The 72,089-nt window shown below is 43.7% G+C and overlaps 1 protein-coding gene across 2 annotated transcripts; it reads left to right on the forward strand.

Annotated features, from left to right (window-relative positions):
• The first annotated feature begins 4,586 nt into the window (after nucleotides 1-4,586).
• Nucleotides 4,587-37,385, forward strand: LOC144693501 (EEF1A lysine methyltransferase 3-like). 2 transcript variants are annotated; one of them, XM_078563350.1, is made up of 4 exons: nucleotides 4,587-4,752; nucleotides 30,117-30,408; nucleotides 33,227-33,338; nucleotides 36,413-37,385. In XM_078563350.1, the coding sequence occupies exons 1-4, from the start codon at nucleotides 4,748-4,750 to the stop codon at nucleotides 36,823-36,825; spliced, it is 822 nt and encodes a 273-aa protein (XP_078419476.1). In that variant the 5' UTR covers nucleotides 4,587-4,747; the 3' UTR covers nucleotides 36,826-37,385. The 2 variants fall into 2 exon arrangements, with proteins under 2 accessions (XP_078419476.1, XP_078419478.1); XM_078563352.1 differs by lacking the exon at nucleotides 4,587-4,752 and adding an exon at nucleotides 4,889-5,512 and having other exon boundaries at nucleotides 30,122-30,408.
• The last annotated feature ends 34,704 nt before the right edge of the window (nucleotides 37,386-72,089 follow it).

Here is a 72,089-nt window from a genome sequence, read left to right on the forward strand (position 1 = left end):
TCTTGAATTAAGAAACAGCTTTCCCTATGATGATGCTTCAGCCAATCAGTACCCTTTCCTCCTGTTGTATAAATTGTTGGGATTGATTGAAATTTGGCATTTTAGGAGTTGTCCTGCTAAGTGCAAGACAAAAAACTTTGGCAACATGACTTTCAGAATTCCTTAGGTCCTAAAACAGTACCCAAGAATTGGAAGGTAGCAAATATAACCCTGTTAAGAAAGGAAGAAGAGAAAAAAACAAGGAACCATAGGTCAGTTAGTATAATATCAGTAGGGACCAAAACACTACAATCTATTATTTGGGTCATAGTAACAGGTTACTTAGAAAATCATAATATAATTATTGAGAGTCAACATGGATTAATGAAAGAGAAATCATATTTGAAAACTATATTAGAGTTTTTTGAGGGTGCAAGTCATAAAATGGATGAGGGTAAACTGGTTAATATGGTGTATTTGGATTTTCAAAAGCAATCACTCAGTTGTTGCACAAGAGGTAACTGTACAAAATTAGGACTTTTGGCATTGGGATAATATATTAGCATGGGTTGAGGATTGCTTAATAGATAAAAGAGGATTGGAACAAACAAGACATTTGAGTTGGTAGGCTGTAACTAGTAGGATGCCGCAGTCTTGGTACTCGAACCTCAGTTATTTGTAATCTATATTATTAACTTTCATAAGGGGACTGAGTGTAACATATCCAAGTTGCTGTTGATAGAAGGTTGGGTAGGTAAGTAACTAAGAGGATGCAAAGAGGCTGCTGAGGAATACATATAGGTTGGCTGAATGAGCACGAAAGTAGCAGGTGATTTTTCTTTTCTTTATATTCGTTCTTGGGATATATGCATTGATGGCAAGGCCAACATTTTTTGTGCATTCCTAATTGACTTGAACTGAGGGCAGTTCAGAATCAACAACATTGCTGTGGGTCTGGAGTCGCATGTAGGCCAAACCAGGTAAGAATGGCATAGTGAACCAGATGGCTTCTTACAACAATCAATTATAGTTTCATGGTCGCCATTACTGAGACTAGCTTTCAGTTCCAGATTTTTTGATTGAAACAAATTCCACTAACTGCCATGGTGGGATTTGAACTGCTGTTCCTGGGGCATTAGTCTAAGCCTCTGGATTACTAGTCTAGTGACATCACCACTACACCATCAGCAAAATATGGAGCTATTCACTTTAGTGGGAAAAAAATGAAAAAAAGGGAATAGTTTCTGAATGATGAGAGACTGGGAAATGGAAGGGACTTGATTATCCTTGTACATAAATCATGCAATAAAGCTTGCAATTGGGAAAGTAAATGGTATGTTAGCTATTGTTACAAAAGGATTGGAGTGTAAGAGTGAAGAAGTCTTACTACAATTAGCTCTTTAGCTCAGAAGAGTCACATGGACTCAAAACATTAACTCTGTTTCTTTCTCTACAGATGCTACCAGACCTGCTGCGTTTTTCCACCATTTTCTGTCTTTATTACTACAGTTGTACATGGTTTAGTGCGGCCACACCTGGAATACTGTGGGTAATTTTGGTCTCCATACCTATGGAGGATATACCTACCCTACAGGAGGTGCTATGCAGGTTCACTAAACTGGTTCCTGTGATGAGGGAATTGTCCTTCAGGGAAAGATTGAATAGGCTAGGCCCATATTCTCTTTAGTTTAGAAGAATGAGAGATGATCTAATTGAAACATATACAATTCTTAAGAGATTTGACAAGGTAAATGCTGAGAAATGTTTTCCCTTGGCTGGGTAATCTAGAACACAAGGCCACAGTCTCAGACTAAGACACAGCTATTTAGGACTGAGATGGGAAGAAATTTCTTCACTCAGTTGTGAATCTTGCAAAACTCTGCCCCAGAGAGCCATAGCTGCTCAATCATTGATATAATGAAGACAGGTGTTGATAGACCTTTGGTAACTAAGGCAATTAAAGGATATGGGGATATTCTGGGAGGCTGGAGTTGGGGTAGAAGATCAGCCATAATTTTGTTCGATGATTGAACAGTGTCAAATGGCCTACTCCAGCTCAAATGTCTCACATTCTTATGTTCTGAAATATCCCTCTGCATAGTTTAAATCTCATGGATTCAGCATTGAAACATATGACTGATAAATGATCAGAAATGTTCACAGCAACCCTCAAAATCACGTCCTTAAAATGCTGGAAGATGTATACTTGCAGTGGAGAGTCTGCCTGTTATATTTCCCTTAACCCAATGACTGGTGCTGTCATGGATTTCTTATCTGCAAAACACTGTGCCACTAACTAACTGGAAACTATAAGCAAGACCTCAGTACTGTCAAAGTGGACGGAATCCAAGAAAAGACACTGGCATACCATGAGGGATCATTTTCAACTTCGAATGCCTGTTGGATAACCCGCCCAAGCCTGCTAACTTTCTTCCAAAGTGACAATGCAGGGTATATGACGTGAGGTTTATACGAAACTGGGAAATTAAGGAAAAAAATGCCTAGAGGAACACATTGCCGCAACCAGCCTTTAGCAACCTAAATAAGACTTACAACTAGCAACTTTCAACATGATTCATGAAAGTGGCCTACACATAAAATGGAATTCAGATTATTACTGGCTAATGCAAAGCCCTAAACATGTCTGGCTGATAGGCCTTATAAGTCAATGAATTTCTAGGCCCCTGCGACAGAACATGATAATGGGCAGGATTTTCCCCTCGGCGATTTGGGGGCGGGGCCCACTTGCTGAGGGGAAAATGACGTGGGATGACGTCGGGACGAATCCCCGACGTCATCCCGGTCCCTTTAAATTTTTAGGAAGGCGGGCGGACAGCGAAATCGGCTGTCCACCCACCGACCTGTCAATGGCCAATTGAGGCCATTGACAGGCTCATTAAAATAATTAAAGACCTGCTCGTCCAAGCTTAAGGCTGGTGGGCAGGCCAGAGTCCCAGTGGGCTCCAGATTATTGATGAAACTTCATCCACTGGCGGGTTGAAGTTTCATTGTCACATGAGGGGGACATGTTGATAATTTCAATATTTATCTATTTTTAGACTGTACTTGCCTGTCACGAATCTCCCTGAGACAGTACATTGCCTCAGGGAGCAGTGCGCTCTTTCACACACATGCGTGAAAGAGCGCACTTTGACAGATGGGGAATTCCACCCCCCCACAGAACAGCGCATAGTGATTCCTGTCGGGCAGGCTGCTGAGCAGGCCTTAATATGCCCGCCCACTCAAAATGGCGGCAGGCTCCGTTTCAGTGGTGGGGGCCGCCAAGCCGGTGGGGCCCACACGCCCACCAAGAGCAAAATTCTGCCCAATGTGATCAAGTTCGAAAGTCTGATCCCAAATTAGAATGAATGACAGTCAGGCAGTCAATTGAAATTGTGAGACAGCAAACCACAGGGTCTGCTCTCTGGCTTTTCATCTCCTTTCCGGGAAGTACATCGCCCCCATAGGGAACAGCTCCTCAACCCAGGCAGAGGTATATATAGAATAATATATATTAATAATATAGAATCTAGAACACAAGGCCACAGTTTCAGACTAAGACGCAGCCATTTAAGACTGAGATGGGAAGAAGTTTCTTCACTCAACATGTCGTGAATCTTGCAATACTCTGTCCTAGAGATCCATAGCATAACCATAAGCCCACTCCCCTCCCCACCCACCACCCGAACCATATTAGAAGACATTGCTGCTTCAGAGAATATCATGGTTTATTAGCACATTGTATCGTAAATGGGGGGCAGTTTCAGTGTAATTCTGGATAGCTAGTTTTTTTAAATCCTTTTATAGAAAGTAAGCTTTATTGCCCATCTTCAATTGCCCTTGAATTGCATCACTTGTCCTTTCAGGCGGCAATTCAGAGTCAACCACATTGCTGTGGACCTGCCCAGGCCAGGTAAGGATGGCAGATCTCCTTCCCTAAAGGATATTGGTATTGAGAGAACCATTCCTAGCACTGGCAATGTTCACCAGGGTGGATGGGGAAACTCTTTCGAGTTATCAACAGTTACAGATTGCAACTCTTTGGAGTACAATCACAGTTCTTGGTTTCCGGGAGTGGGACATGAACCCACAATCCTCTGATTCAAAGGCGAGGGTACTAGTGAACCAGATGGGTCTTTACAACAATTGATGATAGGTTCATGATCACCATTACCGAATTTAAATTGAATTTAAATTCCACCAGCAGCTGTGGCTGGTTTTGAACGCATGTCCCCTGGGCATTAGATTGAGGCTTTGGACTGCTAGACGAGTGACATTACCGTCTCCCCTAAAATGATAACGGGTAGGAACCGCTAATTAATTATTTCTGGATCATTAAAAGTAACTCTTGGGTTGACTGCGCCACTCACCGAAATCTGAATCTAGAGGACTCGCTCTGTGCTATTTATAGTCCAGCTGGCAAAAGTATGAGTTTAAACTGCTGCCAACCCCGTTTGCATGCAATCATTAACCCATTTGAAATAAACAGATTAATGACCGAATTAAAATAGCCATGGTTGGAATTTAACTCGAAGGCATTAACCCCTTGCACTAAAAATAGCAGAGACATAAATTCCATTAATGGCAGCATGGTGCAAAGCTGTGTCCAGCAAGGCGAGCAGCAGGACAAGGAGGGGACGCTCTGCTGTATGATTTATCTTTAAAATCTTCAGAAAACGCGAATTTCTGGATAAACACAAGTCAGCATCATTGTGATTCTGGATAAGTTTAAGGACACTGCAGCTGATTTAAATTCGCGTGTAGCAGGATGAGGTAAATGCGGCAGAGTACGGAGAGAAGTGTGTTGCACTTTCCCTCCTATTCAACAAGTGGGTTGGGGTGCGCTTTCATTAACAGCTGCAGCCGGCTTGAAATGAGGCTGTGTAAAATTTGGTGATTGAACGCTTTAGCATGTATAACATTCTTTATGGGCTATTGTACTGAACGCTTAAACTCACTTAAAATAAATGAATGAGGGAAATAAGTGAGGTCTGTTCGAGGTGGAGATGTCTCTCAATCTGCCGAGAGCCGAGTCAATCTTGTGTCGCGGTCTCTACTCCAATACCTGTGTCAGGTTGGGCCACAGTTACTCAGTGCACTGCTAATAATTGATCCGAATGTTCACCTCTTTATCAGGATTTGGAGTAATAGATCTATCAGTGAGGGTCGGGATTCTTCCCACTCGGCTCCATGTAATCTTGCAACCCCACGTATTTTGAGACGAGATGAATCTGGCTGGAGGAAGCAGCGAGACTTTTTGTCCGTTTTGTTATACTGCCAAACTCTTAACTCTGTCCACATAGCGGTCCTTGTGCTTTGGAACATAACAGCATGCGCCTAAACTCTTGGGCTTATTAAATATGCGTGTTACCTTGGAGATAAAGTGTGTACCCCATATTGGACAAACCAAACCTTTATTATTGCGGATTCTCATTAATTTGAATTGGAAGCGGTTTCATGTGGTGATGAGTGTGAAGGAAGGAGATTTTACCTGCCAAAATCAGACACCGACTGACCAGAAAAAGGTGAGTCTGTTGCCTTTCATCAGTAACAGTCATACAACAAGGCAGGAAAATGACCGATCTAAAAGTAGGGGCAAGACGAGCAAAATATAGATTTAAAATATCTTTGGAAGTTATCAGAATTTATTTTCGTAGGCATGCTGGAAAATATTTTCTATGGTTTCTCCACTGGAGCTAGTCCACATACATTGTTATTATCAGAACAGGCATGTTATGACCGATTGTATTACAGATAAGAGCCTAACAAACGAAAGATGTGTTTGCACATGTGTAACGTCTGAATTTTCCTATACCACTTTCCTCACACTAAGAATCAGTTTTCTCGTGAACAAGGTTTCTATAATCCTCCTTCATTTCCAAGTGCTCGCCCTCTTTCTTAATTCTATACGGTCAATGCAATTCGACGGCGGCCGAGCTCTGCCCTATAGTTGGAAGCCTATTGTTGCCATCCCAGGCAAACCAGCAAAAAACAAAGCACGGATGGAATCAGGGCCCTTGCATTTCTGGTTTGATAGGCATCAAAGCGGGGTTATATATGGATTTATTATACGGAGCCATTAACAAAATTACCTTTGTAGCCATGGTGAATAAGAACATATTTAAAGAAATGACTTGTGTGACTATTAATGAGACATAGTTATGTCGTGTATCGCAGACTGTGGTTTGTATCCTAGGTTATTATATAGCATTCAAGAAGTGAAATCTTTGTAAACATCTGCCTATGTAAAACAATATCTAGCCCTGAGGCCTTCGTTGTTGTAGGTGCTAGAAAAACAATCCACGGTTAAATTGTGTTCTTGTCCGTGGTATGTGCACCACAAGCAATTGGCAGGAGATGCGAAGTAACCAGTGGTCCTTGATGCTTAAAGCACATACACGTTGGTAACTGTTCCTTTTATGGTGACAATACCTCAGTGGTCCCAACTGGGATCGAACCCTTGACATCAGTATTATTAACACCACGTTCTAACAGAGTGAATCAACCGGTGTAACTCATTTTTTCGGGCCAATTTTCACCTTTAGAGACACTTTGTATTATTCTTGCTTTGCAAGGACTGTATAAATGTTAAAAACTTGAAGTCCCCTGGCTCTTATTCTTTCCCATTTAACATGCCTAGTGATAACATAACCTTGACTCTCCACTTGAAACATTCTCTATGTTAACCCACAGCTCCGTACAAACACGCTCCCTCAATCTTTCCCTTTATATCTCACTTTCTCGCTCTCTGAATCAGTTTTGCCATCATATAACTCTTATTCGGTGATAATAGGTAGAACCACACAACTACATGGGAAAATCAGCAAAAATTTAATTTTAAATAATTGGGCAAAGCAACTACAACTGAAAACTAGTCGCGAACGCCTTTGGATTATAAATCATGGAATTAATAACAAGAACAGATGAGACAAATCAACAACTCTGGAAAATCTTAACTCAATGGAACACAAGGTTCTGCAAGCTAATTATTGCTAATTCTACCAATGTTATTTAGTCATTTTAAGTTGTAATACCGTGTCAACATACATGCTTTGGCATCAGTCACAGAATCAGAACAGACCAACATACACTTTGCCACTTTTGAAATATAAATCAATTTTCAGCTCAACTGACATAGTTCCACAATGTTATCGATTATCCGGTACTCTCAAATATCGAGGCTATCCTTTCAACTGCCTCTGCCATTCCCTTAGCCCCAGCCCTTCAGGACAAACTTCCACCAAACCCCTCTGCGTCTCTAGCCCTAAAGTCGCATTTTGTTTTAGATTCCATCCCAACTACTGTAATGCTCTCTTCGACCTTATCTTGTCTATGAGACGCACCAGGGGCACTTTTGATCTTTTCCCAACCAAACTGTTGGTTGACCACAAACTTACTTGGCCCAGGTGAGCTGATATTGTTAGCACTTCGCTTTCCTCAGCTACTCTCCCCTTTCCCCTCATCACCCCACTCCTCAAAAACTACTCTTGGTCTCCATTTCCTTTCCAGAGTCCTTCAAGTTAGTGCTTCTCAAATTCCTGCCATTCTTTCCCACAAATCCACGTTTCAGTCCCTCCAACCAGATTTCCAACTTGGCCACAATACTGAAATAGCCTTTGTTGAAGGCATAAATTAAATTCTCCATGACTGTAAGCATGATGGACCACCCCTTCTCATCCTATCTACCTTACAACACAGTGGGCCACACTATCCCCTTCCAATGCCCTTGCTCCATTTGTCCAACTCGGTGGAGCTGCTATAACTTGATTCTATCCATATACTCATAATCCAAGAATCACCTGCAATGGCCCTATAAACTTCTAGATCTCTGCATTCCTCCAAATTCTGGTCTCCTGTACATCCCTGATTTCAATTGTTTCACCATTTTTGGTCGCCGTGCTTTCAGCTCTGAGTTCCTTCCCTAAACCTTTCTGCCTTTTTACCTCCCTTTCCTCTTTGAAGACGCTCCTAAAAATACATTTCTTTGAGCAAGCTTTTGGTCACCTTTCCTGATTTCTTCTTCTATGGCTCGGTTTCAAAAAGTGTCAAAATGTTAATACTGAATGGTTATTGTTAAGCGGACTGGGGCGGTTTACAACGCTAAATGCCATATAAATAAGTCGCAGTTGTTATTCGAACACTGCACGAAATGGAATCCATTTGAGTCTATGAATATGCCTAGCACCTGCTCCGCCTGGTCATGAAAATTATTGAGTCAGTTATCTTTAGCTCATTATTTAGGACTTTATTACTTGTGGGCATGTTTGGCAGAATCACATTTTTGCCCACGGATCCAGTAGCCTTTCATAAAGGTTATTATGTCTGGTGCAACTAACAGATAATCCATAAACCCCATTGGCTACCACTGCAATGGAATCCCGTCTTCAAGCCGGATCAAACGATTGTCCAATGTAACTGGAGGTAAACCTTAAACAGGCCAAAATACTCTGGCACACTAACGGGGATGTGCACTCTCTGATCACCTACAACCCCAAAATCCGCTCCCCGTTAACTGCCTAGTCTGGTATGTAGTCCCCTTCCCTTTCCGGCACAATTGGTGGGCGTGGTCCAGTCAACGAAGCTGTAAACTCGCGAATGAGTGGGTGGCACTCTCACCAATGAGACAAAAGGTTCAAGGCCCACCACAGAGACATGAGCACAAAAACCTACCAACAAATGCAGCCCTAAAGGAAATCTGAACAGTCCGAGGTGCTGTCATTCAGGTGAGACTTTAAGCTGTCACTACACAAATTATCACGGTGCTGTTTTTGGGACCTTGTGCGCTAATTAGTTGCTGCATCTCCTACATTACAACAGGAACTACACTTTGACTGTACTTCATGGTTTATAAAACGCTTTGGGATGCCTTTTGATCGTGGAAGGCACTATGCAAGTTGTTAATGATTCCTTTAAAGAGTTCCTTCTCTCCTTCTCCGCTGCTGCTATAAAACCCACCACTTTGACCAAGCTTTCCTAATACTTCCTTATTTGGCTCAGCTTACTTTTTAAAATTTCACTTCTGTGAAAGAACTTGGAATGCTTTCTACTTTAAACGCAAATGCAGATTGTTGTTTATCATAAACACTTTAATCATGGAAAATGGTTTATCTCCAAAGACTAAGAACATTCTCTGGAAGAATTTGTGTTTTTTAAAAGACACTGTCCCTTAAAGGGTTAATGCAAGGACTTTGGTTGCTGCTGTTCTGGAAAAAGACAGTATTTTACAAGTAAAGGTAAGTAAGCAGTTTTAAAGGAGCTGGAAACCTCTTGACCCTGGTGGACTGTTTATAAAATGGTCACATGGTGGGTTAAGGCTTTGGGAAAAAACATGCTTGGAAAACTGTGTTTTAAAAGCTTGTGGACTGGTGTTTTGCTTTTGGGGAGAAAACAAGAAGGATCAACTGCTTGGGTAGAGAAGAAAACAACCCCTGAAGCTCCAGACCCAACTGAAAGCAAAAAGTGAATGGAAGATGCTCCAAAGTCACTCTACATTCTGAAATCGACTGATTGCAAGTTTTCCACAAAATCCATTTGAAAAGTAGCAGAAGAGTCAGTTTCGCAAGCCAGTGCTGAGAGACCAACCATATAACCCAGGCATCATTTCAAGGGCTCAATCTTTCCTTTTCCCTTGAACCATTGACTTTTAACCTTTTGGCAGAATTCCTCTTTTTTGGGGGATGTGTGAGTGTATGTGTGTGTGTGTGTATACTTTCATATTTCATCTTGTATGTTAAAGTGTAGTTCCTGCTGTAATGTAGGAGATGCAGCAACTAATTAGCGCACAAGGTCCCAAAAACAGCACCGTTATAATTTGTGTAGTGACAGCTTAAAGTCTTCTACTTGACAAGTCTGGTTTTATAATAAACTAATAATTTTGTTGTTTATTGAAGAAACCTGGGCATTGAGTGCTCACTCTAAGACTCATAGGTAAAGCACATATTTGGCCCTATAGTTAGCTGGAGAAATCATTTAAATATATGTGGCCCACGGAATAGTGGAACTAGAGACAGGCAGTGCACTCTTCCCATCTCGGTCGTAACATGAAGCCAATGGAAGCAGAATTAAATACCGAGAGAAGATATTAGTTTTTAACGAGAGAGAAAATAAACAAACTGCCAACTTTCCGTGGATTGAAATAATTCGCTCTGTATTTTGAACGTCATGGACTCTAAATATGAAGAATGACCGGGCATTCTCCTGATCATTTTGGGTGTGAGAAGCAGGGTGTGTATTGAGGGCTACTCCTTTCTTAGTATTTACCTTTAATGGGCGCAGGACCTAGCCTCTGACCAGAGTCCAAGACATTACGATACCATGCGGGACCATTTCAAGTTCTTTAAAAGGCCCATTATATAATCAAACCCCTGGAGTCTCATTCCACTGAATTCCCACCCATATGTTGCACCCATCTAGCCTATGGGCATTGCAGCCGAAAGTGATTGTGGGTAAAATTCAATTTACCAATGATCCATTCACAGACAACGTCAAGAACTTAGGAAGAAGTAGGAATCCTCTAGGTCTCAGCACCTTCGTCAAGCCAGGGGAAACCCTTTAGCCAATAACAGAAGGGACGATATTATCAAAACGGGGCCCCATCCCACAAAAATTGAAAATTTGACTCCCGACCCTAAAAAAGTAATAAGATGGAAACTTCAGAACCACTGAAGATAATTTTTTCCCCCTGATCTCAATAGCTGGCAAGAAGGTAGACAACTGTACGAAGAGTTCACCTGGTTAGCAAGCCCAGTCCAATCACCATGAGCGTATTTTGAACCTGTTAATTATTCCGATGTGACCACTGATCAGAGGAGGCATCCTCATTAATATATAACAGCCCCCTTAAGGCGAGGTTCACCCACTGAAGTGCTTATTTTGTTCGAACGGTACTGACTGGTTCGGACGACATTCGACACAATGCAGATAATAAACAGCAAGAGAACATCTGGAGAGAGATCGTCAGTTAGGGTCTTCCCGCGCCACATCCACCATCCCTCCCGCCCCCCTCCCATCCCATCCCCGAGAAGAGGATAAGATGTCAACTAGATAGGGTACAATATTCAGAAGAAACCCAAGCAGAAATCGTTCTTTGATTAACAGGATGGCGAGGCATAGCGGATGAAAGTATGACGCTGACCTGAGAACCTGCCCTGTGAGCCTTTGCTCTGAAAATTTGGAGTGTTGAATCAAGCCGAATTGGTTATGGAATTCAGGGAACCCAAAGAGAATGGCGATTTAGAGAAGCCATAAATGAGTGTAAAAATGAGGGGAGACATCACGCCTTGTATACGCGGAGTACCCGAACCTTAGAGTTCAGTACTTCCATGCGTGGAAACTATTTAATCACTGGTTGGTTGAAGTGAAAACTTCGTTGACACCGGAAGAAACGGGTACATTCTTCCACAATTCTTCTAGTTTTCTTATCCCTTAAATTTGGTCCACTATCCAAATAACCTCCTCATTAGTTTGGATGGTCTTGAGGAAGAGAAAAACGAACCACAATTGAGTTACAGAGGAACATAGGATTTAGGAGCAGGAGTAGGCCATTCAACAAGATCCTGGCTGATCTTGTATTGGTCTCAACTCCACTTTGCTGTCTGCCCCCCATAACTCTCGACTCCCTTGCTATCAAAAATCTGTCTAATTCTGCCTTGAATAAATTTCTGAGGAAGAGAATTCCCCATACTAACAACACTTTGAGAGAAAAAAAATCTCTTCATCTCCATCTTAAATGGTAGATCTCTTATTCTTAAACAGTGCATCCTGCTTCTAGTCTCTCCCACAAGTGGAAACATCCTCCAGGTATCTACCCAATCAAGCCCCTTCAGGATCTTATATATTTCAATATGATCACCTCTCATTCTGCTAAACTCTAATGGGTATAGGTCCAACCTGTTCAACCTTTCTTCATAAAATAAGCCCCTCATCCCAGGAATGAGTCCAGTGAACCTTCTCTGAACTGCCGCTAGTGCAATTATACCTTTTTTCAAATAAGAGCAAAGCTGCACACAATATCCCCTATCTGGTCTCACCAAGGTCCTGTACAGCTGCAGTGAAATTTCCCTACTTTTATATTCCATTCCCATTGCAATAAATGCCAACATTCAATTCGCCTTTCTAATCACTTGCTGTATCTGCATACTGTCCTGCACCAGCACCTTGTTGTACCAGCATACTGTCCTGTACCAGGACACCCAGATCTCTCTTTGCCACCAAGTTCTGCAATCTCTCTCCATTTAAATGGTATAGTACTGTCCTATTCTTCTTGCTAAATTGGACATGTTCACATTTTCCCACAGTATTAGCCATCTGCCAATTTTTGGCCCACTTAACCTGTCTATGTCACTTTGCAGGCTCTCTACCTCCTCTTGGCAACTTACTTACCTACCTATCTTGGTGTTATTGGCATATTTAGCTACCATACATTCAGTCCCTTTAACCAAATCATTGATGTAGATTGTAAATTAGGCCCCAGCACCCATCCCTGTGGCACTCCACCTGTTATAGCTTGCCAACCTGAAAAATACCCATTTATCCCGACTCTCTTATCTGTTAGCTAACCAATCCTTTATCCATGCTAATGTGTTACCCACTACACCCATGTAATCTTAATTTGTGTAGTAACATTTAATGTGACACCTTAACAAGTGCTCTTTGATAATCCAAGTACACTACATCTACAGGTTCCCCTTTATCCACCTTGCTTGTTACTTCTTCAAAATTCCAATAAATTAGTTAAAAATGATTTCCTTTCACAAACCCATGTTGACCCTGCCTGATCAAATTGTTTTTCTAAGTATCCTTCATATTACCTCCTTAATGATGGATTCTAGCAATTTCTCTATGACAGATGTTAGGCTAACTGGTGTGTAGTTTCCTGCTTTCTGTCTCCCTCCTTTCCTGAATAAAGGTGTTACATTACCTATTTTTCAAACCACTGGGACCCTTCCAGAATCTAAAGAATTTTGGAAGATTATAACCAATGCATCTGCTATCTGGACAGCCATTTCCTTTAGACCCTAGGATGCAGGCCATCTGGTCCTGGGGACTAGTCAGCCCTTTAGGTCAAATAGTTTTCCCAGCACCTTTTCCCTAGTGATGGTCAATGTTTCAAATTCTTTCCTCTTGATTTTCAAGTATCTATGGGAAGTTTTCTAAATCTTCTACAGTGAAGACGGACACACAAAATACCTGTTCAATGCCCCTGCCATTTCCTTGTTTTCCATTATCAATTCCCCAAACTCTCTCTCTAGAGGGCCAGCACTAGCTTTAGTTACTCTTTTCCTATTGAAATACTTGTTGAAGCTCTTACTATCTGTTTTTATATTTCTAGCTAGCTTTCTCTCATACTCCTCTTTCTCCCTCTTTATTTTTTTAAGGCATTCTTTGCTGGTTCTTAAAATTTGACCAATCTTCTTCCCTACTACTAACCTTTTCAGATGTTTCTTTCAATTTGGTACTATCCTTAACTTTCTTATTCACCCATGGATGATGAATCCTTCTCAAAGAATCTGTCCTTCTCATTGGGATAAATCTTTGCTGAGAGTTATTAAATGTCACTGCAACTCTACTGTCTTACCTTTTAACATAGTTTCCCAATTCACTTTAGCTGGATCTACTTTCATACCCTTATAATTACTTTTATTCAGGTTTAAAACACAAGTCTTAGACTCACACTTCTCCTCTTGAAACTGAACATGAAATCCTATCATGTAATGATCACTGTTGCCTAGAGGATCCTTTACTATGTGGTTATTGATTAATCTTGTCTCATTGCTCATTAGCAGGCCTAGAATAGCCTGTTCCCTGGCTGTCTCTAGAATGCACTGGTCTAAGCAATTGTCCCAAATACACTCAATGAACTCATTCCAGGTTACCTTTGCCAATCTGATTCACCCAATCTAAATGTAGATTAAAGCCACCAATGATTATTGGAGCACCTTTCTTACATGCCTCATTTATTTCTTCCTGAATACCCTGTCCTACCATGTAACTACTTTTAGGAGCCTATAAACTACTTCCACAAGTGAATTCTTACCTTTACTATTTCTTATCTCTACCAAAACTGAGTCTATATCTTGCTCTTTTGAGCCTAGGTCATCTCCCGTATTAATGACATCCTTAATTAACAGAGCTACCCCGCCACCTTTTCCTACCTTCCTATCTTTTTGAAATGTCAAATACCCTTCATTATTCAGGTCCCAGCTTTAGTCACCCCGCAACCATGTCTCTGTGATGGCTATCAGGTCATACATATTTTTGTTTATCTGTGCTAACAATTTGTCCATTTTGTTACAAATGCTCCATGCCTTTAGATACAGAAACTTTAACTCTGTCTTTTTACCATTTTTGCTCTTACTGAACTTATACACTGGTGCGCACTCTGTACTCTCTGTCCCTAACTGCCACACTCTGGTTATCATTGCCCAAATTGCTACTCAGCTCTATTACCTTGTTATTTCCCTTTGATTTACTACATCTCCTGTTGCATGATCTCTTCCCCCACCATTTGGTTTAAAGCCCTCTCTATCACCCTAGATATCCAATTCACCAAAACACTGGTCCCAGCACAGTTCAGATGAAGATCAACTGTACAGCTCCCACTTTTCACAGTACTAGTGCCAATGCACCATGAATCAAAACCCTTTTCTCCCATACCAGTCTTTGAGTCATACATTATTCTCTCCAATCTTTCTTACCCTATGCCAATTTTCTTGTGGCTCAGGAAACAATCCAGAGATTATTAACTTTGAGGTTCTGCTTTTTAATTTATCACCTAGCTGCTCATAATTCCTAAGCAGAATCTATTTCCTAGTTTGATCTATGTCGTTGGTACCAACCTGGACCATGACCACTGGATCCTCCCCCTTCCACTACAAGTGGCTCTCCAACCCTGAGCAGATGTCCTGAACCTTGGCACTGGCAGGCAACACAGCCATTTGGACTCATGCTCTTGGCTGCAGAGAACTGTCTCTATCCCCCTGACTATAGTGACCTCAACTACCATTACGTTCCTATTAAATTCCACCACTTGAATGCCTTCCTGTACCATTATACCATGGTCAGTACGCTCATCCACCCTGCAAGCATCGCTTTCCTCCAAACAGGCAGCAAGAACCTCAAACTTGTTGGACAATTGCAAAGGCTGAGTCTCCTCCACTTCTACCTTCTGGGTCCCTATACCTGTCTCACTTGCAGGCACACCCTCCTGTCCCTGACCAAATCAGAAGACCTCATCCTAAGGGGTGTGACTTTCTCCTGGTACAAAGTGTCCAGGTAACTTTCCCCTTCCCTGATGCATTGCAGACTGCAGCTCTGCCTCTAGTTCAATGACCCTGAGCTGAAGTTCCTCAGCCGGGCAGTTACTGCAGACGTGTTTGCCCTGGATCATACTGGCATGCAGGAGTTCCCACATTCTGCAGTCATGACAGATCACCTACCCTGCCATCTTTATGTTGTGTTAATTTATTTTTCTTAATTTATAATTAATAAATCCTACCACTCGCAATTAGCTTTGCTACTCTAGTAAACCTTACTAATAAAACCTTACAATTACTAAATTACACTAGTTTTGAAAGATAAATGAGCAAAATACTCACCAACTAATCACTTAACTGTTTCCCACTGATGTCACACTTTTTTTTCTCCAAACGCAGGCAGTCTGCAGACTGAGCCATTGCCTAGCTATTTAAGCCTTTCCAAAGTCTAACTGCTCTCTCTTCCCTTCGTACGCTGTTTCAGCCTCTCCGAAGTAACCCTGCTCTCCCTCCTCTTCTTTCGCTGTCTAAGCCTTTGACATCTTTCCACTCTCCCTCCCCTTCTTGCGCTGTTTAAGCCTTTAAATTCTTGCCACTCTAACATCAATTAGAGCATGTTATAAATTATGATTAACTGAATAATGTTGTTATCCCATGTCAAAGCCTGTAGTGTTTCTTTTGGGTGCTGGGGTACTTTAATGGGAATTAATCAAACCTTGGTGCAAGGGATTTTCTAAATTGGAATGGACCAACATTAAATTATTGAGGAGGTAGTGGCATAATGTTATTGTCACTGGACTGGTATTCCAGAGACTCAGGGTAATGCTCTGGGACCTGGGTTTGAATCCCACCATGGCAGATGGTGAAATCTGAATTCAAGAAAAATCTGGAATTATAAGTCTGATGATGACCATGAAACCATTGTCAATTGTCATAAAAACCCATTTGGTTCACTACACTAATGCCCTTTAGGGAAGGAAATCTTCCATCCTCACCCGGTCTGGCCTACATGTGACTCCAGACCCACAGCAACGTGATTGACTCTTAGATGTGCCCTGAACAAGGGTAATTAGGGATGGACAATAAATGCTGGCCTAGTCAGTGACGCTCACATCCCATGAACGGATTTAAAAAAAATTCTCCCAGTCTGTAAATGAAAGAACAGGGAAAACACAGGCAAGGTAACCAACTACCATCCCACCATACCCCACCATTACCTCAGCTGATGAATCAGTACTCCTCCATGTTGAATACCACTTGGGAAAAGAACCTAGGGTGACAAGAGCACAGAATGTACTCTGGGTGGGGGAGTTCACTACTTCTGACCGAGCTGGCCAAGTCCTAAAAGACATTGTTGCCAGACTGGGTCTGTGACAGGTGATGACGGAACCAAAAAATGGGAAAAACCTACTTGACCTCGTCCTCACTAATCTACCTGTCGCAGATGCATCTGACCATGACAGTATCAGTAGGAGTGACCACCGCACTGCCCTTGTGGAGACAAAGTCCCGTCTTCACATTGAGGATACCCTCCACCATGTTGTGTGGCACTACCGTGCTAAATGGGATAGATTTTGAACAGATCTAGCAACTCAAAGCTGGGCATCCATGAGGTGCTGTGGGCCATCAGCAGCAGCAGAATTGTAACTTCATGGCCCGGCATATATCCCACTCCAACATTACCATCAAATCAGAAAATCAACCTTGATTAAATAAAGAGTGCAGGAGGGCATGCCAGGAGCAGGACCAGGCATACCTGAAAGTTAAGTGTCAATCTGGGTGAAGCTACAACACAGGACTAGTTGCATGCCAAACAGAGGAAGTAGCATGTGATAGACGGAGCAAAGTGATTCCACAACCAACGGATCAGATCTTAGCTCTGCTGTCTTATGACATCCAGTCATGAATGGGAAGGACAATTAAACAACTAATTGAAGGAGGAGGCTCCAAAAATATCCCCATCCTCAATGATCGGGGAGCACGACAGATCAGTGCAAAAGAAGAGGCTGAAGCATTTGCAACCATCTTCAGCCAGAGGTACTGAGTGGTTGATCCACCTCGGCCTCCTCCTGAGGACCCCAGCATCACAGATGCCAGTCTTCAGTCAATTCAATTCACTCCATGTAATATCAAGAAATTGCTGAAGGCACTGGATAATGCAAGGTTATGAGCCCTGACAACATTCTGGCAATAGTACTGAAGACTTGTGCTCCAGAGCTAGCCAAGCCCCTGGCCAAGCTGTTCCAGTACAGCTATAACACTGGCATCGACTTGACAATTTGTCAAATTTCCCAGGTATGTCCTGTCAACAAAAAGCAGGACAAATCCAACCCAGCCAATTAATGGCCCATCAGTCCACCAGGGTCACAGCTCGTGACCTCAAACATCAGCAAAGTGATGAAAAGTGTCATCGACAGTGCAATCAATCAGCAATTACTCAGCAATAACCTGCTCACGGTTTGGGTTCTGCCCGGGCCACTCTGTTCCTGACCTCATTACAGCCTTGCTACAACATGGAGAAAAGAGCTGAACTCAAGACTGCCCTTGACATCAAGGTAACATGTGTCCGAGCATGGCATCAAGGTTCCATAACAGTACAGGAATCAATGGAAACCAGGAGGAAATCTCTCCACTGGTTGGAGCCATACCTAATAAAAAGAAAAATGGTTGTGGTTGTTGGAGGTCAATCATCTCAGCCCTGGGACGTCATTGCAGGAGTTCCTCAGGGCAGTGTTCTAGATCCAACCAACTTCAGCTGCTTCATCAATGACCTTTTCTCTATCATAAGGTAAGAAGTGGGGATGTTCGTTGATGATTGCACAATGTTCAGCACTATTCACGACTCCTCAGATACTGTAGCAGTCCATGTTCTAATGCAGCAAGAACTGGGCAACATTCAGGCTTGGGATAATAAGTGACAAGTAACATTCATGCCACAAAATTGCTGGGCAATGACCATCTCCAGAAGAGAGAATTCAACCATCTCCACTTGACATTCAATGACATTACCATTGCTGATTCCCCCACTATCAACATCCTGAGGGTTACCATTGGCCAGAAACTGAATTGGATCAGCCATAGAAATAGTGTGGCTATAAGAGCAGGTCAGAGGCTAGGAATTCTGCATGGAGCAACTTAGCTTCTGACTCACCAAAGCATGTACACCACCTACAAGGCACAAGTCATTAGTGCGATTGAATGGTCTCCACTTGCCTGAATGAGTGCAGCTCCAACAACACTCAAGAATCTTGACACCATCCCGGACAAAACAGCCCACTTGATTGGCAGCCCAGCCACCACCTCCAACATCTACTCCCTCCAGCACCAATGCACAGTGGCAGCACTGTGTACCATCCACAAGGTGCACTGCAGCAACTGACCAAGGCTCCTTCGACAGCAACTTCCAAACCCACAACCACTACCACCTAGAAGGACAAGGGCAGCAGAAGCATGGGAACACCACCACCTGCAAGTTCCCCTCCAAGCCACACACCATCCTGACTTGGAACTATATCACCATCCTTTCACTGTCACTGGATCAAAATGTTGAAAGTTCCTCCCTAACAGCACTGTGGGTATACCTACAGCATGTGGACTGCAGTGGTTCAAGAAGGCAGCTCAACACCACCTTTTCAAGGGCAATTAGGGATGGGCAATAAATGCTGGCCTAGCCAGCGACACCCACATCCTATGAAAGAATATTAAGAGAAATCCACAGTTTTGATAGCTTCTATGTTGCTTTTATACTCCTGAGTGTGGTGATGAGTCGCTCCCTTTGTCTCATACGGTGTTGTCTCATAAGAGCACAGTTCCACAAGCTCCTCAATTGTGTGGAAAACACAATTGACCAATGCCAATGGATTTTCTCCACTTAATGAAATCACAGAATCTTAGAATATTTACAACACAGAAAGAGGCCATTTTCCCTGGTGTGTCTCTGCAGGCTCTGCAAAAGCAACACAACTAGTCTCGCTTAACCACCTTTTTCCCCAGAGGGCTGCATTTTACTCTTCAGATAATTATCAATTTATAAATCAATTTTTAAAGCCACTATTAAATCTGCCTCCACCCCACTCCAAGGCATTCCAGTCCTTACCATTCACTACATAAAGAGGTTTTGCTCACGTCCCCTTTGGTTCTTCTGCTATTCACCATAAATCAGTGTAATCTGGTTCTTGACCCTCCATCAAGGGAGCAGTTTCTTCTTATATGCTTTATCCAGATTTTGAACAACTTTATCAAAGCTCCTCTCAGCTTTCTCTTCTCTAAGCAGTACAATTCACGCTTCTCAAATCAAACCACATAACTGAAGTTATTTATCACTGGACTCATTCCAGTAAATCATTTCTGCATCCTCTCTAATGTAGTCACTTCCTTTCCCAAGTGTTGTGCCCAGAATTGGACAGAATACTCCAGTTGAGGCTGAACCAATATATTATAAAAGTTCCTTGTTTTTGTACTCTTTTTTCCATTGAGAAATTCCAGGATCCTATACGTCTTAACTGCTTTCTTCAACTGCCCTGCCTGCTTAGAAGCCTGCTTAGAAACATAGAAACATAGAAAATAGGAGCAGGAGGAATAGGTCATTAGGCCTTTCGAGCCTGCTCCACCATTCAATATTATCATGGCAGATCCTCTATCTCCATGCTGTACTCCCACTCTCTCCCCATACCTGTTGATGCCTTTAGAGTCGGGAAATCTATCTATTTCCTTCTTTATATTTGATCAGTGACTTGGTCTTCTCAGCCTTCTGTGGTAGAGAATTCCCCAGGTTCACCACCCTCTGAGTGAAGAAATTTCTCCTCATCTCAGTCCTAAATGGCCTATCTCGTATCCTGAGACTGAGATTCTAGAACCTCAGCCAGAGGAAACACGAACCCTGCATCCAGTCTGTCCAGCCCTGTCAGAATTTTATACATTTCAATGAGATCCCTTCTCATTCTTCTAAACTCCAGTGAATACAAGCTTAGTTTACCCAATCTCTCCACATACGACAATCCTGCCATCCCAGGAATCAGTCTGGTGAATCTTCACTGAACTCCCTCTTTAGCAAGTAAATCCTTTCTTAGGTAAGGAGATGAAAACTGCACACAGTACTCCAGGTGTGGTCTCACCAAGGCCCTGTACAGCTGCAGTAGGACATCCTTGCTCCTGTACTCAAGTCTTCTTGCAATGAAGGCCAACATACCATTTGCCTTCTTAACTACTTGCTGCACCTGTATGCTTGCTTTCAGTGCATGGTGTACAAACACACCCAGGTCCCTTTGTACATCAATATTTCCCAATTTTTCACCACTTAAGTAATACTCTGCCATTCCATTTTTTCTACAGAAGTGGATAACGTCACACTTATCCACATTATATTGCATCTGCCATGTATTTTTTCACTAACTCAACCTGTCTAAACCACTTTGAAGCCCTTAACATTCCTCACCACTCACATTCCCATCAAGTTTCATGTCATCAGCAAACTTGGAAATATTACATTTGGTTCCCTCACCCAAATCATTGACAAATATTTTGAATAGGTAGGGCCTAAGCACTGATCCCTGCAGTACCCCACTGGTCACCACCTGCTACTCTGAAAAGGACCCATTTATTCCTACTCTGTTTCCTGTCTTCTAACCAATTCTCCATCCATGCCATATATTACCCCCAGCCCCATGTGCTTTAATTTTGCACACAAACCTCTTAGGTGGGACTTTATCAAAAGCTTTCTGAAAATCCAAATATGCCACATCCACTGGTTCTCCCTTATCTATTGTGCTAGTTGCATCCTCAAAAAACTCCAGTAAGTTTGTCAAACATAATTTCCCTTTTATAAATCAGTGTTGACTTTGTCTAATCCCGTTGATATTTTCTAAGTGTATTGTTATCACATCCTTTGTAATAGACTAGCATTTTTCCTACTACTGATGCAGGCTAACCGGTCTGTCCCTGTTTTCTCCCTTTTTTAAATAGTGGGGTTACATTTGCCACCCTCAATCTGCTGGCACTGTTCCAGAATCTATAGAATTTTGGAAGATGACAACCAACGTATCCATTATTTCCATGGCCACCTCCTTTAGTGCCCTGGGATGTGTTAACTCCAATAATTGTATATAAGGGTAGAATGAACCTGAAGCTGGTGCTTTACCTCAAGCAAGTTTATTCTTCAACCAGCTCAACAAAGTAACTAATTCCTTTTCCCCAGTGGAGTGTTACTGCTGTACCCATTTATGGGAGAGCCAATACCCATCACCTGTTTTAACAATGCAATTGTCTTAACAATATAATTGTCAGGCAACAAGATAATTGTTATTGCAACTTGACAATGTAATTGCTGATACATTGACAGGACATAGACTATCAGGCCCTGGGGATTTATCAGCTTTCAGCCCCATTAATTTCTGCAGCACTTTTTTTCAGTAATACTAATTTCTTTTAATCCCTCCTTCTCACTAGATCCTTGGTTCCCCAGCATTTCTGGGAAGTTACTTGTGTCTTCCTCCATGAGGACAGAACTAAAGTAGTTGTTTAACTGCTCTGCCATTTCCTTGTTCTCTGTTATAAATTCTCCCATTTTGGACTACAAGGGACCTCCTTTGTCTTCACTAATCTTTTTCTTTTTACATATTTATAGAAGCGTTTACTGTCTGCTTTTATGTTCCTTGCAAGTTTACTCTCATACTGTACTTTTCCCCCTCTTAATCAATCTCTTGGTCCACCTTTGCGGAATTCTAAACTGCTCCCAATCCTCAGGCTTACTACTTTTTCTAGCAACTTTATGTGACTTTCCTTGGATCTAATATTATTCTCAATTTCTTTTGTTAGTCATGGTTGGGCCACTTTTCCTGCTGTCAATGATATGTGCACATATACATCTGGTCTCTCTGCTCCTGCACCTCCTTTGGAATTGCATACTTTGTTTATATTGTCTCTCTTTATTCTTCCTATCAAAATATATCGGTTCACACTTCATGCATTAAATTTCATCTGCTGTGAGCCCACCCATTGCACAAGGCTGTCTATGTCTTGTTAAAGTGTATCACTATCATCCTCACAGTTCACAGTACTTCAAAACTTTTTTCTAGCAGATTCAAAATTTGAAATTGTGCCCTGCACGTCCAAGTCTATCTCACTAATATAGGAAAAGCAGTGGTCCTAATATTGACCTTTGTATACCTCCCTCTTGTGCAAAAAAAAAATGTTCACCACTACTCTGTTTTCTGTCAATTAGCCAACTTCGTTTTCATGCTGCCACTGACCCTTTTATTCCATGGACTTCATTGACTAGCCTGTTATGTGGCAAAAGGGTGCTGGTGAGAAGTGAATGAAGCATTCTGGGAGAAGTCATCGCAGCCACCGCGACTCAGGAGGAAATCGAGGAGAAGGACTCTTGCACTCAACATGAGGAAGGGAATCCAACAGACGGCGCTGGTGAGAAGTGACTGAAGCATTCTGGGAGAAGTCATCACAGCCACCGTGACTCAGGAGGGAATCGAGGAGGACCCACTGTCAAAGAACGGAATAGCTCCAAACATTACTTGCTGCAGTGTTTCCATCCCTCCCTCCCTCCTCAAACCTAAAAAAAAAGAGAGAGAGGAAGAGGCAGTGCCTTCAGGAGTGCACCAGACCTGCCTTCTGAAAGTGGATTTTAAAGAAAAAGCAGCTGATTGGTGAGTAAATCCTGGGAGCAGACTCGGAGGGAGGAGCACCGGAGCAGTGACCTGGGGGCACAGAGTAACTGAAGCCAAAACTGAAAAAGTGACGTCACAGGAAAGCTGTGACCTGATTGGTTGGTAGGAAATCTGCACCAAATTTGAAAAAAAAACACTGCAAAGCTAATTAATTAATTATCTAAGTAGAGATGGCTGGGCAGGTGATGTGCTGTAGCTGTATGATACGGGAGCTGGCAGATCCCATTGTGAGCCGCAGTGACCACATCTGCAGCAAGTGTTGGTTGCTGGAGGAACTCCGGCTCAGAATTGATGAGCTGGAGTCCGAGCTCCGGACGCTGCGGCACATCCGGGAGGGGGAGAGTTACCTGGATGCTTTGTATCAGGAAGCGGTCAAACCCGGTAGATTAAGTACCTCAAGTCCGGTCAATGGCCAGGGTCAGCAGGGTGTGACTGCAAGTGAGGCAGGTAGAGGGATCCTGTGTTCAGGAACAGAGGAGCCTCAGCTCTTGACCTTGTCCAACAGATACGAGGTACTTGCTCCCTGTGTGGATGAGGAAGAGGGCTGTAGGGAGGATGAGCCAGGATGAATTTTTTTTAGATATATAAAGGGTAAGAGAGAGGCAACAGTGGGCATTGGGCTGCTGGAAAATGACGCTGTTGAAGTAGTAGTGGGGAACAAAGAAATGGAGGAGGAACTGAATAGGTACTTTGTGTCAGTCTTCACAGTGGAAGGCACAAGTGACATCCCCAAAGTTCAAGAGAGTTGGGGGGCAGAGGTGAGTATGGTGGCCATTACCAAGGAGAAGGTGCTAGGAAAACTGAAAGGCCTGAAGGTGGATAAATCACCTGGGCCAGATGGATTACACCCCAGAGTTCTGAAGGAGATAGCTGAAACGATAGTGGAGGCGTTAGTGGTGATCTTTCAGGAATCACTGCTGTCAGGGACGGTCCCAGAGGAACGGAAAATCGCTAATGTAACCCCCCTGTTTAAGAAGGGAGTGAGGCAAAAGACGGGAAATTACAGGCCGATTAGCCTGACCTCGGTCGTTGGTAAGATTTTAGAGTCCATTATTAAGGATGAGATTTCAGAATATTTGAAAGTGCATGGTAAAATCAGGCAAAGTCAGCATGGTTTCATCAAGGGGAGGTCATGCTTGACAAATCTGTTAGAATTCTTTGAGGAGGTAATGAGTAGGTTAGACAAAGGAGAGCCAATGGATGTTATCTACTTGAACTTCCAGAAGGCCTTTGACAAGGTGCCGCACAGGAGGTTGCTCAGTAAGATAAGAGCCCATGGTGTTAGAGGCATGGATAGAAGATTGGCTGTCTGTCAGGAGGCAGAGTACCACAGGGATAAAGAGGTCCTTCTCAGGATGCGGTCGGTGACTAGTGGAGTTCCGCAGGGGTCAGTGTTGGGACCACAACTTTTCACTTTATACATTAATGATCTAGATGAAGGAACTGAGGGCATTCTGGCTAAGTTTGCAGATGATACAAAGATAGGTGGAGGGACAGTAGTATTGAGGAGGTGGGGAGGCTGCAGAAGGATTTGGACAGGTTAGGAGAATGGGCAAAGAAGTGGCAGATGGAATACAACGTGGGGAAGTGTGAGGTCATGCACTTTGGTAGGAAGAATAGAGGCATAGACTATTTTCTAAATGGGGAGAGAATTCAGAAATCTGGAGTGCAAAGGGACTTGGGAATCCTAGTCCAGGATTCTCTTAAGGTTAACTTGCAGGTTGACGCGGTAGTTAGGAAGGCAAATGCAATGTTGGCATTTATTTCAAGAGGACTAGAATATAAAAGCAGGGATGTGCTGCTGAGGCTTTATAAGGCTCTGGTCAGACCACATTTAGAATATTGTGAGCAATTTTGGGCCCTGTATCTCAGGAAGCATGTTCTGGCCCTGGAGTGGGTCCAGAGGAGGTTCACGAGAATGATCCCAGGAATGAAAGGCTTAACATATGAGGAACGTTTGAGGACTCTGGGTCTATACTCGATGGAGTTTAGAAGGATGAGGGGGGATCTGATTGAAACTTAGAGTACTGAAAGGCCTGGATAGAGGGGACGTGGGGAAGATGTTTCCATTAGTAGGAGAGACTAGGACCCAATGGCACAGCCTCAGAGTAAAGGGAAGACCTTTTAGAACAGAGATGAGGAGAAACTTCTTTAGCCAGAGAGTGGTGAATCTATGGAACTCATTGCCACAGAAGGCTGTGGAGGCCAGGTCATTGAGTGTATTTAAGACCGAGATATATAGGTTCTTGATTGGTAAGGGTATCAAAGGTTACGGGGAGAAGGTGGGAGAATGGGGTTGAGAAACGTATCAGCCATGATTGAATGGCGGAGCAGACTCGATGGGCCGAATGGCCTAATTTCTGCTCCTATGTCTTATGGTCTTATGGTCTTATAAAATGTGTTTTGCAAGTTCATGTGCACTGCATCAACTACATTACCCTCTCTGTTACCTCATCAAAAACTCAATGAAGTTAGTTAAACATGATTTTCCTTTAACAAACCCATGCTGTCTGTCTTTAATTAATCCTCATTTGTTCAAGTGACTGTTGATTTTGTCCTAGATTATCATTTCTAAAAACTCTCCACCACTGGGGTTAAATCAACTATCTATAGTTGCTGGGCTTATCCTTACATTTTTTTGAAAATGGTATATCATTTTCAATTCTCCAGTCCTCTGGCAGCACCGCTGTACCGAAACAGGATTTGAAGATTTTGACTAGTGCCTCTGCAATTTCTAACCTTACTTACCTCAGTATCTACAGATGCATCTGCTCTGGTCCTGTTACTTATAAACTTTAAGTACAGCCACGCTTTCTAACAGCTCCTTGTCATCAATTTTCAGTCCATCTAGTGTCTCATCCACATCCCCTTTCACTATGGCATGGGCAGCCTCTTCCTTGGTTGAGACAGATGCAAAGTACTCATTTAGTAATGACATTTCTAGCTAACTAATGGCACTTCCTGCACATGTGGTTGCCAGAACACGAACAGTGTTCTTGAGTTCCCATATTGAACAGGATGGGCACCTCATGGGACTGAGGTGTCCTGCCGTGTCTCTATCTATTATGCTATTAATTGACTTAACAGAAATAAACTTACAGCTTAAATAAATAGATGATTAATGTTTCTTCATGAACTTCAAAAATCTATTTCAAAATCTCAAATATGGAATGATAGCTTGTGACTTTCACCTCCAATGGATGAACAAATTGGGCCATGACAGTTACTGGCTGCAATTACGCTGTAAGAATACATGTTACCATGCAAAATGGTCACTCATGCATTATTCAGTCAGGTTTACATCAGCATTGTAGACAAATTAGCAAGTAACCTTCACTTTTCAGCATCATGGCAACAACAACTTGTAATTATGTATCATCTTTAACATAATAAAACATTCCTTGCACTTCCAAAGGGCATTATAAAACAAATTATGAGACCAAGTCACCTGTGACGATATTAGGGCAGATGATTGAATACCTTGTCAAAGAGGTAAATTTTAAGGAGTATCTTAAATGAGGAAAGGAAGGTAGAGAGGCAAAAGGTTTAAGGAGGCCCAGGCAGTTGAAACCGTGGCCACCAATACCGGAAGGATTAAAATTGGAGATGCATAAGAGGACAGAATTAGAAGAGTGCAGATATCACAGAGTGTTGTGGGGCTAGAGGAAATTATAGAGATAGGGAGGGGTGATTCCATGAAGGAGTTTGAAAGCAAGAATGAGCATTAATTCACTTAACCAGGACTCAAGAAAGACAGTGAGCACAGGAATGATGGATGAAGCGGACATTTTGCTAAGTTGACCATGGCCAGCAGAGTTTTGAATGACATCGAGTTTATGGAGTGTAAAACTTGGGTGGCTGGCAGGGAGGGTGTTGGAATAGTCAAGTTTGCGATAACAAATGCGTGGATGAGGCCGGGAAGGGCGGCGTGGGGGTGTTGGGGAAGTTGGGCAATGTTACAGAGGTGAAAATAGGCAGATTTAGTGATTGCATTGATTTGTTTGGAAGCCAATCTCACGGTCAAAGATGACACCAAGGTTGTGAACAATCAGGTTTGGTCTCAGGCATTTGCCAGGGAGAGGGGCCGAGTTAGTGGCTAGGGATTGGAGATTGTTGTGAGAGCTGAAGGCAATGGTTTTGGTGCCTCCAATATTTAGCTAGAGGAAATTTCTACTTATCCAGTGCTAGATGTCAGACAAGCATTCTAACTATTTCAAGACAATCGAGAGTTTTCCCCCACCCACTGTAAATGGCTTTATACTTCAAACAGGCTAAAGACGCACATATTCCTGTATAAGATAATGCAAGCATAAGAAAAGGCCCACATATACTTGGAAGTTCAAGTTTGGGCTGTAGGTTCAGCAGGGTCCTTTGGAGAGTCTAAAAATGACTCAAATGCTCTCTGTACCCCTGCAGTGTTCCAGTAACCAATTTGTTATTATAAATTCCTTTGAAATAAACACAAATAAAATGTAACGTGGTATAGTGGACAATTATAATTTTAACAGTCACTTTGAGCATCGGCAAAACCAGCATCCCATGGCTATCTTTTCCACCGGAGCTTTTTAACAGTATGTGCACCTTTACGATAATATAAAATAAATAATCTCTCCCAGTCTTTTTCCTCATCGCTTTGTTCTACAATTCAGTTATTTGTGATCTTTCAACATATATAATTATTCTTCCTCTCAGACATTTTTATTAGTTCCATCTGTATATTTTTTGGGCCCTCTTATTCTCTTTTTCCTGTTGCCACTTGTCCGTTTGATTTCCCCTTCTTTTGGACACTCTGGGCCGAATTTTAACTCTGTGAGTGAATGGATTTTGAGTGAGTTAAAATCTCATCCTCTATTTCTCCTTGTGCGGCATCTGAGTGATTTGAGACCCCTTGATTGCTCTTTTCCTGCCCCTGATTCTCCCATTGGAGCGTCTGGTTCTTGATTTGTTGCTTCGACTTCTTCCTTTACTGCTTCTAACTTGTCTTTTGATGCCTCTTATTCTTTTTTGAACCATCTTCTTCTCCTTTTGCTCCCTTTGAGCATCCTTTTGGAACCTCTGATTCTCCATTTGCTGCTTCTGATTTCTGCTTTGTTCTGTCTGTCCATTTGGATTCTCGGATTCTCCACTTTGACCCTTTCTTCTTATTTTGGCCCTTCTGTTTGTCGTCGTGATACATCCATTTCTCCTTTTAATGCTTCTAATTCTCCTTTTGGATCCTGTGGCTTTAGTTTTGTTGCTTCTAATTCTGTTTTTCCTGCCTTTGATTCTCCATTTGGTCTCTGTGACTACTTTTTCTGCTTCTAAATTTCCTTTCCTGCCTTTGAGTGTCCTTTTGGATCCTTCTAGTCCTATTTTGCACTCTTGTTTTGTTTCCTTGTGCTGTTTCTGATTCATCTTTTTGAGTCCCTGTTTCTCCTCTTCCGCTGTTGATTCTCTTTTTGGACTCATTAATTCTCCTTTGCGATCTCTGATTCATCTTTACAAGTCTCTGTTTTACCTTTTGGACCATCTAATCCTCCAATTGAACACTCTGATTGCCTTTTGAATCTTTCGATTTATCTTGTGTTGCTACTTTATGCCTATTGAACTGTCTAATTGTCCTTTGGGGTCTTTTGATTCTCATTATTTGTCCCTTTAGTTCTCCTTTTAGTGCCTCCGCTGGCTTCTCTCTTATCTATCTCTCTTTCACATTGAAGTATATACTTCATCTGAACAACCTAGAAATCTTATTGTTTCTTATGCTATTTGCTGCACGAATATAGACCAAGAATGGCTGCTCAAAAACAAGCTATTTCATTACCCAGCCACCAGATTTAGCTCAGCACTTTACCATTATTCAACTAGTATACCTGATAATCTGGTTTCTTCCAGCTACAAGGCCAGCACTACAAATAAGACTCTTTAGCTAACTATTGTAAAATTCATGTTATTTAGCCATAAATAAACTATTTTGAATTTGCAAATATATTTGTCCTTATAACAAAATGTATAATTTCAACAAACTTTTAAATTCTAATGGGAAAAATTGCATATACTGTAAATGTAAATACCACTAAGTTCAAAAGCTGTCAGCAAAATCCAAGGTTGTTCTTATAGTTATTTATAACTATGATCATGTTAATTAAGCATAATGTGCATTATGTTGTGAGTCTTGATCGAGGTATTTACAGACTCTCTTTAAACAAAATGAGTGAACTAGAAGCTGTGCAAGGATTAAGATGGTAGAAGCGCAATCAGATGCAAAAAGATTTATTTGTGCCTGGGGGGTGAGCCAGACATTGGCAAATGGCATATAATTTCAATAAACATATTGTTAGATGTGTTAATAGGGCCAACACGGAATACATGTTATAAGTTTTAGGGAGCATTACTGAAAGAGAGAATAAAGATTTTGGTGTTATTGTGCACAGATCACTCAAGATTCATGATCAAATTAGGAAAAGTGTAGCTAAGTATTTGGTTGTATCAATATAAATTGCAGTATAAATCAAAGGACACCATTTTTTCATTACTTTGGTCAGTTTTGGTGACATAGTGGCCTTGGAAAAGGCCCAGAGGAGAGCTACAAGAATGATTCCTATCTGAAAGAGCCTAAGCTAGTCGGATGGGCCAAATACGACATTGATCTATTTACTATAAAATTGTGTGTCCTGATAGAGACCTATAAAATCATTTTTAAAAACTGGATAGTGCACCCATTAATAGATTATTTGAGTGTAATGGATAGGAGAAATGAGTTTAAATTATGTAAGAGTGGGAATACACTGAGTATTAGGTGTTTTTCCTTTTCCCATTGGATAGTAAGCCTCTTCCTGCATGCCTTGAGGAGGCAGGTGGACTCATTCTTAATTAGGATAAGGATCTCTTCACATTAAAGTTGTCTTAAGTTGCCTTTATTGATAGCACTTACTCTAGGTGATCTCTTGGATTGATTTTGATCAATGGGCAGTTGGGAATGGGGGTGTGGACGTATAATTTTTCAGTGTTTATCTGTTACTCGGCCTGATTATTTCTCTGCTTTTTGCTTCTCCTAGGAGATACAAACAATTGGTGGAAGAGGTTATGGTGGGTGGGGTGCTGTGATGGGGTGTGATTGACCATGATACACCACACATTATGAATAGGGGGGACAGGCTTGATGAACAAGCTGGTATTTTCCTGCCCATCAATTTGGTATGTAAACATTTCATGATTTTTCAATCAGGCAAGCTCGTACAAGTGGAACTCCAACTGATGCTGACCCGAATCAGGCAGCAGACCAGAATCTCTCCACTGATCAGAAGAGAACCACCAGCAAGCAGGGAAGTTTGAGGGGAAAATTGGCGAAGATGGTGAACTTCCAGCACCAAATTCCTGGTGGCCCTTCCAGCGCGATTGACTGGTTCGTTCCACATCCTCACATTTACGAAAAGCAGTTCAAGTTCTGCGGACACCTTCTAAACATTGCTCGATACTTCGGTGGCAATCTGGGATTCTCTGCCTCTATCTGGGAAGCTGTAAGTCACTTGGCATCAATGCCAGTCCATTGGTTGGGCTGGAAGAAATTATTCTGCCATGATTCAGATGTTAATAAGGACACTTATTTTTGTGAATTAATCTTTGTGTGTTTCTATGTTTTACTATTGCAAAGGTCTTCTCTGGTAGAGAGTTGAGGCTTGGGATTATTTTACACAGTATATAGGGGGCGAATAAGCTCTTGCTGATAGCTTGCCTTGTGTTCTTGTTATATTCAAATGTCTGTAGGATATTGCACAGTAATGCACTACAGCTGACTCTGTCCTTTCCACACCTGATCACATTAAAAGGGCATAGGAACAGGAGTAGGCATTCAGCCACTCAGGCATGTTCCTCCATTCTATTAGGCTATAGCTGATCCAATATTTTAGCTTCATTTACCCTACTTTTTTCCATATCTCTTGACATCTTAACTTTCCAAACATCTATGAGCTCAGTATTGAGAATTTCAATTGACCCATACCTGTGCCCTTCTGGAGGAGAGTTACAGATGTCCACTACACTTTATGCAAATAAAATGTTTCCTGATTTCATACATAACTGACCTAGCTCATTTTAAGACTAAACCTCCTGTTATGTTTATATTCCTGAATCAGCCACTGGTTTAACTATGGGAGATCTGACTGATTTTCCTTTCATCAACCAAGGGGTGCTTAGGTGAAATGTATCACTCCTGGTTCCACCATGCCTGAGATAGGTTCTATTCTTGGTCCATACCAAATTGTACTGTGATCCTCAAGGTCTTTTGTGACAGTGTAAATAGATCTCCTCTTCAAGCATCATCCTCTACCTATCAGAACAACCACAATCACTACCATTCTAACAAAATCAGTCTTAGCTTGCAATAGCTAAACATTGGGAATATTAAACTTATCATCGTTGGCCTATCATAAATTCTATGCCACCCTTACTGACTTTAGCTCCTTATCAGGCCAGTGACCAGGCTGAACCAGCCAGTTCCCGACCTCTGCATCATCAAGCTGAGTTTCCGATCACACCCTGTTCATCACAAAGACTGCTTAGTCACACCACATAAAACATCAACCATCTCCCATTCTACCCTCATACATGCCTAAGATACCTTCAGGTTCGATTACTTCAATCCTTTCCTTGCAGGCCTCCAATCCTCTAGAAATGCCAGCTCATCTACAACTCTGCTACTTATGTATCCATCCTCCCGGTCCACAATCATCTACATTGATTACAGACAACAACCGCCACATCCCCACCAACCACAACCACCATGGCCTCCTGGTCCTTGTGTTTAAACCCCATGACCACAGCACTCGTCCATAATCACTTTAATCCTAAACCTACCTCATGAGCTTCCCTGACCTTCTGACACTGGCCGCCTGTGCATTGCTGCCTCCTGCCCTTCAGTCCAGCAATGCCAATGATTCTTCAGTTGCCTTGACTGCGTGTTCTGAATCCACTAGGAAGTGTGTGAGTTTGATGGGGTAAGAACAGCTGCCATCTCAAGTTTCCTTACTCTTTCTAGTGGGAGAGTAAGAATGAGAACCACATTCCCACCACCTGCGCTCCTTACCCCCCCCACACTTGGCTAAAAAAATAAAAGCCCATGGAATCCAGGGGAATGTAGCAAGCTGGATAAAAAATTGGCTCAGTGGCAGGAAACAAAGGGTAATTGTTGATGGGTGTTTTTGTCACTGGAAGGCTGATTCCATTGGGGTTCACAGGGCTCCTTACTAGTTCCCCTGCTTTTTGTGGTATCTATTAACGATTTGGATGTAAATGTAGGGGCCATGATGAGCAAGTTTGCAGATGACACAGAAATTGGCTGCATGGCTGATAGTGAGGAGATAGCTGTAGACTGCAGGAAGGTGTCAATGGACTGGTCAGGTGGGAAGAAAAGTGGGAAATGGAAATCAACCTGGAGAAGTGTGAGGTGATGCATTTGGGGAAGTCAAACAAGGCAAAGAAATTAATTAACAATTAATTAAACAATTAATGAGAGAATACAGAGAGGTGTAGAGGTAGTGAGGACCTTGGAGTGAATGTCCACAGGTCCCTGGAGGAAGCAGTACAGGTCGATAAGGTGGTTAAAAAGATATATGGAATCCTTTCCTTTATTAGCTGAGGTATAGAATATAAGAGCAGAGAGGTTATGCTGGAATTGTATAAATCATTAGTTAGTCCACAACTTTAGTACTTTGCGCAGTTCTGGTCACCTCATTACAGAAAGGGTGTAATTGCACTAGAGAGGGTACAGAGGAGATTTATGAGGATGTTGCCAGGACTGGGAAAATGCAGATCTGAGGAAAGGTCGGATAGGTTGGGATTGTTCTCCTTGGGACAGAGGAGGCTGAGGGGAGATTTGATTGAGATGCACAAAATTGTGCGGTACCTGGATAGAGAGGATGGGAAAGGCCTATTTACCTTAGCAGAGAGGTCAGTGACTAGGGGGCATAGAATTAAAGTGATTGGTAGAAAGATTAGAGGGGAGATGAGGAAAAATGTTTTCACCCAGAGGATAGTAGGATCTGGAACTCACTGCCTGAAAGTGTAGTAGGGGCAGAAACCCTCAACTCATTTAAAAGGTGCTTGGATATGCACCTCAAGTTGTGTAACCTGCAGGGATGTGGACCAAGCGCTGGAAAGTAGGATTAGACTGGGTAGTTCATTTTTCGGCTGGTGTGGACACAGTGGGCCAAGTGGCCTCTTTCTGTGTCGTAAACGTTCTATGATTCTATGACTTGCCTCACCATTATTACTACAATGCTTTTCATCATGTTTTTCAATTAATTAATTCTAACATGAGAGTTTGACCTTTTTTTCCAGGCTCTTGTTCTTTGTCAGTACTTTGAACAGGAGAAGATAAATTTTTCTGGGAGGAAGGTGATTGAACTGGGTTCTGGAACTGGAATTGTGGGGATTCTAGCTGTTCTGCTGGGTGAGTTAAAGGGTAACTGTGAACTTATGTTGTTAATGTAAAAAAATGTGCAATGATGAAGGAGGTCTTATATTGTACGTACATACATGCACACACACACTCTATAGGCTTTACTGATGACTAGTGTGAATGAAAACTCTAGACCTGCATGTTCTGGAAGTTACTCCATCTACTTAAGTGAAATATTCACTATATCAACTGTCTATGTAAAGACAAGGAAGTGTGGTATTTTCACAGAGGGATGGTCATCACCATTCAAGTAGATCTGTATAATATAAATTTACTCCAGTGTGAAAATCTACCTTTTGCTATCTTCGCACTCAGTGCCACCCTCAATAATCACAGTCAGTGCCATAGTCAACATCACACTCACTATCCTACACAGCATCACACTCCGTGTCACCTTCAGTATCATACTCAGTGTCACATTCCTGTGTCAGTGTCACTTCACAGTCCATGAAGGTGTAGAAGGTCCACAAGAAATGGAGAACAATAAAATCCCATCTAAACTACGAATTTATGAAAATCGGCAGTTAGAGAAAGATTCTCAATCCAACATGCTGGTCCAACCAAAGGATTTACGTGATTATTCACTCATGGCCTCTGGAATTCCACTAAGATGTTTATCTTTTTGTTCTCACACAGCAGGCTGCCTGTTTTCACACTTCGCTTAAATTACTGCTTGAGTTTTAGCTTTTGACCATTTGGTTCCTTTAGATAAAATAAAAACCTCAATAAAAACCTTTGGTATATAAATGCCCAAACCACAGTTCCCCATCAATTTTTTTTAAAATTCATTTATGGGATGTGGGCATCGCTGGATAGGCCAGCATTTATTGTCCATCCCTAACTGCCCTTGAGAAGGTTGTGGTGAGCTGCCTTCTTGAACCGCTGCAGTCCATGTGGTATAGGTACACCCAAAGTGCTGTTAAGGAGGGTGTTCCAGGATGGTGAGTGGCTTGGAGGGGAACTTCCAGATGGTGATGTTCCCATGTGTCTGCTGCCCTTGTACTTCCAGATGGTAGTGGTAATGGGTTTGGAAAGTGCTGACTAAGGAGGATTGGCAAGTTCCTGTAGTGCATCTTGTAGATGGTACATACTGCTGCTATTGTGTGTCAGTGATGGAGGGAGTGGATGTTTATGGATGGGGTGCCAGTCAAGTGGGCTGCTTTATCCTAGATGGTGTCAAGCTTCTTGAGCGTTGTTGGAGCTGCACTCATCCAGGCAAGTGGAGAGTATTCCATCACACTCCTGACTTGTGCCTTATAGATGGCGGATAGTTGCCTCCAGGCACTCCTAACAGGTCATGTTACAAACAAAGTTAAAGTATAGCTCAGTATAAACACTATATAACAAAACTCTAATTTGCAATGTTTTGAAAGTCACTTAAAAAGACAGAGGATTGCAAAGTCACATAAAATGCAATAAAGTGTATAGTCAGTCAATAATTAGTATGTAATTTAGTTCTTGTTAATTAGCAAACAAAAGGGGAAAATAAATTTAAAGAATCCCAGGATTCTTACAACACCCACAGACCAAATGACCAGAACCATACCTACACATATGCAGACATACATATGCACACATATTAAAATACACGCACAAAAATGCAACACATATATGCATATGCACATGCATAAACAGACATCCATGCACATAATATACACAAACATATAGACATGCATGCATATACATGTATGCATCCACCTACTACAGTGTTTCCCGCATAAAAACAGTGATTCTATGTTTAAATAAATCACTGGCTGCTGGTGTGAGAATGCAATCTCCTTTAATTTGCGAATGACATTGATTTGAGGAGACCCTTTACGGGAAAAGCACTGCTTTGAACAGTTTAAATGTTTTTGGCTCTGTCTTGAATCCAACTTTACAGGAATGTTCTCTCAGTAGATATTAATAACACCTGCAGTAATGCTACACTGCAACCTATTTAAAAATATAGTGTGACAAGGACAGCTGGGGACAGAAGATCAGTACTTAAGTAAATTGTTTTCTATGTTCTTTTAATTCAACACCAAGCCCATGGAATTTGATCATAAGAGTCTTAATGGACCAGCATTAACTTCCTAAATGTGTGAATATTTGAATTGTTGTCTCCATCTGCTGTTAAACACAACAAAATGCTGAATTCTAAAGAATACATTTGCGTGCCTGAGTACTTCAAGGACAAGTACAGGAACAAATTCCTTCCTGGTTAATTTTACACTGTTTTTGAAGAGAGTAATTAGATACACTAAAATAAAAACATCCTGTAGTTTTAAGGGCTTTTGCCACATTATCACTTGCAGATAATGTACAGTGGTGTACTTGAGAAAATGCATTGCAGCAATAACTAAATGCTGCCATCAGAAGATAATTTCTGTAAGATTTATTTTGATAGCAGAAAGTCAGTAATACAATATAATAGCACTAGCCTGATCCTTTGACCAGGATCTTTCTGGGAGTGGGGAGAATCATAAAATAGATAGGTACTTCACAGAAGGAGGCTACTTGGCTCATTATTGCTGTGCTGGCTCTGAGTAGCTAACCAGTCAACCCAAACTGCCTGCTTGTTCCCCATGGTTCTGCATTTTTTCCATTTACAATGACATAACCAATATTGTTTGGAGTATTGTGTCAACACAAATTGCCCTGATAAACATAGGTTTACTGACTGTTCATCTATGAGCAGAAGGATAATCCACAGCTAAGTATTATAGACTGGTTGACTTTTGCCACACTAACATAGCTTTTGTTTGGATAAATCATATTCCACTTGGTTCAGTTGCAAAGCTGGGTTATAGCCAGCCTCCATGGTGAAAATATGATGGCTTGAGTTCAGCACATTTTAGCCATTCTGACAGCTCAGATTGCCAGCCTGGCACAGGCCCTCTGCTTCAGAATTCTATGTATAACCAACCTCATATGTCTGTCTGAGTGATATCAATGTACGGTGCTACCCTCCTATGTAGAAGACTTTATGCTTTTGGCTTCTGTGACCACGATCGAGCAGCAGGTTTGTGATCGACTTGTAGAATAAATGGGCATTAATAACATATTTTCACTCTTTTTGTCAGGTGGCGATGTTACTATGACAGACAAAGAGAACGTGTTGCATCAAATAGAACACAATGTCTCCACCAACATCCCCTCTACCTTGAGGCATCATTCAAAGGTCTGTGCCCTTTCCTGGGGTAAGGACCACATAAATTTTCCTACCGACTACGACTTCATCCTGGGTTCAGATATTGTGTATACCTCCCTTACCTATTCCTTGCTGTTAAAGACTCTGCTCCATCTGTCCAATGATCCAACCATCATTTACCTCTCTTCAAAATTACGAAGAGGGAACCATTCCATTCATTTCCACGAGGAGTTTTTACCTAAGCATTTCAATTGCCAACTTGTTCACAGAGTTGAGGACAAAGATATTAATGTGTATAAGATTAGCAAATTGAGTCCAAGGAGGAAAGATGACCTTCTGATGTAGAATCATAGAATTGTACAACACGAAGGAAGCCATTTGGCCCATCATGCCCGTGCCAGCTCTTTGATAAAGTTAGCCCCACTCCACCGCTATGTAGGAAGGTGGATCTTTGTTTGATGTGGACTTGGTTCATAAAAGCATTTCTTTGTTGACTACCCTTGCAAAAATACATTTGAAAAGTATTTAACATCCTGCTGTTTTAATTTGCTTCTCTTAAATTTTCCCCTTTACCCCATGGATGCCAGTGCCCTAACCACAGCTGCTAAGGGCAATGTTCTCCCTCTGACTGTGATCCTGAGGGATGCCCTGAAGTTGTGAAAGGTACTATATAAAAACAAATATTTATTTTCTTTTACTGGGATTCTGAGACTGCATTTTACACTAGGCTGCTCCTATTGGTTTTGTGATATTGAACTACGTTTGAGCTAAACTGCATTGAACCCAGTTAATGCTGTGCCATAGTGATTTTGGTGTGAGTTTTATTTTTGTCTAATGGTTACATTAAGATATGTATCACACTTCAGTGTCTAGGAGTGAAATAAAATAAATGTTATGCAAGACAATTATGCTAACTGTCTTCTGTTTAGTTGTTAATATCCCAAAGTGAATGCAATTGTAATTGAACCAGTCCTATGCTTCACTGAATCTCAAGGCAGCATCCCTCTAGTTGTTAGCATGTACACCATTTCACATGACTGGAAAAAGTCTTTGTGAAAAACATTTTCACATGATTACATAGTGTCGTCAGAGCAATTCTTCATTGATTGACTACTGCTGGTTTGCATTAGCTCAGTGAGTTTTTGACACAAAATTTGAGGGTCGTAAGTCTTTGGAACGCTCTTCCTCAAAAGATAGTGGAAGCAGAGTCTTTGAATATTCTTAAGGCAGAGGTAGATAGATTCTTGATAAGCAAGGGTTGAAAGGTTATGGGGGTAGGTGGGAATGTGGAGCTGAGGTTATAATCAGATCAGCTATGATCTTATTAAATGGCGCAGCAAGCTTAAGGGGCCGAGTGGCCTACTCCTGTTCCTAATTCACATGTTCGCATTACATTCCAAAGCTGTCTGTAATGCACACCAGAAACTTCATTAATGCCTCCTAACAAGCCTAAATGTAGGGGAAGTCTCAGCTGAAATACAAAATAGTTTCTTGTCCTTCAGTGGTGTTCCTCTTGCAGTCATTGGCCAGAATCATAGAGCATACAGCACAGAAGACAGCCGTTCAGCCCATCAAGCCTGTGCCAGTTCTTTGAAAGAGCTATCCAATTAGATCCACTCCCTTACTCTGCCCCCGGCAGATTTCTTTTTCCCTTTTCAGGTATTTATCCAATTCACTTTGGAAAGTTAATGTTGAATTTGCTTCCATCGCCCTTTCAGGGACAGCATTCCAGATCATGACAACTTGCTGTGTATTTTTTTTCTCATAGAATAATAGAATCATAGAATAGTTACAGCATAGAAGGAGGGTATTTGGCCTGCCATGTCCGTGCCAGCTTTCTGCAAGAGCATCTCAATAGTCCTTCTCCGCAACCCATTTTCTATAGCCCTGCAAAAATTTTCTTTTCAGATAGATCCAACAGAGGGCGCTGGTGAGAAGTGACTGAAACATTCTGGGAGAAGTCAGCACAGCCACTGCGACTCAGGAGGTAATCGAGGAGAAGGACTCTTGCACTCAATAGGAGGAAGAGCATCCAACAGAGGGCGCTGGTGAGAAGTGACTGAAGCATTCTGGGAGAAGTCACCGCAGACACTGCGACTCAGGAGGGAATTGAGGAGGACCCACTGTCAAAGAACAGAATAGCCCCAAACATTATATTGCTGTAGTGTTTCCATCCCTCCCTCCTTCTCAAACCTAAAAAAAGAGAGGAAGAGGCAGTGCCTTCAGGAATGCACCAGACCTGCGACGGACACTCTTCTGAAAGTGGATTTTAAAGAAAAAGCAGCTGATTGGTGAGTAAATCCTGGGAGCAGACTTGGAGGGAGGAGCACCAGAGCAGTGAGTATAAATCTAGCTAACCGCGGGGATTCGCGGCCTTGTCTCCAGGGAGCAGACTCGGAGGGAGGAGCACCGGAGCGGTGACCTCGTGGCACAGAGTAGCTGAAGCCAAAACTGAAAAAGTGACATCACAGGAAAGCTGTGACCTGATTGGTTGGTAGGAAATCTGCACCAAATTTGAAAAAAAAACACTGCAAAGATAAATTAATTATCTAAGTCAAAATGGTTAGGCAGGTGATGTGCTGTAGCTGTATGATATGGGAGCTGGCAGATCCCATTGCGAGCCGCAGTGACCACATCTGCAGCAAGTGTTGGTTGCTGGAGGAACTCCGGCTCAGAATTGATGAGCTGGAGTCCGAGCTCCAGACGCTGCGGCACATCCGAGTGGGGGAGAGTTACCTGGACACTTTGTTTCAGGAGGCGGTCACACCCGGTAGATTAAGTACCTCAAGTTCGGTCAGTGGTCAGGGTCAGCAGGGCGTGACTGCAAGTGAGGCAGGTAGAGGGATCCTGTGTTCAGGAACAGAGGAGCCTCAGCTCTTGACCTTGTCCAACAGGAATGAGGTACTTGCTCCCTGTGTGGATGAGGAATATGGCTGTAGGGAGGATGAGCCAGCTGACCATGGCACCGTGGCACAGGAGGCCATTCAAGAGGGGGGAGCAAAAAGACAAGTGGTAGTGGTAGGGGATTCTATAATTAAGTGAACTGATAGCATCCTTTGTAAGCAGAATCAAGAGTCCTGCATGGTATGTTGCCTGCCCGGTGCCAGGGTGAGGGGTATCTCTGACCGGCTTGAAAGGATATTGGAGAGGAAGGAGGAGTTGTTGTGGTTCACGTCGGGACAAATAACATAGGTAAGACTAGGAAAGAGGTCCTGTTTGGGGATTCTCAGGAACTAGGAACTAAATTAAAGAACAGGTCCTCAAGGGTTATAATCTCCGGATTACTACCCGAGCCATATGCAAATTGGCATAGGGACGCGAGAATAAGGGAAGTAAACACGTGGCTAAAGGAGTGGTGCGGGAAAGAGGGGTTCCATTTCATGGGGCACTGGCATCAGTATCGGAACAGGAGGGATCTGTACCGTTGGGATTGTCTCCACCTGAACCGATCTGGGACCAATGTTCTAACGAAAAGGGTAAATAGGGTGGTCAACAGGACTTTAAACTAGAAAGTAGGGGGAGTGGGGGGGTGGGGGGTAAAACAAGAAGTATGACTAATGGGAAACAAAGCAGCAGGTTAGCGTGTTGGGGGGTGGATTCAGCTTCATGGAAAATTATGAAAAAACTGAAAAGAAAGGAGAGCCCAAGAGAGGCTATTAAAGTCCCCAGAACACAAAATAGGACAGGGTGTTTGGAAAGGGCTAGGAATCTAACTTCAAGCACATTAGATAAAGGGGCGACAATGAGAAAGGGGATGGGAAATACAGAACTGAAGGTGTTGTATCTGAATGCACGCAGTATACGAAATAAGGTAAATGAGCTTGTGACGCAGATTGAAATTGGCAGGTATGATGTGGTGGGCATCACGGAGACATGGCTGCGAGGGGATCAGGAATGGGAGCTAAATATCCAAGGATATACAGCCTATCGAAAAGATAGGCAGGTTGGCAGAGGGGGTGGGGTTGCTTTGTTAGTAAGAAATGAAATTAAATCGATAGTAAGAAATGACGTAGGGTCAGATGACGTAGAATCTGTGTGGGTAGAGTTGAGGAACCGCAAAGGTAAAAAAACCATAATGGGAGTTATGTACAGGCCTCCGAACAGTGGTCAGGATGTAGGGCACAAGATACACCAGGAGATAGAAAAGGCGTGTAAGAAAGGCAAGGTTACAGTGATCATGGGGGATTTCAATATGCAGGTAGACTGGGAAAATCAGGTTGGTAGTGGATCCCAAGAAAAGGAATTTGTAGAATGTCTACGAGATGGCTTTTTGGAGCAGCTTGTGGTGGAGCCCACTAGGGAACAGGCAATTCTAGATTTAGTGATGTGTAATGAGGCAGATTTGATAAGGGAGTTTAAGGTGAAGGAACCCTTAGGAGGAAGTGACCATAAAATGATAGAATTTACCCTGCAATTTGAGAGGAAAAAGCTGGAATCATATGTAATGGTATTACAGTTGAATAAAGGCAACTACAGAGGCATGAGGTAGGAGCTGGCCAGAATTGACTGGGAGATGTGCCTAGCAGGAAAGACAGTGGAACAGCAATGGCAGGAGTTTCTGGGAGTAATTTGGGAGACACAGCAAAAATGCATCCCTAGGAAGAAGAAGCATACTAAAGGGAAGACGAGGCAACCATGGCTGACAAGGGAAGTCAGGGACAGCATAAAAGCTAAAGAGAAAGCATACAATGCGGCGAAGAACAGTGGGAAACCAGGGGATTGGGAAGCCTACAAAGACCAACAGAGGACAACTAAAAAAGAAATAAGGAGGGAGAAGATTAAATATGAAGGTAAACTAGCCAGTAATATAAAAGAAGATTGCAAGAGTTTTTTTAGATATATAAATTGTAAGAGAGAGGCAACAGTGGACATTGGGCCACTGGAAAATGATGCTGGAGAAGTAGTAGTGGGGAACAAAGAAATGGCGGAGGAACTGAATAGGTACTTTGCGTCAATCTTCACGGTGGAAGACACGAGTAACACCGCCAAAGTTCAAGAGAGTTGGGAGGCAGAGGTGAGTATGGTAGCCATTACCAAGGAGAAGGTGCTAGGAAAACTGAAAGGCCTGAAGGTGGATAAATCACCTGGGCCAGATGGATTACACCCCAGAGTTCTGAAGGAGATAGCTGAAGGGATAGTGGAGGCGTTAGTGGTGATCTTTCAGGAATCACTGGAGTCAGGGAGGGTCCCAGAGGACTGGAAAATCGCTAATGTAACCCCCCTGTTTAAGAAGGGAGTGAGGCAAAAGACGGGAAATTACAGGCCGATTAGCCTGACCTCGGTCGTTGGTAAGATTTTAGAGTCCATTATTAAGGATGAGATTTCAGAATACTTGGAAGTGCATGATAAAATAGGGCAAAGTCAGCATGGTTTCATCAAGGGGAGGTCATGCCTGACAAATCTGTTAGAATTCTTTGAGGAGGTAACGAGTAGGTTAGACAAAGGATAGCCAATGGATGTTATCTACTTGGACTTCCAGAAGGCCTTTGACAAGGTGCCGCACAGGAGGCTGCTCAGTAAGATAAGAGCCCATGGTGATGGAGGCAAGGTACTAGCATGGATAGAAGATTGGCTGTCTGGCAGGAAGCAGAGAGTGGGGATAAGGGGGTCCTTCTCAAGATGGCGGCCGGTGACTAGTGGAGTTCCGTAGGGGTCAGTGTTGGGACCACAACTTTTCACTTTATACATTAATGATCTAGATGAAGGAACTAAGGGCAACCTGGCTAAGTTTGCAAATGAGACAAAGATAGGTGGAGGGACAAGTAGTATTGAGGAGGCAGGGAGGCTGCAGAAGGATTTGGACAGGTTAGGAGAATGGGCAAAGAAGTGGCAGATGGAATACAACGTGGGGAAGTGTGAGGTCATGCACTTTGGTAGGAAGAATAGAGGTATTTTCTAAATGGGGAGAGAATTCAGAAATCTGGAGTGCAAAGGGACTTGGGAGTCCTAGTCCAGGATTCTCTTAAGGTTAACTTACAGGTTGACGTGGTAATTAGGAAGGCAAATGCAATGTTGGCATTTATTTTGAGAGGACTAGAATATAAAAGCAGGGATGTGCTGCTGAGGCTTTATAAGGCTCTGGTCAGACCACATTTAGAATATTGTGAGCAATTTTGGGCCCCATATCTCAGGAAGGATGAACTGGCTCTGGAGAGGGTCCAGAGGATGTTCACGAGAACGATCCCAGGAATGAAAGGCTTAACATATGAGGAACGTTTGAGGACTCTGGGTCTATACTCGATGGAGTTTAGAAGGATGAGGGGGGATCTGATTGAAACTTACAGAATACTGAAAGGCCTAGATAGAGTGGACGTGGGACAGATGTTTCCATTAGTAGGAGAGACTAGGACCTGAGGGCACAGCCTCAGAGTAAAGGGAAGACCTTTTAGAACAGAGATGAGGAGGAACTTCTTTATCCAGAGAGTAGTGAATCTATGGAATTCATTGCCACAGAAGGCTGTGGAGGCCAGGTCATTGAGTGTATTTAAGACCGAGATAGATAGGTTCTTGATTGGTAAGGGTATCAAAGGTTACGGGGAGAAGGCAGGAGAATGGGGTTGAGAAACCTATCAGCCATGATTGAATGGCGGAGCAGACTCGATGGGCCGAATGGCCTAATTTCTGCTCCTATGTCTTATGGTCTTAATTATCCAATTCCCTTATGGAAGTCATGATTAACTCCCCATTCTCGGGAAGTGCATTTCAGATTCTAATCTCACATTACGTGAAAACAATTTTCCTTATGTCACCTTTGGTTCTTTTGTCATTCACCTTAAATTGATGTCCCCTGGTACTTGACACCTCTGCCAATGGGAATGTCCTCCTTATCCACTCTGTCTGGATCCCTCATGACTTTGAATATGTTTATCAAATCTCCTCTCAACTCCCTCTTCCCCAAGGAGACCAGCTCCAGCTTCTTCAATTTATTCACGTAACTTAAGTCCCTCATCCCTGGAACCATTCCAGGAAATCTTTTCTGCACTGTCTCTAATGCCTTCACATCTTCCCTAAAGCATGGTGCTCAGAATTGAACAGATTACTCCAGTTGAGGCCTAATCAGTGTTTCATAAAGGCTCACTATTACTCCCTTGATTTTGTACTCTGAGATCCACAGAGCTGGGTCTCGGTGGTCTGCTGGATTTCAAAAACTGCAGGCTCTCTGACTGGAACTGCAGCCTCAGGAACCCACCCTCCATACTTAGTTGGATGAGGCTCCTAGAGGCGGCCTACTAATTGCCTGCCACTGGGAAAATCATGCAGGTGCTTAGGACTCACAGGCCATCAGGGCCAGAACCCGCATTTGTCCCCAGCGAAAGAATCTTTTCAAAGATGATAAGATTCCATCTTAAGACTCTATTTCTAGAGCCCAGGGTGCTGTATACTGTGTTAAACAATTTCTCAACCTGCGGTTGTTCTCTTTGGCATAGAGGAATCTGAGGAGAGATTTATATGAGCTGTATAAAACGATGAAGGGCCTAGGTGGAGTGGATAGGAAGTATCTACCTCCATTAACAGAGAGGTGAATAACCATGGAGCATAGATTTAAAATAATTAGCATTAGGTTTAGAGGGGAGTTGATGGAAAGTTTTGTTCACCCAAAGGATGGTGGAGGTCTGGATTAGGTTGCCTGAAAGGGTGGAAGAGGCAGAAACCCTCATCGTAAATAAAAAATATACTTGGTTATGCACTCAAAGTCTCATAACCTACAGGGCTATAAATCAAGAGCTGGGAGGTGGAATTAGTCTGGATGGCACTGGCTCAGCAGACACAGATAGGATGGGCTGAATAGCTCCCTTCTGCACTAGGAATGTTCTATCTTTCTACGGGCAGGATATTCCCCTCCGTGGACCAAGTGCAGTGGCGGGTGGGAAAAGCGGCATTCTCCCCGCCGGTCGCAATGGCGCAAATTCATGCCTGATTGTCTGCCTCTCGCCTCATTAAATATACATCAGCAAGAAACATGTACCACTGGTGGGCGGCCTCTGATTCGCCTGCCCCGTCGTATCCTCAGCAGAACCTCGTACCGGGCACATATTTAAACCTCACTCAGGCACCACTTTCTCGATGCCTGCAGCCCAGAACTGCTCCAGATGAGAGACGGCCTCCAAACCAAAGAAGCAGGCCCCCACCAAGTTTAGTGAGGCGTCACTGGGCCACCTTCTCTACCCTCATCACGGCCGGAGGAGGTCCACCAAGGTCACCAACCCGGCCTGGCAGTGGGTGTCTGTGGGCGTTGAGTGCCAACTCCACCCTGAGGAGCGCAGGGACCCAGTACCACAAACAGACGAATGCTCTAATCTGCACAACCAGGGTAAGTCAACTTTTTCATCACTCTCACCTCATATTCCCACAAGCCCCTTATTTACAGGATGACACTCCACAGGGAACTCACACACTACCAGCAGAAGGGACATCACCACTCACCTACACACACATTGACATCTCCGTCTGGGCTCACATCCTGTGCAGCTCACACAGTGCTTGGCTTCACTCATGCACACACTCAAAGCAGGCATCCTTATCATCTGCCTTGGCATGCTTCCTGCTCACACTCTCTCCATCTGTCTTTTTGCAGGCCAAGCTCAATGAAAGGGAGAAGTCCGGACGAGTGGGGGATGCCAGAGATCAGGGCCCTCACCTAGTATGAGGACTGGCACCATTTCTGTGGTGATGGTGAGACCGGTTGCATGCACCCAAGTGAGGACCCTGCACCAGCTGATCCTTCAGACAGCAAGACTGAGTGCAATGTGATGTTTTGTACTTTTCTGTCTTGCACTAAATTATCTCTAATCTCTCATAGGCACCTCTGCCAGATGACACAGGGACACTGAGAGCCAGCCCCTCCTCTCCAGCCCCTGAACTCCTCGGATGAGGTTCCTGAGGACACAACAATGGAAGACCATCACAGCGCTCACCCACACCCTCCACCAGCCCAGAGACACACACCTTGGTGGGACTTAGATCTAGAGCATGCTCGGGGTCACAATCTGTGAGCACAGCACAGATTCTGGTCCCGGCAGGGACACCAAGGTCACCAGCACTCAGAGGACTGCTAAAGGCCAGGATTCTGTTGAGTCCAAGTCAGATGGACTTGACCTTAACACAGATGTTGGAGCTACAATGACATTCACTGGAATATCAGGCAGGGTTGTCAGATACATTCCACAGATTGCAACATGCAATGGAGTTGTCCCTCCACGTTCAGTCTGAGGTAACAGCACTGACATGTCAGCACACCACTGGTAGGATGGCGACCACCATAGAGGCCTTTGTCCAGGACTTAGGTCCTGAACTGCGCTAGGAACTGCACTCCATTGTTGTAGGCATTGGTGGAATCTCAGTGGCTACACGAAATGGGGTTAGGGCACCTCAATCTCACTCCAACTGCCCCTTCTACACAAAGAGCCAGCCAGGGGCCCTCGGGCACCCATAAGAATGAGGATCAGCAGCTGAACATGCCAAGGCCATCCATCAGGTGACTCTGGGAGTGTCCAGCCGATCCCAATGCCCTATGTGTGTGACCCCATTGCCTCCAGCCCAACAGACTGAGAAAGGTGCACCTGCCCCACAGCAGGAGAACCAAAGCAGGCTGTGGCCCTCCAAATCTCAGCCCTCAGACCCACCAAGGTCATCACAGGCAACAGGATGCAGAAGCCAGCAGCCTGTCTCCACCTCCGCTGTGTATGTTGGGAAAGCTCCAAGGTGTAGTGGCAGGGTTAGAAAGATCAAGAAATATTAGGGGCACAGTGGTGACATGGGTGTTCACCACATGTATATATTTTCCACCAACGTAAATACATTTGCACCCATTCCACTTCTCTTGTGTATGCCTCCTCTGTATGCTGAGTTGTCTTGTGGTCTATCAGGGGTTACACCATATTCCTTTCCCATATATATTGCTGATCTTGCATCATGTGCCTCTGGTCCATGTTTTTTGAGGCCATCGCATCACAGTGTGTGTCCCTTCTCAGTTCTTCCCTGACATCAGTGATGCGTCACCCTCTGTGTAAAAAGTGCTTGTGTGAGACATCTTGTTGACAAGCATTGCGGGTACAAATGATGTTCATTCTTGGCTATATAAGATGGAGGCTCATGTAGTCCCCCTGCAATGTGGAAAGATGAAGGGGTACTGTACAAGTAGAGATGTAGATGCGCATGGAGAAGGGTAACCTCTTCTTTCTCTCCTTGTACTCTGTCATCCCTGAGGGTCTGCAATCTAAAAGGCCATGCTCAGAGGTCGTGCATGCTCCTGTCTGCCTTGTGGTGCAGGCAACATCAAAGGCATCCTCCATTTTCTTCATGTTCTCTTTTTTGTTGGATCATTGCTGCTAACTCATGTTTTTATTTCAATCTCCAAAGATTCTTTTTCTGTCGCTGACTCGTGAGTGACTGTGGCTTTAAAGTATTGCTTACCATATAGGCAGCTATCAGGCAATGCAATCATGCCATGGCTATGAATGCTCTCAGTGTCACAGTATTCTTCCCCCCCCTTCCCAAACCCTGCCCCCCCCTTGTCCCATCTCAGTAGACCTACTGCTATGAGATGGACTTTGCCAGGCGCTTGGATGGCCTGCATTTATTCCAGTTTACAGATTATTCATTCAGTGGACTGAATTACTACATCCTTTGCAATACACATGAGGCCAGATATTCTGTGAGGTCATGAAATTTTTGGGGGGGGCCTGGGATTCCCCTCTCTGAACCTGGCAGCTATGAGCTTCTGAGGTGGCATTCCCCAAAGGCTTCTGCTTGCCCAGGTGCCCACTTGTTTATGGAGTCACTATCACTGAGGGGAATAATCATGGTTGTTGTAAAGGGTGACTGCACAGAGATTAGTTCCAATTGTGAATGAGAATTAACCTCGCATGAATGTGCATTTACATTGATTGCTCATTATTGTCTCTGTTGTAACAGTGATGATACTAACATGTCTCAGCTATGCATTCCTCGTTTGGGAATACAGCTTTCAGATGGCTGTGTCTTTAATTGATGCCCTGAGTGCTGTGAGGCACTCCCCCCCCGCCCGCCCCCCCCCCTTCCCCTCCTCCTCCCCACCCCCCCCACCCCCCCACAACGAAGCCCTAACAGCACTCCCCAGCAGCGTTGCTTTTAGTTTCATTTTCCATAGCTCCATTGCTACAGGTTCCAAAATGGTGGTCCTCAGTTTTATTACCAGACCAACCTCGACCCTTCCTGCAGCCTCGACCCTTCCTGCAGCTTCGACCCTTCCTGCATGGCTGTGGAAATCCTTCCCATTGTCCTGGAGGAGCATAACGTTCAGGTTTCCCTCCCTCCTATTACTCAGCCCTCCCCCTGTAATTTTGGATCCCATTGTTATATTAGTTGATATCCCTGTGTTACTCCTGGAGTTCTCTGAGGTGGATGCTCCTACACTCCATATAGACCTTACCGCTCCTCATCTTGAGGCCTACTGTACCATGACATATAGGGATCCCCCGATGAGACCATTGAGTGCCTACCCCTACATTACCTGTTCCCCATCTACAGGCTACAGATGCCTCCCGACTGTCACTGAGCCATCGTGGCCGAGTACTATGCCAGAAACATATTCTGACCATACCCTCCGCACAAAATACTGGGCATTACTGACAGTGGACTGACATGCCTTCCCCCTCCATGGACTGGGACAAGGACAGTCCTTTCAAGCTCAAATCACTACTTAAGCACCTCTTTAGTTGGCCGTGTTGCCATTCTGCCTGGGACTCCCTTGGGACTACTGCTGTTGACTCTCTTTACTATCTGGCCATGAGATTTCTTTGCCTGAGTCTTCTCCCCAACCACTGCCCCAGTCATGTGTCTGTGTTCAACATTCCCCAATTTTCCCCCTACTGCCAGTCAAGACTTTGCCCTTCAGCCCCTTCACTTGCCTCTGTCTTGTCTTCAAGCACCTAGTCAAACCTTTAGCCCCTAGCACATTATAACCTGCCCCCACCTTCCCGCTGGTCTGGTGTACGGAGCCTTGCCTGAGATAGCCCCCTGAGGTCGATGTGCTGAAGCCTGGTACAGAGTCTGTGGAGGCGTGAGCGGAGCGCAATGCGAGGTAAGTGAGCTTACCTCGAAGTCACAAGCGAAGTGCAGTTCGACAAGTGTACGAAGATTATATCCGACCTTGATGCATGTCAGTCTAATTAGACATTGATGTGAACTTTTGATCCAGCATCAGCGTGTGATTCCGGCCAGCTGCCTTGATAATAAACATTTATGATATTCGAATATATTCAAATGGCCTTGCTAACATAGTTCAGTGGGAAATATGACCCGCCATTGAAGGCTGCAGCAGATGATCACAACCTGTTTTTCCGCCGACAGGAAACTGACTTTTGGCTCCCGTGATATTTTCCCCTCCCGCCTGCCATTATGCCCGCCATGGGCAGAAGCGAAAAGTCCCAGCCTATGTTTCAAACTTGCATTTATAGCGTACCTTTAATGTAGTAAAACATCCCAAGGCACCTGACTGCCGTGTTATCAAACAAAATTTGACACCAAACTACACAAGGGATAGGACCGATAAAAGCTTGGTGAAAAAGTTAGGTTTTAAAGAGTGCCTTAAAGGAGGAGAGAGAGGTTGAGAGGCAAAGACCTTAAGGGAGGTGGGGTTGGGGGGGATAGCGGGTGGTGGCGGCAGGGTGGGTGTTGGGCAGTGGATTTCAGAGTTGCAGGCTTAGGCAGTTGAAAGCAGGGTTGTCAATCGTGGAGGAAAGAAAATCTGGGATGGGCAAGGAGGCAGAGATCTCAGAGGGTTGTAGGCAATGTTCCCTTAATGTGCGTGGCAAGGTTTTCCAATGTGTGGTATCTTTAATCGTTTGCACAGGGAACAAGGCCTGCACAGTCCCTTCTGTTCTGTTGCGTGACCACAGATGCACGCAGCTTTGTGGGAGCATTGGTTGTAGGACTGGAGGAAGTTACAGAAAGCAGGAGGACCGAGGTCATGGATGGATTTAACAAATAATTTTAAAGTTGAGGTGTGACTGGATCGGGAGCCAATGTAAGGGCCACGTATGAATGGGACATGGTGCAAGTTAGGATAAGGGCAGCAGAGTTTTGGAGGAGCTCAGGTTTATGGTGGGTGGAAGTTAGGAGGCCAGTCAAGAAAGCATTGGAGTATTCAAGGGTTTTGGCAGCAGATGAGTTGAGACAGGGTGGGAATCAGGAAAGAAGGGAGCCTTTCTGTGTTAAAGTAGTATGTGTTTTCGAGGATATTCATGACAGGGCACATTAGTGTTTCTAGTGTGCACAAGATTGCAGAGTTGTATGGTGGTGAAGGGAGTGGCCGAAAGGAGGGTAGCTGGTGTGAAGTGTTGCAATAAAAGATTGAAGGAGGCAGAGTGAAGTGTGCTGTAGTGATTTTAGAAGGCTACTTGTAATCGGGAAAAGAGGGCTATGAGTGCTGTGGCAACAGATAATGCAAGGTTTATAGTAAAGGTTATTGTAAAGTAATGATAGTAGGAGTTCGAGACTTATCCTGGCTATCTATATAACATCACAGAACACTTTGCTCCAACGCTCAGGGGCAAAAATCCTTGAACTGAGATGTTCTGCCACATCTACACAGTGATGCCGGACAGCTTGTGCAGGAACATTCCTGCTGCCTGGTGAATAGAAGTCGGCCACCTCTAGCAAAACCTCCAAAGCAGTGTACATTAATTGTATCTCCTCCGCCTGTGATTTATCACAACTCTCTTGGATGCCTGCTGCCAAAATGCACCTTCTCTTTAAGAAGTACATGCTTCCTTTAAATTGTACCTGAACTGCCCGAAAGTGAGCTCCTCCATCATGTGAGCTGCCAATAAATAACTCAAGTAGCTTTGGCACCCAACTTCTTTTATTTTAATCAGTTGTCCCAAAAAAAGTTGGATCTCCTTACTGCCCTCATTATTGGCAGCACACTCTGAGTGTCCATTCAGCTTATGAAAATGCACTCAAAAGCATTTCCACCTGAAGTACTTTAGAATCACATGTTATTTTAAAACCAAGTTGACAATGTTTGTTATCACTTACCCTTCATTTGAGCACAGTGATGTCTAGCCACTGCTTGTACTGAACCTTTTACTAGTACCATGAATCTGTACTAATGACAGCTTCAAGTGTTTGCTTTGGTTCAGGTTTGCATTAACGAAAACAACAACATGCAATTATATAGCTCCTTTCACGTATTATAAATTAGGGCCCTGATTTTGTGGTCAATGGCAAAATATATGCTTTGCTTATCTCTAGACCGTTATGAAATGACCTAACGTGATGGTAGGGGTGAGAATTTCACTTGATAGAAGGGAGGAACCCTTCACCGCGTGGGCCCCAGCGTGGCACTGCAGCGTCCTCTGGTGCGAGTGTAAAGGATGGCTCACATGATAAGAGTTGTGACCTCACAATTTGTCAAAAGTAAACTACTGCAGTGCCTGTCATAATAGATTCATATCACAAAGTCATTGGAATAAAAGATTAAGGAGGATCATTATAATCCGAATCATTTAAAACATCATGGATTGAAACAGTTTAAAAGGCACATGTAGCATATAAAAATGTCATGTACAGTTACACATTTCAAAAGTCTGATGAATCTTGTTAAAGTCATTTAAATTTTAACATTTAAAAATTTGAGAAATCATCAAAAAGTGTGAAAAACTATTTAAAAAGTCGGATCAATCTTGTTAAAAAGAGATTTGAAAAGACTGATAAATTTGAGCAGAGATGAAACTTCAGATTTTCATTTTGAAAGTTGAAATCATCCTTCCAGTACTGGCCAGACCTTTAAGTATTTGCAAACTGCCTCATGCTAGGGCTTCATGTCTCTGCAAACAGCAGCCCTAAAATATTTTTTGAGAAAAACCTTTAGAATTACGCAATTATCCCAAATTCTCATCATACTCATTTCCTCCATTTAATCCAGCTGCCTGCAAACCAGAAGCAAGCACTCTGGAGTAGCACGGAATGGCCCACAGCAATTTAGGAATTCCTATATTATGCAGTAGCAACACGAGTAGTTGGTTGGACAGCTGGCTTGTGATGCAGAGTGACTCCAACAATGCAGGTTCAATTCCCATACTGGCTGAGGACATCCATGAAGGCCCAGCATTCTCAACCTCGCCCCTTGCCTGAGGTGCAGTGACCCTCGGGTTAACTCACCACCAGTCGTCTCTCTATAATGAGAGAGCAACGTATGGTCCTCTGGGACTTCAGCAACTTTCATTCATTTCAGTATTCACCACTAACAGGATGTTATTGTCAAGCCAAAAAGACATTCTGCCTAGCTCATAAATGAGTAATGTGGTATATAAATTTCAGTGCCAGTTTGTTGCTAGGTATGCAGACCATACATCCCAAAGACTGGCAGATTGTATCAAACAGCATGTCCCTTTTGCTGTTCGCAATGGGCAAGGTGCAGACCCTACCCAACCAAACCCATGTGTGCAAGACTCAATATTAGATGTGATTCCATGATTGGACAACATTTGCTAAATAATTTTTAGTGTGCTAAAAATGACGCTGACAACCAATTTAAGAATAAAAACAAAAACAGAATTACCTGGAAAAACTCAGCAGGTCTGGCAGCATCGGTGGCGAAGAAAAGAGTTGATGTTTCGAGTCCTCATGACCCTTCAGCAGAACTGAAGGGTCATGAGGACTCGAAAATTCAACTCTTTTCTTCTCTGCCAATGCTTCCAAACCTGCTGAGTTTTTCCAGGTAATTCTGTTTTTGTTTTGGATTTCCAGCATCCGCAGTAGTTTTTTGTTTTTATACCAATTTAAGATTGTTAGTCGGGCTTGCAGTGTGGCTCATTTACATCTACTGGAAGCTACATATATTAATGCACAGGGCCCTATAAAGTATAAAGTTCTTGCTATTGTCCTGATGAGTGCAAGACATAACGCTTTGGCAAAATGTCTTTTTTCAGCAATACTCAAGTTCTGTACAACCAACCGACTATTTGAACTCCTATACTGCTCATATTTGTGTCAGCACTAAGTCCACCTATTTGCATCTTTCTAACATTCCTTGATTTCACTGTCTCAGCTTATCTGCTGTTGAAACCATCATGATGGCCAGTACTACCACTAGGCAAACCAGGCGGTCGACTAGAGCAGCAAACCTTGAGGGGCGGCAAAATCTGAATGAACTATTCATGGAACTATATAAGTAAACAAACAGGCTTCAGCTGTGGGAATTAAAGGTCTATATCTATTCATATACATTCACTTATACTGGTATACATATAGATTTCCATATATTTACATTGTAGTCTTTCCCAAAAATTTGATATATTCCTCATTGTTTATGCAACAGTGTTACAAATTTGTATATCTGCATGACTTTTGCAAAACTGCAGACCAGTAAATAATATCAAAAATATAATTTAATCTAGCCCACTCTATCATGATTATTGATTGTGTAAATTGCACATAAAATCATTTGTAGCTGTTAGAGGAACACATGGTATCACATCATGTGAGCCATATTACACATTATAATGTGTATTTCTTCCAGTACATATCCTGTGAAAAGTGTAGAATAATGACAACGTACAATCAGTATCATAATATTCTCCTTTCTCATGTAAAATAAAGCTTTAATTATAAATGCAGAATCCTTATTCATACTCTTGCATAATATTCATTTTTGAAAGTTAATTGTGAGGGGTGGTGGGGGACGAATGTTCGTCTAGGGTGCCTAATACTCTTGTATAGGCCCAGATCCTCATTTGTGCCTTTGTTACCTCTCGACTCGATGAGGCCAACGCACTTCTGACTAGTCTCCTGCAGTCTATCTGCCTTAAACTTCAGATAATTCAAAATTCTGCTGCCCATGTTTTAACCCACAGCAAATCCCATTCCCCTATCCTCCCTGTGCTTGCCGACCTACATTGACTCCAGGTCAAGTGACTTAATTTTAAAATTTGAGTCCTCATTTTCAAACCCCTCCCCACCAGCCTTGCCTTTCACATCTCTGTAATTGCCCCCTGCCTCACAACCCTCTGAGATATCCACACTCCTCAAATTCTCGCTTCTAGTGCATCCCCAATTTTAGTTGCTCCAACATTGGTGGTTATGCTTTCAGTTATCTAGTCCTCAACCTTTGGAATACCATTCCTACACCCCTCTCTCTTTGTACCTCACTTTCCTACTTTAAGACACTCCTTAAAATCTACCTCTTTCCCCAAGCTTTTGGTCATTTGACCTAGGCCAGGATTTTGCCCTTGTCGGGCGGGCTTGGTGGGGCGGGAGCGGCCAGGAAGCCCACCGCCGCCCACAATTGGGCCGCGACCTCGATTTCACGCTGATGGGTCAATTAAACAAAAAATAGATTTTAAATAGATTCAGCCAGTTAACAAAACACCCTGGACAGCAGAATTCAAAATGGCTTTTTCCAGCCTTGGTTTCTGTAGACTGTAGCTTAGTGCACAAATACTGGAAGCTTTTCACAATTCTGGTAGATCTTGCAATGCCTTCTCTAACACACAACCACAATTTTCTTTATACATGTTAATGCAAATTCCATTGTTCCCATATGTCTTTGGAACTTTACCTTTCTCATAATATAAATCATTTCATGGTGCTAATATTGTCAGTAACCGTTGGGAAAAATAAATACACTACTTGGCCTAGCTTCTCTGGCTAGGTGTAACATCTTACCATGACACCACCCCCCTCCTTACGGGAAAATGAACCGTCATAATTTAAAAAGACAGCTTCGTTTTCTGAACGCATCTTACACTACCTCCTACTCTTATCCATATACTCTCACTATTTCATTACCAGCTGAATGCATTAACAGAAGAATATATATACAAATCCTTGGTACGAACAGAAATCATTCCAGTCGTGTCCAGGTTTTAAATGTCCAATTTTCCTTTGAGCTTTAAGCTCTCGCCAATACATCTGCAATTAGGTTTCCTCATCCAGCCACATGTGCAATCTGTAGATTAAATGGTTGCAGTAATAAACTCCATCTGAATAGCCTGGCACGTCGGTCTTGAAATTTGTCCAGAAACTTTAAAGGATTGTGGTCTGTATAAACAATTGTTTCTCACTAATTGTTTTACAACATAAAGCTCGAAATGCTGCAACGCTAACACCAGACCCAGAGACTCCTTTTAGATCATTGAGTATCTGCTCTGTTGTATATTCAACTTCTGTGAAAAATATCCTTACCGGTTTCTTAATTCCAGTTTCATCATCTTGCAACAGTACGGCCTCAATGCCTATATTGCTTGCGTCAATGGCCAATGTAAATTGCTTGGCATAATTGGGTACTGCCAAAACTGATGATGTAGTCAATACAGTTTTCAAACTGTCAAATGCCTTCTGACACTCCTGTGTCCATTGAAACATCTTGTTCTTTTTCAATAGCTCAATCAATGGAGCAATCACACTGCTAAAATTAGGTGCAAATTTCCGGTAAAACCCACGCATGCCCAGAAATCTCAAAACTTCTCGTTTTGTTGAAGGCATGATAGCTTTGACTTTCACGTCTCTCAGAGCCACCTTACTATGTCCAAAGGCATGGCCTAGATATGTAAATTGCACTTTTGCAAATTCACTTTTAGCCAAGTTCATCACCAAATTAGCTCCTTGTAGTCGACTAAATCATTCCTCCAGATGTTGTAAATGATGTTTGACTGAAAATGTTCAAGTCGTCAATATAAACATCACAACTGCTCAGTCCTGCAATTGCTTTGTTTGTCAGTCTTTGAAATGTTGCAGGTGCATTTTTCATACCAAATGGCATGACTTTAAACAGATATAGTCCATCTGGCGTCACAGAATCACAGAATCACACAATGCAGTAGAGGCCCTTCGGCCCATCGAGTCTGAACCGACACATGAGAAACACCTGATCTGCCTACCTAATCCCATTTACCAGCACTTGGCCCATTGCCTTGAATGTTATGACGTGCCAAGTGCTCATCCAGGTACTTTTTAAAGGATGTGAGGAAACTCGCCTCCACCAGCCTCCCAGGCCATGCATTCCAGACCGTCATCACCCTCTGGGTAAAGAAGTTTTTCCTCACATCCCCCCTAAACCTCCTGCCCCTCACCTTGAACGTATGTCCCCTCGTGACTGACTCTTCAACTAAGGGGAACAGCTGCTCCTTATCCACCCTGTCCATGCCCCTCATAATCTTGTGCACCTCGATCAGGTCACCCCTCAGTCTTCTCTGCTCCAACGAAAACAACCCAAGTCGATCCAACCTCTCTTCATAACTTAAATGTTTCATCCCAGGCAACACCCTGGTGAATCTCCTCTGCACCCCCTCCAGTGCAATCACATCCTTCCTATAACGTGGCGACTAGAACTGCACACACTACTCCAGCTGTGGCCTCACCAAGGTTCTATACAACTCCTACATGACCTCCCTACTTTTGTAATCTATGCCTCGATTGATAAAGGCAAGTATCCCATATGCCTTTTTCACCACCCCACTAACATGCACCACCCCCCTGCCTTCAGAGATCTATGGACACACACACCAAGTTCCCTTTGTTCCTCAGAACTTCCTAGTGTCATGCCATTCATTGAATACTTTCTTGTCAAATTACACCTTCCAAATTGTATCACCTCACACTTTTCAGGGTTAAATTCCATCTGCCACTTATCTGCCCATTTGACCATCCCATCTATATCTTCCTGTAGCCCAAGACACTCAACCTCACTGTTAACCACCCAGCCAATCTTTGTGTCATCCGAAAATTTACTAATCCTGCCCCCTACATAGTCTTCTATGTCGTTTGTATAAGTGACGAATAATAGGGGACCCAGCACAGATCCCTGTGGTATGCCACTGGACACTGGCTTCCAGTCACTAAAGCATCCTTCTGTCATCACCCTCTGTCTCCTACAACTAAGCCAATTATCAAATTACCCTGTATCCCATGTGCATTTGCCTTCTTTATAAATCTCCCATGTGGGACCTTGTCAAAGGCTTTTCTGAAATCCGTATAAACTACATCAACTACACTACCCTCATCTACATACCTGGTCACCTCCTCAAAAAATTAAATCAAATTTGTTAGACATGACCGCCCTCTGACAAAGCCATGCTGACTATCCCTGATCAAACCTTGCCTCTCCAAGTGCAGATAGATTCCCTCCTTCAGAATTTTCTCCAATAGTTTCCCTACCACTGACGTGAGACTCACTGGCCTCTAGTTCCCTGGTTTATCTCTGCAACTCTTCTTAAATAGGGGAACCACATTAGCTGTTCTCCAGTCGTCTGGCACCTCCCCCGTGGCCAGAGAAAAATTAAAATTTTGGGCCAGAGCCGCTGCGATCTCCTCTCTTGCCTCCCTCAGCAGTCTGGGACACAAATCATCCGGACCTGGAGATTTGTCCACTTTTAAGCCTGCCAACACCTCCAATACCTTGTCTATTTGCTTAAGAACCTTGCAGTCTCTCTCCCCAAGTTCAATACCTTCATCCTCATTCTCTTGGGTGAAGATGGATGTGAAGTATTCATTCAACACTCTACCAATGTCCTCTGGCTCCACCCATAGATTACCCCCTTGGTCCCTAATGGGCCCTACTCTTTCCCTGGTTATCCTCTTCCCATTGATATATTTATAGAATATCTTGGGATTTTCCGTACTTTTACCAGCCAGAGCTTTCTCATATCCCCTCTTTGCTCTCCTAGTTGCTTTCTTAAGCTCCACCCTGCACTTTCTGTACTCCACTAATGCCTCTGCTGATTTGCTTCCCTTGTACTTGCTAAAAGCCTCTCTTTTCCTTCTCATTGTATCTTGAATATCTCTGGTCATCCATGGTTCTCTGGGCTTGTTACTCCTTCCTATCACCCTAGAGGGAACATGTTGAGCCTGTACCCTCCCCATTTCCTTTTTGAATGCCCCCCCCACTGCTCCTCTGTAGATTTCCCCACAAGTAGCTGTTCCCAGTCTACCTTGGCCAGATCCTGCCTTATTTTACTAAAATCCAATCTCCCCCATTCCAAAACATTTTTTTGCAACTTTTCTTTGTCCACAACAAACTTAAATTGTACCATGTTGTAGTCGCTATCTCTAAAATGCTCCCCCACCACCACCTCGGCCACCTGTCTGGCTTCATTCCCCAGCATTAGGTCCAGCACTGCGCCGTCCCTTGTTGGACCCTCTACATATTGACCTAAAAGGTTCTCCTGTACACATTTCAAGAAATCCACTCCATCCAAGCCCTTTAGCTATATCAATCCCAATTAATATTGGGAGAGTTGAAATCACCTAATATAATTGCCCTATTGTTATTGTTTTTACACACCTCCACAAATTGTGCACATAGTTGCTCCTCAATCTCCCGCTGACTATCTGGGGGTCTATAATAAACACCTAACAATGTGGCTGCCCCTTTTTTATTCCTAAGCTCTACCCACAAAGCTTCATATTCCTCCAAGATATCATCTCTCCTTACTGCAGTAACTGACTCCTGAACTAATAATGCAAGGCCTCCTCCTCTCTTACCCCTTCCCCTGTCTCGCCTGAAGATTCTGTATCCCGGAATGTTGAGCTGCCAATCCTGCCCCTCCCTCAACCACATCTCAGTGATGGCTACTATATCACAATTCCACGTGTCAATCCTCACCCTTAACTCATCCATTTTACGTGTAATACTCCTGGCTTTAAAGTAGAGGCCATCCAGCCTTGCCTTACTCCCTTGAAACTTAATGCAGCTGTACTCCCTCTGACTTGATTGTTTTACTGTATTATGATGTGTCCCTATTCTGCTAACATTCTGTGTCCCCTCCCCCTGCCGAATTAGTTTAAACTCCTCCCAACAGCACTAGCAAACCCACCCGCAAGGATGTTAGTCCCGCTCTGGTTCAGATGTAGACCGTCCCACTTGTACAGGTCCCACCTTCCCGAGAAACGGTCCCAGTGATCCAGGAATCTAAAACCCTCCCTCCTGCACCAACTCTTAAGCCACATATTCATCTGTGCTATTCTATTTCTGAGCTCGCTAGCATGTGGCACTGGGAGTAATCCAGAGATTACAACCCGAGAGGTCTTGCTTTTTAGTCTACTGCCTAACTCCCTGAATTATTGATGCAAGACCTCACCCCTCTTTCTACCTATGGTACCAACATGTACCATGACCTCTGCCTTATCACCCTCCCCCTTCAGGATTCCCTACAGCCATTCAGTGACATCCCAGACCCTGGCACCAGAGAGGCAACACACCATCCTGGATTCACGTTGACGGCCACAGTAGTGCCTATCTGTTCCCCTGACTATAGAATCCCCTATTACTATTGCTCTTCCTCTCTTCCTCCCCTCCTGTACAGACAGGCTGTTTGTGGTGCCAGAAGCTTGGCTCTGTCTGCACTCCCTGGAGGAACCAGCGCCCTCATCAGCCTCCAAAATGGAATACCAATTTGTGAGCGGGACCCCAGGGGACTCCTGAACTTGCTGCCTGTTTCTCTTGGACTGCCTGGTGGTCACCCATTCCCTTCCTTCCTCAAGTCTCTTCAGCTGCGGTGTGACCACCTCTCTAAACATGCTATCCATGATGCTCTGACTCGTGGATGCTCCATAGTGTCCCCAGCCACCATTCCAGCTCTGAAACCCGACCTTCCAGGAGCTGCAGCTAGACACACTTCCTGCACACATGCTGATCCCGGGCACTGGAAATGTTCCTGACTTCCCACATGGAGCATGAGGAGCACACCATGGCTTTGAGCTCTCCTGCCATGACTTATCCCTTTAAGTTAAACCTTTTAAATCAATTGCTCTAGGGCCCTTCTTTCCTGATCCTCATTACTATAGAATATGCAAACTATAAACCACAAAAAGACCTTGAACTATAAGTGATTAAAGTATTAAATACTTACCCAACCTTGCCAACTACTTACCAGTCATTCCTTTCACAAAAGTGGATATCTCCTTTGCCCTCTCCAATAATGGCATTAGCCAATATCCTCTCAGCAACTCAATCTTTGTGATAAACTTTGATTGCCCTGCTTTCTCAAAGCAATCTTCCAACCATGGTATAGGATGTGAATCTGCTTTTTTCACTGCATTCACCTTTTGATAGTTCACACACAGTCTTTGTGCTCCATCTGGTTTCAGTACCATCACAATAGGCAAATTCCAGTTACTGCAACTAGACTCGATGGTGTCATTTTGAAGCATGAATTCAAATTCTTTCTGTACTTGTGATAACTTTGCTTGATTTAATCTATAAGGTTGTTGCCTTATTGAAGATGAAACTTCTACATTCACATCATGTGTAGCCAAATTTGTCCTCCCTAGCTTATTCCACAAATAGCTTTTTGTGACCTCAATAGCTTTTCCAAATCACTTTGACACTTGACTGGAAGGCAACTCAATATTACATTTAAATTTTCAAGTACCTCCTCATTATCCAATTTGATTAGAGGAAAATCAATTTCAGAATCCTTCATTTATACCTCTTTCTCATTATCAGCACCACCAATACCTCATTTTGGTCCTTTTCCCTGTCAAAGTACTTTTAAAGCATATTTACATGAGACACCTTCTGCTTCTTTCTTCTACTTGGAGTATTTATTAAATAATTTACTTCACTCAGTTTCTTTTCAATCCTGAAAAACCTCTAAACCTTACCTTTAATGAGTTATCCAGCACTGGTAACAGAACTAACACCTTTTCCCCAGCAACATACTATGAGCTGTAGCTTTCCTATCTGCTTTCATTTTCATCACTTGCTGTGATATCTTTAAATTTTCCCTAGCTAAGTCACATGCTCTTGTCCAATCTCTCTCTGATGTTTGATACATAATCCAGGAGAGTCATTTCCAAGTTTTGACCCATCAATTTCTCATGAATCAATTTCAGTGGTCCCCTTACCTCATGACCATAGACTAATTCAAAAGGACTAAATATAGTTGATGCATTAGGAGCATCCCTAATAGCAAATAACAAGTATGAAATTCCCCTATCCTAGTCCTGTGGATAGTCCTGACTATACAGCCTCATCATAGTTTTTAAAGTTTGATGCCATCTTTCCAAAGCTCATTGTGATTCAGGAAGGCAAGCTGTTGAGTTAAACTGTTTTATCCCCAAACTGTTCATACTTCCTTAAACAGCTGTGATATGAAACTTGAACCCTGATCTGATTGTATTTCTTTTGGTAAACCATATCTTGTAAAAAAAATGAGTCAACTCTTCCACAATTCTCTTTGTTGTAACATTTCTCAAAGGTATCACTTCAGGAAACCTTGTAGACACATCCATTATTGTCAGTAAGTACTGATTTCCACTTTTAGTCTTAGGGAGGGGTCCTACACAATCAATCATGACCCTAGTAAAAGATTCTTCAAATGCTTGAATTGGAATTAAAGGAGCCGGCTTGATCACTCCTTGTGGTTTTCCTATCACCTGACGTGTGTCATGATCTACAGAATTTAATCACATCTTTATGCAATAAGACCAATAAAAATGTTTTTGTATTTTTGCCTGTGTCTTTCTAATTCCTAAATGTCCCACTATTGGAATTTTATGAGCTATTTTTAGTATCTCATTTCTATATCAAAATGCTATACAGTCTGATCTACTTCCCTCCAGTTTTCATCTTCCAAAACTTGATACGGCCACCACTTTCTCATTAAAACATTACCCTTAAGGTAATAACATTCTGGAATACATTCTGCCTCTGTTTCTGAGTGAGTTGTCTGATATAACTGTTTTATTTGGATCCTTTTTCTGTAACACTACCAAACTGCCTTGAGCTAAATATTTCAGCTGCATTATCTTTCATTCTTTCTTCCTGAACAATCTTATTAAAAACAGTGTCAGCTAATTGAATTTCAAACCTTCTCCCTGTCCTTTAACTTCTCATTCTTCCAAAAGAATTACTTCTCTAAGAGCTGCATATACTGTCTCTATCTTTGATGCCCGTATCCATCAATCAAAATGACTTTGTTTTACTCTCTCAAACTCACATAATTTGCCCAGGCTGTTTTCTTATATTCTAAATTTCTGCCTGTATGCCACAGGAACCAACTCATATGCACTAAAAATAGCCTTTTTTACCACATCATAATCTACTGACATTTCTTCTGGTAGTGAAGCATAAATATCATGTCTTCTACCCATTAACCTAGATTGTAACAACAATGTCCAGTTTTCCTTTGGCTGTTTCATTTATTTAGCTATCTTCTCAAATGAAATAAAGAACACCGCCACATCTCTTTCTTCGAACTTCGGAAGAGCTTGCAGAAATTTAAACATCTCCCCCCTGAGTTTTAGGTTAACAGGTTTTTCATCATCAGGATGTCTCTTGTTTAAAGTCCAGCTTTTTAAGTCGATACTCTCGGCCTCTTTCCTTCTCTCTCTCTTCCGTTGCTAACTTTTCCCTCTGGAGATCAAGTTTTTGCATTTTCATTTATTTTTGAAATAATCTCTCTTTTTCTTTTGCCTCCAATTCAAGTTTTCTCAGTTCCTTTGCTTGTTCAAATTCAAGCTTCTTCATTTCTAACTGAAGTCTCACTACCTCCAGCTGTGACCCACTAGCATCAGATATCACTTCCAACTTTAAATGCTGTGCTATCACTTCAACTATGTCTGCTTTCTTTGCCCCTACAGCTAACCTCAACTGCAATTTATCCACCAACTCTGTTAACTTACCCTTGGATACGCTTTGTAACCTAATCAGAGTTACATATTCTACTTCCAAAAAAGTTTCAGCCATGGATACAGCCATTTTTGCAGCGTCACCACTTTAAAATTCCCTCACCCCCACTCCTGAATTCAAAGTGCTTCTCATACTCATAACCTTCAGTTTCACCAACTCCAAACCAAGCAAAGGATTTCAAATATCCTGCAAAGAGCCCCCAAATTGTTATGCGGTGGTAGATGACGTGTGCCAGGCAGATCAAATCCATGAGGGAAACTTGATCACGTGGTGACAAGGATTTTTCAATTTGTATTTTATTTTGAGATGTGTGCCCTGAATTCAGTAGTAATAAGTCCACCAAGGCTCTAGAAATGTTTTACAAAACTAAATTAAACATTTAAAAGATTTCAAGAACATACATAAGTCTGCAAATTACTGCTATAATAACTCCTAAAACCCCTAATTAATCTGGATTCCAGTTACACCCTCACTAAGACAACAGTAAACAAAGAAAAATAGATTTTAAATAGATTCCAGCCAGTTAACACAACACCCTGGACAGTAGAATTCAAAACGGCTTTTCCCAGCTTTGGTTTCTGGAGACAGCAGCTTAATGCACAAATACTGGCGGCTTTTCACACTTCTGGTAGATCTTGCAATGCCTTCTCTAACACATAACCTCAACCTCCTTTGTACACGTTTCTCCCTTTTAATGCAAATTCCATTGTTCCCATATGTCTTTGGAACTTTACCTTTCTCATAATATAAATCATTTCATGGTGCTAATATTGTCAGTAACTGTTGGGAAAAATGAACACACTGCTTGGCCTAACTTCTCTGGCTAGGTGTAACATCTCTTTGAAATTCAAACTACCCTGATTTATCTAAAAATGCAAACTCTCATCAATTCATCTTCTAAAATTTCAGGCATGTTTACGTATTTAGCATTTCAAACCCACCTTCTTTAGATGAGTCAAAGCCTGTAGACCAGCTGTCTCCAATTCAGTTAAATCTGCCCCCACACGCACACACAGACAAACTATCCAGACCCCACTATTAACCAACTTTTACAATAAATCACAATAACATTATGGGTATTATTGTACTTTCATGACATAACAAAGACATCGATGGTCTCACAAAAAAGTGTGACAATACCCAACAGCTAAGATGACTTCTGAGGGATAATACCCACAATAAATTACCACCTATTGCAGCCAGAGTGTTGTGATGCATAATGAAAACAGAAAATGCTGGAAAAACTGTGCATCTATGGAGAGAGAAACATAGTTAACGGGTGGAATTTTCCATATATGAGACTAAGTGCGGTGGCGGGTGGATTTGGCGGCACCCATCCCAGTGGATGGAATGGCGGAAACTCACACCTGATTCCACACTCGGAGGATCATTAATTATGCACAGGCAAATATCAAGTCAAATCACCTGGTGGGTTGGAAGCCGATTCATCCGACCGCTATCAGCTGGTGGCGTCGAATATCCGGGCCCCATATTTAAAGGCCAATTGGGCACATAATCTCACTCTCTGCAGCCCACTGTCTTCCAGAAACATACGGAAATGTCTTGCAACCAGAAGAAGGCCAAGAGCTTCAAGAAGAAGGCAACACACCACTTCACCCACCAGACCCTCCAGGCCTTGATCAGAGGAGTGCAAATGCAAAGGCAAGTCCTGTAGTCCTGTATCCCAGGGTTGGCTGCAGGAAGCGCAGCAGCCTCACCTCCCCGGCCTGGGAGGCCATCGCAGAGCAGGTCAGTGTAGCTAGCAACCGCACCCAAAATGGCATCTAGTGCAGGAAGAGGATGAATGATCTCATCCACTCCGCCAGGGTAAGTCATCCTTCAACTCCCTCCAATATCAAACTCTCATCATGGCATCATGCACTCAAATGGTTGCTCTCTTCAGGGATCTCACACAATGATTGGTAGGGACACATAGCAACACTCGGTCTCTCACCGAGACTTCCACGTCACCACCATCCCATCTATCATGTTGCTCACACTCCATTCTCTGGCCCTTCTGGGGAGGGCTCACCACACACAGGGGACATGCATCTCATCCAACCTCTGCTCCATCCCTTCTCATCACATGCCTTTCTTTCATCTTCATACAGGCCAAGCTGTTCACAACAGAAGGGAAAGAGCGCAGACCTGGGGAGGTATGGCTGACACCATTGCCCCCACTAATGTTGAGGTGGTGCAGTAGAGTTGGCTGGGGAGGACAGGACTCATTCCAGTGAGGAAGGGGAGATTGGCCTCCCCCACCAACTCAGTGCGGATCACAGCTCCATCACTTCATCAAATCCTGACATTCACAGTGAGTCACATGCAGTCTTATATAGCTCATGCTCATTAACTGAAACTCTATTTTCTAGATACCAGCAGATCAAGACCCCCAAACCAGTCAGGCATCAGTGCGAGCCCCTGGATCACGTCTGAAGAGGAAGCTCCAGAAGAACCATCACGGCGCTCAAACACACCCTCCACCAGCTCAGAGACACTCATGTTGGTGGGGCACAGCTGTAGATTAGGCTCGGCTCACTTTCTGGGGAACCCCTCACTGACACATTCCCGCAGCAGTCGGAGGCAGGGACAGCCCAGGTCTCCGGCACCCGGAGGACTGCTGGAGACCAGCCACCCACTCAGTCTGAGTCAGATGATGAACCTCTGGAAGCAGTCGCCAACTCAATGCTGGGGATGCAATGGCAGGCAATGGAACATCAGGCAGAGATTTGATGGTCACTCAGCAGACCAGAGCAAACGATGGAGGAATCCATCTGCGTTCTGTCTGATATCATGGCTCTGACATGCGAGTGCCTTGAGGTCACCATGGGAAGGGTGGAAACCAACATGGAGACCTTGGTCCAGCAGGTCTTGCCGGATTTGCGCTCGGCCGTGCACCCCATGGCAACATACCCTGGTGGGCACCATCAAGATGTAGGCGACATGGGGTGAGGCACCTTGAACCCCCCTCCAGGTGCACCATCTGCTGCAGGAGTCAGGGCGGGGCCCTCGGGCACCCGCTGGGAGGATGAGCGTCAGCCAGACACCCCAGGGCCTCCTCTCAGGACACTCCAAGGGTGTGCAGCTGCTTACAGTCCCCTCTGCCTGTAACCCCATCCACTCCAGCTTCTCAGGCCACTGAGGGTGTTTCTGCCCCAAGCAGGTGACCCTTATCAGGCCGAGGCCCTCCAGGCCTCTGGCCAGCAGAGGACATCTGCCAAGGTCATTACAGACATCAGGACATAGCAGTCAGCAGGCTGCCTCCACCTCTGCTGCAGATGTCAGGTCAGACGTAGCGCTAGAGTTTGGAAAGTTAAGAAAAATTGATGTCACTTTTGTGTCACGGGTGTGCTATGTATGTAAAAAAATTGCACTTTTGTTAATACATTTGGTGGTTATGTAAATGTTTTGGGCAGCTGAAGGGATTGTGATTTTGTAAATTGAAATCCTCTTATTTCAAGGTTTAGCCATACTCCCACCCAGTGATAGTGTCCCACAGTGGGATTAACATTCATGTGATGTTGATCTCAGTTGAACTAGTTTCCACGCCCTTGTGTGATTTAGGGAGATGTGTTTAAATCTTTATTTGAGATGTGTGATGTAAGCGTTTCCAACCCGTCTTCCTCATCATTGAGTGAAGGCAGCTCATCAGCATTGATATTCTAGCAGCATTTGTGTCTCCTCAGTGGTAGTGGCAGAAGACAAGACATGCATGGGAGGAGGAGATCCCTAGGCCTGTCCACATCTCAGTCGCAGCAGGGTTTGCATCATTAGATGGCGGCGAAGCCGATGTATTGGAGTTAGGAGCTTAGTGTAGTTATAATACAGAATCAAAGTATCTAAATGTACTTATTGTATTAAGTTTAGCTTCTGTTACTGGGTGATTAGTTTTGGAACTATACTATCCCTTTTGACTTTTATCATTTGTGACTGTACCAACTGAATGTGTAAGAATATTTTACCTAGCCCACCTTGTAAATACTGATGATTGCTATCCACTTATGTTACACATACTTGGTATGGATTTTTAAGCATTGCCCACTGTTTATTCCTCTGTATTAGTTTGACATTGCTTTGTTTAAAGTTATAAATAACTTTGCAATCTGCTTTTAAAAGTAAAATAGCCATTTCAAACCCAACAGCCACAGTAAAACATATGATCCAGCAGGAGGCCTCCAACAAGCAGACAGTCATTTAAAAGCGACTGATCTAATCAACAACACACTGACGCAGTAAGATAAGTGTCTGATTTAATTAGGAATTCACCCCTAAATAAGCAAAATCTGAGACAATGAGTTGATCATGCTTTCTACCCTGGAAGAACGGACATTAGGAGGTGACCATGCACTCTACATACCTCACCTAGCCAATCAGAATCTAATCATGCATTACCTGGACCAATCAGTGTTCAGGGATACCACTGGTTAGGCTGTGGTTGTGATTTGGAAAGGGTTAATAAGGCCTGCTTTTCAGTGGTACTGTGGTACAGAAAGCAGAAGGAAGAAAGAAGACAGAAGAAGAATTACGGAAGAGGCAGTGCTCCAGCCAACTGAGGACCGGTATTCCATGGTGAATTGGCTGAGTCCACTGACTTGTTTGGTGTCACTTCTGTTGTACTTGATTTGATAACTTACCACATTTGTGAACCTTGTCTAAACACACTCATACCGGGAGTGGTTTTGTTTTTAGTCAGGCCCTGAGTTTTACAATTAAAGTTGAATTGGATTTCAGAATCCTATAATCCAGTGAATCTCATAGTCAGATCTTCACAAAGAATGTGGCATATGTGATGTACCAGAGCTCGGGACAAGCGCAGACATGCACAGCATTGTCTCTCTCACTCATTTGTAAATTTGTAAATTCCACGATAAACCCTAGGTCTGGCGAGTTGCCACCATTGTCTGGGTCTCTCCTGACTCTCCTGATCATGCTCTGGCTCCGCTTGACCATGTCCTTCCTGCTGGCACTGCATACGGAGTCACCTTTCCCTCCTTTACATCCTCCATTGCATTAGGACCCTGACAGAAGCAGCATTGAGCCCTGGATCCATATGTGCTTTTGCCTTCTGTCTGAAAGGAAACATTGAAGACATTAATGAATCAAGGGTCAAGTAAGTGAAGCCTGGAAGATGATTCATTTGGGAACTGTAAGGGTCAATAGATTTTCCTGTCTTACTTACATGGTGACTGATGCTGCCTTGTCCCTGACAGACTAGCACACACATCGAGGTGACCAAGATAGCATCACAGATATGTAACATCTTGAGCCTTGTGTGGGATGCTAAAGTTTAACTGAGATGAGTGACCCAACCTAGCTCTGTGCTCCAATCTCTGATGTGGGATATTAATTAAAAATCATTTTTTAAATTCACTTATGGGATGTGGGCGTCACTGGCTGGGCCAGCATTTATTGCCCATCCCTAATTGCCCTTGAGAACGTGGTGGTGAGCTGCCTTCTTGGACCGCTGCAGTCGGTGTAGGTGCACCCATACTGCTGTTAGGGAGGGAGTTCCATGAATTTGACTCAGCGACAGTGAAGGAATGGCGATATATTACCATGTCAGGGTGGTGAGTGGCTTGGAGGGGAATTTCCAGGTGGTGGTGTTCCCATGTGTCAGCTGTCCTTGTCCTTCTAAGTAGTAGCGGCCATGGGTTTGGAAGGTGCTGCCTAAGGAGCCTTGGTGAGTTTCTGCAGTGCAGCTTGTAACTCTTTCAAGCACAAACAAATAAACTAAATTAACAAAATCAGGGACAAAGTAAAAGGCAGCCCCTTAAAGGGAAACGGCAAAAACAAAGGACAAGTTTAAAGAAAAATTAAGAAAATGAAACCAAAATGTGATTAAAGGGGTCAATAAAACACCCCAGTCCCCGCGGTGCCCACCAAGCACGGTAAGCCTCGACAGTGTCAGCAGACACCGCGTGCTCCCTCTCCAGGGACAGCCAGCTGCGAACATTGCCGCAGAAGAGGGGTAGACAGTTGGGCCAGATGACCCCCTTTATCGCCCGCTGCCTGGACCCGTTAATGGCCAGCTTAGCCAGGTCCAGGAGGAGGTTCTCTTCCCTCCCGGCCCCCCTCCGCACTGGGTGTCCGTAGTTTAGGAGCGTGGGAATGAAGTGCAAACAAAACAACAATGAAAGGTTTTACAAGAAACAAAAAAGGGGTGCAGCCTACAACAACCTATATAAATATGGTCCACGAACTCCACAAGGCCTCAAAAGATGCAGGCATCTTGGGAGTCCGCGAACTGACACAACCCACGATTGTGTGGGACTGCTGTGTGCAACACCCTCCATCCCAGGTCCCCGAAGGAAAGGGGGAGGACTCCCATGTAGCGAGCCCCCATTGGGGACTTCTGCCACCGGATGGCAACAAGGCACGCCAGGGTGTACACACAGCTGCCACTGTTTGTCAGTGGTGGAGGGAGTGAATGTTTGTGGAAGGAGTACCAAACAAGCTGGCTGCTTTGTTCTGGATAGTGTCAAGCTTCTTGAATGTTGTTGGAGCTGTACTCATCCAGGCAAGTGGAGAGTATTCCATCACACTTCTGACTTGTGCCTTATAGATGGTGGACAGACTTTGGGGAGTCAAGAGGTGAGTTACTTGCCAGAGGATTGCTAGCTTTTTGACAGCTCTTGTAGCTACTCTATTTATATGGCTAGCCCAGTTCAGTTTCTGGTCAATGGTAACCTCCAGGATGTTGATAGTGGGGGATTCAGCAATGGTAATGTCATTGAATGTCAAGGGGGGACTGCTTCAGTGTCTGAGGAGTTGTGAATGGTGCTGAACATTGTGTAATCATCAGCGAACATCCCCACTTCTGACCTTATGGTGGAAGGAAGGTCATTGATGACGGAGCTGAAGATGGTTGGGCCAAGGGCACTATCCTGAGGAACTCCTGCAATGATGTTCTGGAACTGAGATGATTGACCTCCAACAGCCACAACATGATCAATGAGTGCATGCTCTTTGGCTTGTTAGGAGTGTTAAATCTGGTGAGCAGGTCACAGGCCTTCATTGATGGAGTGCCATATATGATACAGCTGTACCTCCTTCACTAGTGCCTGCACTCCCAAAACATTATCCAAGCTCGCTAACTTAGAGTGAGAAAATTTGCCTATGTGTTACTCTTGAGATGCAACGACTGTGGTGTGAAGCCACTGAGTTCTGGGTAGCCCTTTAACAGTGCTAATGAAGCCATTGGCTTTCAGTGGCTTTCATCTCAAGGAGGTCTTCCTCCTTTCTTTCTAAGCAGACTCCTGTTCACTCCTGCGGCAACAAGAAGCTAGAGGGCGACCCCAGAAAGGCCCACTTGTGTTCACCCTTCCCCTCACTGCCATTCCACAGCCTTCCTTCCCCATTGCCCACCTTGTGTTCATCAACACCACCCTCGCCTTACTGCCCACCCCCAGTTGAAGTGCTAGATTCTGAAAGTGGAGGCCTGCATGAGTACCACAGCACGTGGTGTTCTTCGGGACAATGTAGGCAAAGAGCAGGAGCAGACCAACCCTACAGCTCCAGCAGTGTGGCGTTCATCACAACAAGACCGGCGCAGCGCTATGGTGGATAGGCTTTGTATGTTGTACTTACCTGTGAACTGAGGTCCGACTTGTGCAGGCCACCCCTTTTCAAACGGGTTTGAGGCCAACGTAATTTACTGCTGACATGACAAGATTCCGGCGAGATGTTAATGAATGCAAATAGCGTTCACGCCACTAGTTGGTTGGATAACCGCCCCACCATAAACCCACCTTCGGGAGAATTGCAAACTGTTTTTACGTAGATTTTCGACTTTTTGCCTGCCGCCGGATTCTCCACTCCGGCCTGCCACGGAACCCGCCGTGGGGGAATCGGAAAATCCTACCCAATGTTTCTGTTTCTCTGGGCGAAATATTACGGCAGTGGGATTTTACATTCCCGCTGAAGTCAATGGGAGTTTAGAATGGCTCACTGCATTTTATTGCCCTGTCCCCTCTGTGACAGAGCCGTAAAATCCCGACCTCAGTTTCTCTCTCCAGAGATGCTGCTAGGCCTGCTGAGTTTTTCCAGCATTGTCTGTTTTTATTTCAGATTTCCAACATCCGCCGTATTTTGCTTTTATTTCAGTGTTGCAATCCACGTTCACTGTTCTTATAGATACCTCTTGAGTTACATTATAGATCTCCTCTCTTGATGGCTGTGCGATGGTGGGGCAGTTACACACACAGGATAATGAGGCCCTTGCTGATTAATAGTTGCAACATGTTCCATGTTCTATTTCAAGACCCAAGAATAATAGAGGCTGTTTTCGTATACAGTGGAACAATTACAGTGGTCCCCTGATGGCCACTGAGAGGCTTGAACCATTTTTATGTTCAGGCCTCAGTTTAATTTGATTAGTGAGCTACCATCTCTCAGTGAACGTTGACAGGCAATCGATTAGTAGATTAAGATGTGGGAGGTGGCAGGAAAATCAGCAGCCCCTGAACATGAGCTGAGCTGGAATGGGGGCAGAATGGAAATCCGGGGGATGGGGTCACAGACTTCCTTTTGGGAACCTTTTGAACTGGTCTGTAGCTGTCCCTTGAAGGATGGTTGGTTTGACTGCTTAGCATTCAGTTCCACTGGCTGAAGCGCACACTCCAAGATTGAATGAATCTTACAAGTGGCATAGGATTCTAATGTAAACAAATTAACAAGGTTCCTGCATGTTCCAGGCAGAACGCTGGCTACCCATTTTGAGGCCTGTGTAAAAAACCTGAGCTGAGCAGCTTTGGCTGGCCAGTGAGACAGCTCGGGGAGTGTTGGATAATCAGTGGGAAGGTGGGGCGAGGTCGGGTGGTCAGAAGGGGAGCAGTGATCAGTGTGGGGGGGTCAGATAATCAATGCTGGGGGATCGGATGGTCAGTTGAGATGGGTTCAGCGGTGGGGGGGGTGATTAGTGGGAGGGTTGGGTGACCGGTGTGCAGTGTGAACAGCGGGGGTGTGAACAGCGGGGATGGGTGATCAGTGAGGGGGGTGGTCAGTGGGTGGGCGGGGTTCGGGAGGCTAGTCAGGGAGGTGGGGGTAGTCGGGTTGGGAGGATACTTGGAGGGTGGGGGGTAGTCAGGATGTTGGGAGGGAGTTAGAAGTGCTTTTAATTCTTCTAACTTTTCCTGGGTAACTATTATGGTAAGATAGTCAGAACCATCTGAATTCTGCGATTTAAATCGGAGTATGGGATGGTTCCTGGTGCAGGGTACTTCCCAGGAAATTGTCATGCAATCCTTAAGTGGGGACTTCTGGGGTGTCCCCCTGTGTATCTTTGGGGTACCCCCCAAGTACGACACCCCAGAGATTGGAAGTTATGGGCCAATGTCTCCAACACTGATCTTAGTGTCAGAGACTTGGGTTTGATCCCCGATACTTACCATCCACATCTTGGTTTTAATTTCAGGTGTAGGACAGTGGTAAACATTGATTCAGGAAGGCTAAAAAAATGCCTGCTCACACCACAATTCTGCTCACCCATACCCGCACCCCCGACACTGCTCACCCCACCCTGCATTCTGATAATGCTCACCCCCGCACCCCAGACACTGCTCACCTCCCGTATCTTTGACAATGCTCATCCCCTGCAGCCCAGACACCTTTCACCCCGACACCTCCGACAATCTCACTCCTCGCAGCCCAGGCACTGTTTACCCCCGCACCTCCGACAATGCTCACCCCCTGCAGCCCAGACACTGTTCACCCCACATCCCCGACAATGCTCACCCCTGCTGCACCCCACACACTGCTCACCCCTGCACCCTGACAATGCTCACTACCTCCCCCGCACCCCACACACTGCTCACCCCATATCCCCGCAATGCTCACCACCTCCCCTCAACCCCACACACTGTTCACCCCACATCCCCGGCAATGCTCACCCCTGCCGCACCCCACACTCTGCTCACCCCTGCACCCTGACAATGCTCACCCCTCCCCTGCACCCCACACACTGCTCACCCCACATCCCCGCAATGCTCACCACCTC

The sequence above is a fragment of the Cetorhinus maximus genome, chromosome 18 (genome assembly GCF_964194155.1).
Source record: "Cetorhinus maximus chromosome 18, sCetMax3.hap1.1, whole genome shotgun sequence".
Lineage (NCBI taxonomy): Eukaryota > Metazoa > Chordata > Chondrichthyes > Lamniformes > Cetorhinidae > Cetorhinus > Cetorhinus maximus.

What these genes read in the sequence shown, in the direction of transcription:
- LOC144693501 (XM_078563350.1), top strand. An exon ending in CTGCCTCTATCTGGGAAGCT is followed by an intron (nt 30,409 to 33,226) that starts GTAAGTCACTTG and finishes CTTTTTTTCCAG; the next exon opens with GCTCTTGTTCTTTGTCAGTA. An exon ending in GATTCTAGCTGTTCTGCTGG is followed by an intron (nt 33,339 to 36,412) that starts GTGAGTTAAAGG and finishes TCTTTTTGTCAG; the next exon opens with GTGGCGATGTTACTATGACA.